At 51.7% G+C, this 69477-nt stretch overlaps 2 protein-coding genes across 2 annotated transcripts in view; both read left to right on the top strand.

The window, feature by feature from the left end:
• Positions 1-1061, top strand: part of LOC136370209 (T-box transcription factor TBX2-like) — a 10968-nt gene extending 9907 nt beyond the window's left edge. The window contains exon 7 of the mRNA XM_066333511.1: positions 1-1061. This exon is cut by the window's left edge and continues 537 nt beyond it. The gene's annotated coding sequence lies outside the window, so the exon portion shown is untranslated.
• Positions 1062-28663: 27602 nt separating this feature from the next.
• Positions 28664-60956, top strand: LOC136370307 (T-box transcription factor TBX4-like). The gene is made up of 9 exons (XM_066333682.1): positions 28664-28844; positions 30301-30459; positions 31162-31256; positions 43595-43714; positions 45370-45517; positions 55845-55997; positions 58422-58510; positions 58846-59087; positions 60323-60956. Exons 2-9 carry the CDS (start codon positions 30304-30306, stop codon positions 60943-60945), a joined length of 1626 nt encoding a protein of 541 aa, XP_066189779.1. The 5' UTR covers positions 28664-28844; positions 30301-30303; the 3' UTR covers positions 60946-60956.
• The last annotated feature ends 8521 nt before the right edge of the window (positions 60957-69477 follow it).

Raw genomic sequence — 69477 nt, 5'->3', positions numbered from 1 at the left:
GGAGCGAGGGGTGTGGGAGCGGACAGGGAGCAGAGGGATGGACCCCGAGGGTCATGAGGACCCCACCACCCCAAAGCCGGGAGGGAGCAGCTGGAGAGAGCGGGGTTTGCCCGACCCTTCGGCTGTGGGGCTGGGAGAGGTTCCCCCCAATTCCAGCGAGGCCACGGACCCCCCAGTTCCCTGCTCCGGGCACTGGGCAGCTCAGGGGACGGTGATGAGCTGGTGCCCAGACGCCTGATGGACGGGGCAGCCCCAACCTTTACCTCGGTGCGGGGTGAGAGGGGCCAAACCCTCATCTGTGCAACGGGAGGGGAAAAAAAAATAATAATTTAAAAAGATTTAAAAGAAAAACAACAAGAAAAAAAAAAAAAGAGATAAGAAATGGAAGATGGAAACCAAACCGCCTCGGCGGCCGCTGCCTCACAGAGCAGGCACGGCAGGGGGAAGCCTCGTGGGTACCTGGGCAGATATTTATGAAATAAATGGTAATTTGTGTAAATAAGCTATAAGGATTCCCAGAATATGCAAATTGGTATTAATTTATTCAGAGTTGTACATTGGTGTGTACATAATATTTAGAGTTTAACTCCTCGCATTTAAGTTCTTTTCGGTTTTGGTTTTTTTTTTTTTTTTTTTTTGTTTTGTTTTTTCATTTTACATGAACATATATATTGTAAATGAAAACTATTTAGCTCTTTGTGATTGAAGGAGATATTGGTTTCTCTGTGTTTTAAAATATTGTTTATCCCGCCTGTTCTCTAGGACAATCATGTGCCACTGATAAAACAATTTTTGGAGTCATTAAAACTAAGATTTCAATCCTTTCACGGACTTTTGCAAGAAAAAAAAATAAACTAACGAATCCAAAACGTAACTAAAATATTGCTACAGTGCGGGGTATAGAGAATGCAGGAATAAACCTCAGGTTTTTATTTTTCACTCCAGAACAAAAAAAAAAAAAAAAAAAAAAGTATAATAAATTTAAATATCACAGGACTGTGCTCTATATTTGTTTTAAAATAATAATAATAATAAAAAAAAGATACATGATTTGCAACGTGCTGGTTACTCGGGTATCTATCTGTTCAGTTTTGATGAATTCTCACATCTTTCAAAAAAAAAAAAAAAAAAAAAAAGAAAAGAAAGAAAAAAAATCTACTCGGAGAAGTCGTGGCCGGCTCCAGCCTGTTTCATTCCCGCTCCTCCCCGTCGGGGCCGCCGCTCCTCCGCAGGTGCCGACGGGGAAATCCCGGGGAGAGCCGGGCACAACCCGCCCGCTCCGTGCTGGAGAAATCCCGGGGAGAGCAGGGCACAACCCGCCCGTTCTGTGCTGGAGAAATCCCGGGGAGCGCAGGGCACAACCCGCCCGCTCCGTGCTGGAGAAATCCCGGGGAGAGCCGGGCACAACCCGCCCGCTCCGTGCTGGAGAAATCCCGGGGAGAGCCGGGCACAACCCGCCCGCTCGGTCCTACCGCCGGGGTTTGTCCCGGCAGGTGCTCGGGGCCGCGGCACCGGGACCCTCGGAGGGTGCCAGGCTGTCCCCGGGGCAGCAGAACCGGGCCAGGCTGTCCCCGGGGGAGCAGAACCGGGCCAGGCTGTCCCCGGGCCAGCAGAACCGGGCCAGGCTGTCCCCGAGGGAGAGGAACCGGGCCAGGCTGTCCCCGGGCCAGCAGAACCGGGCCAGGCTGTCCCCGGGCCAGCAGAACCGGGCCAGGCTGTCCCCGGGGGAGCAGAACCGGGCCAGGCTGTCCCCGGGGGAGCAGAACCGGGCCAGGCTGTCCCCGGGCCAGCAGAACCGGGCCAGGCTGTCCCCGGGCCAGCAGAACCGGGCCAGGCTGTCCCCGGGGGAGCAGAACCGGGCCAGGCTGTCCCCGGGCCAGCAGAACCGGGCCAGGCTGTCCCCGGGGGAGCAGAACCGGGCCAGGCTGTCCCCGGGCCAGCAGAACCGGGCCAGGCTGTCCCCGGGGCAGCAGAACCGGGCCCGGTGGAGCAGAACCGGACCCGCTGGTCCCGGCAGCGGCGAGGAGCGCTGCTCAGAGCGGCGGGGACGGAGCGGCACCGCCGGTGGTGCGGGATGGGTGACCCGGGTGAGCCGGTACCGTCGGGGATACAGTGACGGAGAGACCTCGGGCAGTGGGTTTTAACCCCTCCCGTGTCCCCCAGCGGCCGGGGCCGGGCGGGGCGCGGCGGGCAGCGGGCACGGAGGAAGGAGCGGCGCCTTTCGCTCCCGGAGTCCCCGTCTCCCGGGCGGGATCGGCCCCGCGGCCGTGAGGCGGAGACCCGGGCCAAGGGCGCCCTCTGCTGGCGCCGCCGCGCTCCCCCCGACGGGGCGGACCCGGGGCCGTTCGTGCCGCACAAACCCCTGGCCCGGGCTCTCAGGAGAGCCCCTGAGCTCCTCGGCGGAGGCGGCTGGGGTGATTTCTGCTCGCCTTCCCCAGGAGGAGGAGAGAGGGTTGGCTAAATTCTGTTTGCAGGGTTATTCCCCGATAAACACGGCTCGGGATGAGCGGCTATTTAATGGGCTCTGTTTTTAGGGAGGGGTCACAGCCTGTGCCCGCTGTTGGGGCTCCTCTGGCCCTTTTCCCTCGGATCCAGCCGTGCTGGATTTAGGCTGAGGTGGTTGGGGAAATCGCGGTGAGGAGATGGTGACAGCGCTGCTGTCCTGCCGTCCTGCTGGGTCAGGGACAGCCCTGTCACCCGGCCTGGATTAGGGGGCGAGCCCTGGTGCCAATGGGACATCCCAACCTTCCCACTGAGCACAAAGCCACCCTTCACCGGGGACGGGAAAAGTTCTGTGGGTTCATGGGCTGACCCTGAGTGTCCAAAGGCAGGGGGCAGGCCCTGCCCTCCCCGGGCGGGCTGTTTCAGCAGGAGCTGAGCTGCCCCGGCCATCCCCGGGCTCTGAGAAACCCTATTCAAGCAGCTCGATGAGCAGCTACCGATTAGTCACGCACTGCGCTGAGATTTTCTTTTCCTTTTCGGCTCTGAAAAGGCTCGGCGAGGCCCCGCGGGGACACCCCCGGCACAGCACCCCGGCTTCTGCCGCTCTGCACCGGGCAAAACCCGCCCCGGCCCTGCCGCTGCGGCCACGGAAATAAACTCCTGGTGATGTCTGGAGCTGGCGTTTCACCGCCTAAACGCTGGGTGCTGTGCCACCAGAACAGCGAGGTCTTCAAACAGCGAAACCTTTCACCAGGGTTCAGCGGTGAGCTCTGAATTTCTTCTGCTCAATGCACGAGGTGGACACTAAAAATAGCCGAGGTGCCCTGAGGGCTCCGCGGGGCCTGGCGGACAAACCCTTGGCCGCCGAGCTGCCGTGCAGCACAATAGCGCTGCTGGAAGGGCTCCACGGGCCGCTGTTTGTAAACAGGAACGCGAGCTCATGCCACAGCATCTCGCAGCCCCGCAGAGAGGGGCTGAGATCTCTGCCACGGCTCTTGTCCCTGCGCACCCACGGGGCTCTGCAGGACCCCCGGCCCTCAGCTGAGCTGCCGGCTCTGTGTTCGGGTGGTACTCCAGAGCTGCTGCACATTATGGGTCATGGATGTGGGGCAGAATAAGCGAAACAAAGAAAGGTTTGGGAGGAATCTTAAACCCCATCTTGTTCCAAGCTCCTGCTGTGGGTAGGGACACTTTCGACTAGTCCAGGTTGTTCCAAGTCCAATCCAACCTGGCCTTGAACAGTCCCAGGGATGGAACAGCCGCAGCTCCTCTGGGCAAGTTGTGCCAGGGTCTCAGCACCCTCACAGGGAAGAATTTCCCACCAACGTTTAATCTAAACCTCACCTCTTTTCCTTTAAAACCACCTCACTTGCCCTGCGTAAAAAATCCTCTCTCCATTTTTTTTTTCCACAAAGCTCTCCTTAAACACTGCAAGTTGCAGAAGGGGCGGAGGGTCTGAGAACGATGCCACGGAGCTGGACATGCCATGGGGGGCCAGGATCTACATCAGGAGCTTCTCCCAGCCCAGGGATCAACCCTCCCAGCGGAACATTTCAACGAGCATCTATCAGCCGGCCCCGACCGTGCCAGAGCAGCGCCGGGGGAGCGGAGCCCCGGTCGGACGGGGCGGGCGGTGAGGAGGCAGCTCTTTCTGTGGGGCTGGCGCCGCGCTGCCTCCGCAGCCGGGACAAAGCGGAGCGGGCCGAGCCCCGGTTCCCAATCAGGGCCCCGCTCTTGGTGCTCCCCGCGGAGCGCAGGGGCGAGGGCGGTCACGGCCCCGGAGCCCCAATTACCCGCGGGGCCGCCGCTCTGGCTGCCCCTGCCCATCGAGGATCAATAGACAAAGGGCAGCGGAGGGGCCCCGGAGGGTTCCGCACACACCCGGCCCCAGCTCCCGGCCGAACCTCGGCCCCATCCCGGCCCGACATGGCACCTGTGCGCTCGGGGGGAGGAACCCGCACCTGCGGCCGGCCGGGGTTTAATGGGGCTGGAGCCTTATGGGGTTGAACCTTTATGGGGTTGAACCTTTATGGGGTGTCCTCGGAGCCTGCTGAGCCCCCGGAGCCTCCCTCCGAGCACCGGCATCTTAAAGGCTTCTTAGCCCCACCGATCCGGTTCTGGCCCGTTATCCCCGCGGGGACACGGTCCCTGTCCCGGGCCGGGACTGTGGGAAGGGCGCAGCCGCCCTTGGGTCCAGGCTGTTCCCTGCCACAGGGTTCCCAGAGCCACTTTGATCCGTGTGGGTGTCTGGGGGGGTGGAGGGGACGGGAGGGTAAAATCATTATCAGTGGAAAAGCAGCTGTTTATTTTGATACGGAGCCGGTTCTTAGCCGCAGGCACCGTTTGCTCCGTTCTTGCTCTTCAGACAGGGTGGGAAAGGGGAAAGGGGAAAGGGGAGGCTCTCGGTTTATTCCGGTTGTTTACAGCGGCGGGTGATGGCGAGGGAGAGCCAGGTCCGTCGCCCCTCGGCGCCCGCCGGGGCTTTTTCCCAAGCCTTCCTCGGAGCCGCGCCGGGAAGGGAGGAGGCTGTGCTCGGGACATCCGATGGGATGGAGCGGAGGCTCCGGGCGGGGGAGCGGAGCTGTCCCCTCCGCTGCCCTCCTGGGGGGCACCCCGCAATCAGGACAGCGTCTCGGGGACGGCACAGCCTGCTTGTGGGGTGGCAGGAAAACCCGACCCCAAACCCGACCCCAAACCCGAACCCGACCCCGACCCCAAACCCGACCCCAAACCCGACCCCAACCCCAAACCCGACCCGGAGTTTCCCGGACCCGGAGAGTCCCGGCGCTGTCCCGAGCTCGGCCACCAGGTGGCGCAGCGGCGCCGCGCCGAGGGGCGGCCCCGGCTCGGGGGTCCCGGAGGGTCCCGGGGGGTCCCGGAGGGTCCCGGGGGGTCCCCAGAGGGTCCCGGGGGTCCCCAGAGGGTCCCGGAGGGTCCCCAGAGGGTTCCGGGGGTCCCCAGAGGGTTCCGGGGGTCCCCAGAGGGTTCCCTGCTGGTGCAGCCGCTGTCGCGGGTTCCCAGAGGGCTCCCCGTGCCGGTGACACCATCAGGGATCTCAGCTTTGACCGCAGAACTGGGGGCTCTGTGGCAGGTACCCCACGCTGTGCCCACCCTCCAGTCCATCTGTCCCCCGTGTCCTGCCGCCTGCAGGGCCATGTCACACCTTCCTGAGGGCGTTGGTGTGGGCGTCTGTTCACTTTTTGTGATCCTGTGTCCACGTGAGCAGCCATCCTGTGCATCCTCGAGGATCTGGTACCATTCCTTGTGGGTTGTGCCCAAACCCCCCAGTTTGGGTTCTGCTGCCCCTCCAGAGCCCCTCAGGAGGCAGGGAATGCTCTCTCCGGGGCGCCTGAGCCCCCACGAGCAGCCTGAAGCAGCGATGCTCTGCGCTCTGCACGGAAGGTCTTACATTGCCCCAGGAATTAATGGATGAAATCATGCAGGAGAGGCTGCTCCTCTGCCTTTGGCATCGCTGTAGCTGGCGACTGAGCACAGGTACATCTGTCCTTTGCTTGCCACTGATTCCTGTAAATGGCCCTTGCCTCCAGCCTTGGGCCTGGCACTGCTCGGTAATTCTTTGGAAATGAGATCTAATTAAAATGAGACAGCGCTGTCGAGGGACTACCTAATTGTCTTTGCAAAATGACCTTGTGGAGATCTTGGCTCGGTTCCCAGCAGAAAGGTGTTGTCAGTGCAAAAATCCTGCGCGGCTGAGGGGGAAATCGCTTAAAGACTTTTGGGAAACAATTCCCCAGGCTGGGAAATAACGAGCTGGTGGAGACACTGCAGTGCTGCTGTCCCTGAGCCAGACCCAGCTGTCCTCCCCTTCCAGGCCATGTCAGGCCTGAGGACACCCTAAAAATGGCTTTGAAAGGGGTTAATTCTGTGTGGGGTTCAGCCAAGGCTGATGCCAGCAGGAATTCCTGGGGTTCCCCCTGTGCTCCTGTCTGCCCACATCAAAAAGGGGAAGTCATTTGGGTGTTAAAGCCTCAAAGGCACCTTGAGTGATGGACTCAGCAGTGCCCACAGCTCCGAGCTCACCCCATCCCACCTTTGCTGTGTCCTGCCCGCTCCAGAAATCCCGCTGGGCACCGAGGGTGGCACCACGGGGATCTGTGAGGACAGGGTGTCAGCAGCTCCCTTTGCTCCTACAGAGCCCCTCATCCTTGGGAAAGTTTTGGGACAAAACCTCTCCTGGTCTCGCAGCCGGCAGGAGAGCAGCCGGCCTCCACGAGAGGGAGCGTTTGCAGGGATTTTTATCCCAGGTGGATTGGTTTGGGTTTGTTTTTTTCCCCTGTTGTTTTTCAAGCGCGGAGCATCCCTCGGGCTGCCTGAGCCCTCTGCCTGCATGGAATGCCCGTTTTCCCGGGTGTGGGGGAGAACTGTGCAGGAATCTCAGCTGTCCTGGGAGAGCTGTCGTGTTGTGCCATGTGCTGGGCTTTGGTGACACGAGGAGAAGCTGCTCTCTCCCTGGCTGGGCGGCACGGTCCTGTCCCGTGTGAACAGGAGGATGTTTTCCTCCTTCTGGCTCTGTCAAAAAGGAGAAGTCTCTCTTACTGAGGTGATTTCGGAGTGTTGTGACTGGTCTTGGTCAAGTGTGGGGCAGGGCATGAGGGGCTAAGGCAGCCCCCCGCCATGGGGAGCACTGGATTGTGCCTGTCCAGGTCCCCAAAGCAGGGATGGCTGGAGGGACCCTGGGACACTGCAGCGGGGCTCCTTGTGGCAAAAAAATGGCTTTGGCAGCTCCTACACTCAGCCTGTGGCCTAAAACCCCCATTTCAGCCTTGAAGGGGGATCCCACCCCTCCCCATCTCACTGCTCCCCTCTGCAAGTCGCTTGGAGGCTCCACCAATGCTTGTGATCCTTCCAGAAACAGGAACGGGCTGTTTATAATTTCCCAAGTGACTGCTACAAAGCCAAGGCCAGAACTCCCACTTCTGGGGGCACAGGATCATGTCCGGGTGGGTGCCTTGGTGGCCGCACGAGCTGTGGGTGGTTTGGGAGGAAGATGCAGCTCGAGGTCTGGGAGGGGATGTGGTGCTGCCTCCCCCTGCCCTCCCTGCGTGTTCCTGGAGCCTGGGAGAGCCCAGACTAGCCTATCTGCAAATTGCAGAGCAGATTATCAGCGAGCACGTCGGAGATTAAAGACCCCTCTTTATGTCTGGTTCCCCCAGAGCTCGGTGCAGACTCTTTGGCACCACGGGGCTGATTGCTGGGGGAACCTTTTGCTTGGCTGGGAGAAGCGAGGAAGGCTCAGACAATTTTCAATCAGAGAAAAAAACAAAATAAAAAGGAACAGGAAAAAGAGAAGGGAACACACAACAACAAAAACAGTTTATTCCAGCAGGGTGGTGGGAGGAAGTTCAGGCACAGCTCTGAGATGCTCCCAGCTTGTGCAATCCGGGGCAGGGAGGGTTTGTTCCCTCTGTTCTTCTTCAACAACCATTTGGTACTGGAAATTCTTGCTGGAGGAGGCCAGAGGTGGTGGAGTGGCAGCTGCAGGATGCAGAGAAGCCCCGGGGCGGCTGCTGCTTTGCTGCTCTGGCTGTATGTGCACAGCTCACAGGGGTGCAGCACACCCACCACAGAGCCCGGAGCTGAGCAGGGAGGGCATCCTCACCAAAACAGGAGGGGTTTTAAATTTTTTTTTGTCTGGGAGTGCTCTGGAGGCTCTGCTTAGGAGAAATACCAAAGATTTCTCCATGTTCTCCCTGGTAAAAAGCGTGCCCAGCTGCTCTGAGCAAACGTGAGGCTTTGGAGGGTGCACAGCCGAGAGCAGCCCAGAGCTGGGACAGTCCTGGCCAGCCAGAGGGGCTTAACAGGCTTAGAGCAGCGTAGTTCTTATAAACAATCACGTGAATTAGCACAAATCTCATTAGACCCGTGCTTCTCCTGGCCTCCTGTGTTCCTAATGCCCCTCACCGGGGTTCTGTGCTGCCCATGAGCCAAGAAATTCTTTCCAAGAAGAAGGAGCCGTGGCATTTTGGGTCTGCTGTTCTCAGGACCATTTCCATTATGCTTCATGCACAGGAGAGCAGAAATCTAATAGGTGAAAAGCCATCCGAGGTCCTTGGGTATTTTAAACCTGATTTAAAGTTTCGGCCGCTCTGTTAGAGCAATGATTCCGCTGGTGATGCCCGGGGGTGTCTCCCCTGTTGAGGACCAGGCACAGGGTGATTTTTCTGCTCTGATGTCCCCCAGAGGAGCTCTGCTGTCCCTTGGCTGCTGCTCCTGGCTGCCTGGTGGCCTGGCACCGTGGGGAATGGGGCTGTCTGGGCACGGCTTTACAGCCTGGTCCATCAGGGCTGCAGTGGAAGAGGTGGTCAGTGCTCAGAAAACACGGGAATGGTGGGTTTAGCCTGGAATGCTTTGGGGAAAGGGGATTATTTTCCTCCTGTTGGTGATGTGCACGCCTGCTGAATGCTGCCCACTCCTGGGCAGTGTCACCTTCCAGTCTCCAGTTTCTCCTCCCGAATCATTCCAAAAAGCAGCACAGGAGTTTTCCTTGTCTCAGAGCCGCAGCTGCTCCTGGGGTGAAGCAACTCGGCTGCTCCTTCAGGAGCGGGCTCCTGGGAGTCGTGGCAGGAAACAACACAGGACTTTAAATGACTAAAAAAAAAAAAAAAAAAAAAAATTAAAAAAGGTTTTTACATCTCTGCTGAAAGTCTGTTGCTGTTTCACCTCTCGGCAGAGAAGTGAGCAGCAAAGGGCCGGGGCAGGCAGCAGAGCTTGAGAAAGCAGCTCCCCGGGGACTCAGTCTCTGGCGGAGCAGCCCGGGATAAGCGAGCATGAGAAAAGCAGCCTTAGCCCTCCAGTCACCCTTCGGATGAGTTTCCGGCTGCTTTTCATCTCACTCCCGAGTTTAAAAGCCATCTTATTCCAGCCGCCAGCCTCGGCAGGGCTTCAAAGGGCTGTCTGCGGCAGGCCGGGCGGGGCCGTGTCCCCACGGCACCTGCCAGCCCCGGGCTTTGTCCCCTCCGTGGGCTTGTGGCTGCTCGGGAAAGCGTGCAGGGGACAGGGCTCTTTCTCCAATCCTTTTTGTCCCGCTGGTGAGCTCAGAATGCAGTGGGATCGCTGCTAAACCAGGGAGAATGACTCCTCTTGGGGGTTTGCATCCCCTTTTCTTACGTTCCCACTTTTCCCTAAATTTCCTCTTCTGCCCTGCAGCTCTCTGTGGTGTGGCTGGGGACACAACCAGGGGTGGTTGGGGACACCACTGTCACATACCCAGTGTTGGGGGGGACACAAGGGGGTCCCAGAGCGTGTTTGTGGGGTTTGGTGTTTGAGCCAGCTGGTAGCACAGTGTCCAGCAGAGCTGTCACCGGGCCATCGGGGGGTGGCCGTGGCTGTCACAGCTCGGAGGGTGCTGCAGGATCACCCCTGTCACAGAGGCACTGGGGTTCTCCCGTATCCAGGGGATGGATCCAGGTGACACGGGAACGGGATCTGCTCCTTGCTGCATCGTGCACAAGTCATTTCACCCCGGGCAGAAGCTGGAGGCAACACCTGGATTTGGTTCCAGGACAGAAAACAGAGAGCAGAGGGGCCAAATGGTGTCAGGAACCCAGGAGGAGCTGCAAACCTCCCTGATGGAAACGTGCCGCTCAGCCTCTTCTCTCCTCGGCTTTTTATTTGTTTGCCAAGCCTCCGGATGGGATTGTCCATTTTCTCCCCGAGTTTTTGCCTCAGCAGGTCTGTGGGGAGAAGTGCCCTTAGTGCTCGGTGACAAAACGCGTTCTGGAGATGGAAAAAGCTCTTTTCAAGGAAAACATGACATTTCAATGGAAAAGTAACTTTGCATGCTGTTTCTAATTTTAAAGCTCTGCCTTGGAATGCTCCCATGGACTTTGAAATCAGAGCTGGCTCTTATGCTTTCCAGGTTTTATCCACCTTTCCCATATAATTTCAAATTGCTCCCTCTGTTAACGAGACAATTCTGCCTTGGTGGATTTTGCATAGACTGCTTCCAAAGCACAGTTTCCCTCACGCCGTCCCTTTTTTCTGTGTTTTCTTTCCCCCGGCTCTAGACTATAAATACCTTTAGGCCAGACTGTGGGAACTGCACAAAGCCCCGTTACCTGGCTGATGCCTCCTGAATGGATGAATGAACCAATTCGCTTCCCGGTATCGCCCCGCGCTGAGATTAACTCCTAAAGCCACACGCTACAAATTAATGCATCTGCTCATTCCTAAAGCATTTCATCCCCATTAAACCCGCTAGCATTAATTTCCCCCTGTTAATCTGAGCTGTGCCGTGAGGGAGGAGTGCTGGTGGGACTTTTCCCCCCGCTCTAGTCTCTGGTTAGTCCTCACCGAGTTTAACTTGGAGAGCAGAGGAGCAAAACCAGCCGTGAGCCAAAGCGCTGCTGGAGCCAGCAGAGGGGAGGCGAGAGCAGGGATTCTGCCTTTCCCCACTCCGCAGGACATTTCGGGGGAAGGGAAAAACGGGCTGCAGGGTGATTTCTGTGCGTTCCCAGCTGATAGTGGCCTTTGGACCACCTGGAAATACGGGACCTCGTGGTGCCATAGCAAAGGATGCCAGCAGCGGCAGATGAACTGGGGGGGTCAGGCAGAGGCTGGAGGGTTTTCTCCATCCCTTATCCCTGCTGAGAGCTGCATTTCTGCTGCTGCATTTCTGCTGCATTTCTGCTGCAGCATCCCAGCGCAGCCCTATAATCCTACTGCCACATCCTGAGCAGGCTGGATGCAGCATTAAACCACCTCAGCGGTGGCCAAATGTCCCTGTGAGGTCCCAGCTCCTTCCGTGCCCTGGGGCAGTGGCACCCTGTCCTTGGCACGGCTCCTGTCCCACACTCCGCGGGAACAGGGAGTATTTACATTTCCCTCGGGTGATGCAGCTCGAGCTGTCCCCTCGAGGTGAAGCACAAACAGGTTCACCGCAGCGAGGTCACTCCCTTAACAGGTTTAAGTGGGTTCCACCGTAAAACGAATTTATTTCAACAAAACCTTTTTTGATAAATGAAACCAGCGCCGCTCTGTGTATAATTTCTCTAAACAATCTTCTCTAACGTTTACCTAACCTGGGCACGCAGAAACTCTCGCACGTTAAATATTAGATGAAAAGAGGCTATGAAATCTTTAAATAATTCCTTTTTTTTTTTTTTTTTAATTTTTTTTCTTTTCAAAGCAAGAAAGCCAGTCTACCATGGGAAAATACTCTGCTGCTGCTGAGCTGAGGTTTTTCTGGCTTCTGCCAAAGGTGAAGGGAGACAAACCCCCGGTGTTGCCATGGCTTTGTGTTGGTTTTTGTGTTTCCGTGAGGTTCACTGGACTTACCCATCCATCTTCTCCCTGTGGATCTGGTGATGTGATGATTCGTCTCCCGTGTGATATTTGCAGGAAGCTTGGCGCTAATCATTTGTGAATTTACCTTCAGAGTGTTTGTTAATTCATTAATTAAAGGTCTGATTTGCGCTGCAGGTGCTGGCTGGGGGGAGCTGAGGGCAGTTGGGGTTTGAAGAGCCATGGAGCTGTGCTGGGTCATTTCTGAGTGGTTTGGATTTTTTCCTTTGACCTCCCTGATCGCAGAGCACCCTGCAAAGACGGACTCGACTTCAGCGAGAACAAACTGTGCTGCTCATAAAAGGGAGCTGAGGTGAGTGAGAGAGCTGCCTGAAATGAGGCTAAAATTGGGCTGATGGGGATGTGCGGGTTTGGGTGAGTTCGGGTGGATTTGTTCTCCTCCAGGAAGAAGGAAGGTGGCAGGGAGTTGGATTTATTCCTGGACAAAGCATCACTTTTCCAGCTCTGCTCCTTGAGGTCAGGTCACTCCATCGGCTCAACCCCTTCTTGGGCTGGATTCTTGTAGGAAAAAAATCTTAATCTTAAACAAAGTCCTTGCTGCATCTGACTTCTCCCTAAGAATCACTGATCAACTACCAGATCCCACTGTCCTGTGAAAACTGGGGGAATGTGCTTTGCAATTAAATGCAGTTGAATTGGGTTGGAGGGAGGACAAGAGCAGCGTTTCTGTGAATAATTCAGCATTCAGAGGAACCCTCCCAGGCATGTCCTGCTCAGCTCTCCAGGCCCTTGGGTGGGTTTGGAGCAGCCTGGGGCTGTGGGAGGTGGAATGAGATGATCCTTAAGGTCCCTTCCAAACCAAACCACCCTGGGGTTTTATGGAAGGAACGGCACAAACCCACGCAGGAGACAGGAGTGATGTCAAGTAGGTTCCAGCTGATGGATTTGTGTGCTGTGAGAGTCCCCACGTGCCAGGGATGGGACCTGGGCAGGCTCAAAGTGTGTTTTGTCACTGTTTTGAGTGCAAATGCATAAAAACTCTTTCTGCTTTGGGCAGTGTTACTTGAGGGGTTTGTGGATACTGGGATCGCAGGATCTGTCCAAAATATGTGTTAAAAATCAGCTCATCTTCCAAATAAAACCCTCAAAAATTCCAGTATCTCCAAGATGTGCTTGGAAGTGATTTATTCTTTTTTGCTTTTGGTGTTTCCCTGAATGCTTTTCAGCATTATTTTTTTTAATGGCACCGTGTTACCAGAGATCGCTTTTGGTGGATAACACAGTATTTATGGAGAAAACCAACAGCTAAATCTGGTTATCATTGACGTTGCTTATAAAATACACACAGCAACCAAGATACTGGCCACGGCAGTAAATTGAAAATATATTGAAAACATAAAGCATTCTTCCAATTTATTAGTAATATTAAAAAATATATAAATATATATATTTGGGCAAGTTTTTCCCTCCTCCACCCTTGATAAAAAGACAGATCTCGAAGCTGTTGTGGGGAAATCTGAGGCTGTGTGAGGAAATCTGTGGTGGTGTTTGTCCTGAGGCTGCCGTGGTGAGGAGGGTCAGAGGTGTGCTGGTTTTTGTGGGGTTTCAGACAGCAAACAGCCCACTCTGGCCACGCTGTGGGGCACAATTTCATTGCTAAAGGACTTGTGGAGATGTTTCCTCGGGGTTTTTTTGCTGATCCCCCCGGTCCTGAGGGGTCCAGGGAGCAGGTTTAGGAGGGTTGGTCACTTTGGAGTGGTGGCTCCATTAAAATTGATATTTTTTGCCCCTGCTGGCTGCAGCCCCTGGTTCTGGTTGAGGTCAGCCTTCTGTCCCCACAGCACTGCACAATCTGGGCACGTTGGGGAAGGGTTAACCCTGGCAACTGCTGGGTAAGTGTAAAAATATTAATAAGGCTGCTGCAGGTCACCCTAAAACGGGAATTTATGGTGGCAGTCAAAGCTAATGTTTGGGATCAATGCAACATCCCTGCTCAGAATGAAAAAATAAATTAAACAGACCGTCATACAGAGGGTATGTAACCAAATCAATCATGTTTATGGCATTTAATCAAAACTTGATTGGGTTAAATTTATTCCATATGATAGCCCAGCGTTTCACAGGATGCACACCTTGCTGCTGGGGCTCAGGCAGCCCCGAGAGCAGGGCTCAGCCCAGTGTCATTACACATTAATGAGATTAGGGGAATTCATTTGCAGGATGCTCTGAGCAGCGGGCGGGAGGGCGTCTGTGCACCCAGAGAAACCATCACAGGGCTGGGCTGTGGATAAATAATCGGTGTTTAGTGGCAAATATCCCAGTGACAAACACCCCAGGGGACCTGACTGCTGGCTGTGGCTGGAGCTGTGGTGGCACAAAACCTGCCCCAAGCCCCAGGTGGGGCTGAGGGATGAAACTGGTTTATGCCAAGCTGAAATCATGGAATTGAAAACATCATTTAAAGGTTGAAACGTCGTGGGCAGAGCCATGTGTCCCTCCTGCCACCCTCCCACAGAAGCAGGTCCTTGGCCCTGAGCTCCCATCCTGGGAGGAGGATTTGATCCCACAGACCTTCCTTCTCCTCTTGTAAGTTGAATATTAGAATTCTCCCTAGCTGCATGCATAATTCACTACATTAATCTTCCCTTAAACATGCTCCTTCCACAAAGCCCCTCTGTATTGATCCAACAAAGACAATTATATATCATGGGGGGAGAGGGAGAAAGAGCTGAAATATTTGAGATTGGCCCTTCTGGGGGATTTATTACACGTCTGAACTACAGTGTCTGCCTGTTTTTTATTCTAAGCCTCCATGACAGGGGTCATGTCTTCCTCCACACACTGTACAGTGCTGTGCACAGTGATGGGGCTCTATTAAATGCTCAGGATGATTAATCACACCCTATAAACACACTTCTGCCGTGTTTGGAGGCGTGTGCATCAGCAAACTCCAGCAACAGGTACTGCTTGTGTCTGCCCAAGGGCCCTGTGGGGTGCTGAGCAGCGTGGCCTGGCTCTGGGGTGCTCCTTGGTGCGTGTAGGATGTTCTTCTGGAGATCTCCTGAGCTGGATTTGTTCTGGTTCTCTCCTCCTGAGCTGGATTTGTTCTGGTTCTCTCTTCCTCAGCTGGATTTGCTCTGGTTCTCTCCTCCTGAGCTGGATTTGTTCTGGTTCTCTCTTCCTGAGCTGGATTTATTCTGGTTCCCTCTTCCTGAGCTGGATTTGCTCTGGTTCTCTCTTCCTGAGCTGGATTTGCCCTGGTTCTCTCTTCCTCAGCTGGATTTGCTCTGGTTCTCTCTTCCTGAGCTGGATTTGTTCTGGTTCCCTCTTCCTGAGCTGGATTTGTTCTGGTTCTCTCTTCCTGAGCTGGATTTGTTCTGGTTCTCTGGTTTTTCCCAGCCCAGCTGGTTTCAGTGATTTCCTGAGCAGAAGGCAATCCTGGGACATGTCCCAAAGGTGATGCAGAGCATGAGTGAGGGGGATTTTCTGGAGATTCCCTGGATGGGAGCCCATCACCCTCTGCCTCTGGGCATGGAGATGCAGGCTGTGAGGATGCAGGATCTCCCTTTAGGAGAGGGAAAATAGTCCCCAAAACCCCAAAACCAGGAGGCAAAGCAGACAAGCTGAGAACCTCGTGAGTCAGGGAATGAGAAAATAATGAATGAGCAGGATGGACTGTTTGTAAATGTGTGTGAGATTAATGAGCAAAGGCTTCTCCAGAACACAGGAGGCATGAAATCAATCCCTCGCTCCCAGAATAATGAGGGAATCAATAGGATTACGAGGTTAAGGCCGGAGTAAACCTGAATGACAGCTGCAAAATAAATTTTATTTGAAGGACGTGGCTGGGGTTAAATGAAATGTAATAAATAATAGAAAGCATTTAAGGGGTGGGGAAATGCTCCAGAGATGGAAGGAAGAACAGAAGGCCCTACAGTTGCTAAATCTGCCCGGTTTATACCCACTGAGGGTTTTTACAGGCGAGTGATGAGTGTGACACACACTCTGCAAGGTTGTGCCCTCTCCCCTCAGTGTCCAGGACAGGGACAGGAGCAGAGGGGTGGCAGTGGTGCCACCAGGACCCGGGGCAGCAGCAGGACAGGGATGTGAATGTTTGAGCTGCATTCTGGAGTGCATTTAGTGTTCACCTTGTGTGAGCTGCAGGTCTGTGCATCCCTTTCCCCCTGCATTCCTCTCCTGGTGTCCCACCAGAGAAAGCCAACGCTGCCTCCATCCCATCTCCTACAGAACTCCTGGAGCTGCTGCATGGCACAGAGACTGCCCAGAGCAAGGCTCACACCTACCCCGGGCACAGATCCTCTGGACAGGGACCTTTCTGGATGCAAGAACCTGAATTTTCCCAGTTTTGCCCCCATGGTGGGGTGTGTCCTCCTGCTCCGTGCTCCAGGAGGCACGTGATGACCTTGGCTTTGGGGAGAAATCCGTGCAGGTGGGTGCAGTGCTGTGATTTCAGGTGCCTCTCCTGGTGGATGCTTTGTGTGTGAAGCGTTTTGGAGGCTGATACCGAGTCTCCCTGAGAGCTCAGACACTTCCAGCTCTGAGAACCCGGCACGGGGGTGGGTGCCAAACCAGAGTGAAGCTGTAAACTGCTGCCCCGATGTTTCCAGCATGATTAACTCCTGGTCCTCAGGGAAGGAGATTGGGAGCTCCTGGCATGGGGTCAATGCTTTAGGGGCAGAGCCCAGCGCAGAGAGGTGTCAGCTCTGAGGAAACACATCCCACTGCAGGAGGAACAGCTCCGAGTGGGGATGGGACAGCAGAGATTTTCCTCTGGAATCACCACGGAAAGGAAAGGGAAGGGAAGGGAAGGGAAGGGAAGGGAAGGGAAGGGAAGGGAAGGGAAGGGAAGGGAAGGGAAGGGAAGGGAAGGGAAGGAAAGGAAAGGAAAGGAAAGGACAGAAAAGAAAGGAAAGGAAAAGGAAAAGGAAAGGAAAAGGAAAGGAAAGGAAAGGGAAGGGAATGTAAGGAAACGGACGGGAAAGGAAGGCAATGGAAAGGAAAGGAAAGGAAAGGAAAGGGAAGGAAAGGGAAGGAAAGGAAAGGCAAAAGAAAGGAAAGGAAAGGAAAGGAAAGGAAAGGAAAGGAAAGGAAAGGAAAGGAAAGGAAAGGAAAGGAAAGGGGAAAGAGGAAAGGGAAAAGGGAAAAGGGGAAAGACCTTCTGCTCCATTCTGTGGTTGATTCCCCTGGATGCTTTTCCAGCAGGTTGCCCCGAGCCGCGGGTCTCGTTCTCCCGGTGGGATGGTGAGGCTCAGCCCTGCTCAGGCTGCTCCCCGTGTTTTTCCAGTGGTTCAGGGTGTGACTGATAGAGCTCTCCTGCCCGTGTAATGCACGCTGACAGCAGCCAGCCTCCGGGGAGGCCGGCACAAAGACAGAGATGGGAGGGAAATCTCTTCCATTCGTGTCGCCAGACGGACACGGGGAAAAACCCCCCTACATTCACATTGTCCAGTTGTGAGAAGAGAAAGAAGGGAGTTTATTTTGGGATTGTGATTTACGAAATTTTGACTTTATCAGACTCTTTGGAGTTTGATCAGGGATCGAAGGACGAGGTTGACACTTCTGTGACCCCACTGGTCAACCCACAAGTCCATCAGTTTGTCCTTCCCCCCTGGAAGGAATGCACAGCTTTTCAAAATATCATTCTTCATCTATGTTACAACGCATGAGAAAACTCCAGCACAAAATGTAAGCATCAGGAGGCTGATAAAATGAGGGTGGCACATTTGTCCCCTGGGCAGTGGCTGGGTTTTCCCTGTGGAATATCCCCGTGGGAGGTGAGGAGCTGGACTCTCCTCCTGCCGCCCTTCCTGGGGCTCAGAGTGTCCGTCTGTCCATCCCAGGGCCGTGGGGTCACTCTGTGTGGGTTCTGAGCATCCTGACCCTGCTGTGTGTCCGTGTCACTGCCGGTGTCACCATGATGCTGTTCCTCACCCTCCCAGCAGTGAGGTGTGCACGCCCAGGTGTGTCCCCGCACTGTCCTGCAGCCCCACCTGCCTCCCACACGGAGCAGGGACCTTTCCTCAGCAGGATGTAAAAAAAAATTGCCTTTAAGTTGCCTTTTAACAGCTCCTGTAAATCTTATTTTTAAGACACCTTTATTATTGTCAGAAAGGAGGAAGAATTGCTGAATGAATCCCAAACTGGCCCCAAACTGGGAAGAGCAGAGGGAGAAGGTTGAGGGCTACAGTTCTCCTTCATCATTTGGGGACACAGCAATGACAGCAGGTAAAAACCTCGGGCTGCTGACGGGGTGCAGATCCCCATGCCTCTGGGATGGGCTCAAGAAATCCTGGAGCTGTGGATCAGGCCCAGGAACCAGGCTGGGGATACTTTTATCCAGGTGCTTCTTCTCCTCCAGCACCTTTCATGCCATAAGAAACCATACAGGGTGTATATATACGTGTGTTTTTTTTTTTTTTTTAATATTTTTAAACCATTGCACAGGCAACCTCAATCCCAAATCCCAGCCCAGAGGTCAGTGGAGAATTGGCCTTGCACCTGCAACCTGAAACCAGCTCTGCCTGGCTGGGGAGCCTCACGCTGCGCCACTAATGAAGGGTTCAGGGGGTTGTTTTTCTTTTCTATTTTATTTTGAGGCGCTGTTTGGAAGCACACGGCCAAGTCTGGGAATTTCACAGGGTAAACAGAAAAGCTGCTCTGAAGTTATTTATTGGTTCTGTTTTCCAGCACGTGGACTAGTATTGATTTATTTTGCAGTGTCTCCAGAGGCTTCTTCAAGGTTAAAACGTAGACATTGCATGTTAGGCTGGGCTAAATACTGGCAGGAAAACACATTTGGCTCTTTTAATTGGAAAAACACACTGCTTTTGTCACCCCGAGGCCAAGGCTCTGCCACAGCAGCACCAGGAGGGCAGGGGAATGCACACGACTGTGAGATGCTCTGGTTCACACTCGCCTGGGGAATTCGGTGGGAGCACAAAGGTCCCCACAAGCAGCTCTGGGGTCCCACCAGCCCCAGAAGGCAATTCCTGGAGGGAAGGTGGGGCTATTCCAGCAGCCATTCCAGGTGGGTGTGAGCCTCCTGCTGACCAAATTTATAGGAGCCACCGCGGCCAAGCTCCATCCCAGCTCCAGTTTCGCCTCTGTGAGCTGCTCCCAAACAGCACCAGGGGCTGAGCGGGCTGCCACAGCGCCGTGGGGACAACGCTGGTCCCCAGCAGCTGATGGCAGGGACTCATCCCCAGGGGAGATGCCCCACACCAAAAGCAGGAGGCACTCACACGTGCCAACCCACCTGTTCTCTGTCCCCACATTTACAACCACGGCTCGGCTGGAGAAGGGGATGGGAAAAAGGAATTCTTCATCCTTAAGAAGTACTTACATCCTCTGAATAATTTCCAGCCTCTCTGCTGCTTGTGCCCCTTTCTTTGGCAGGTGAAGGGGCTTTGCCCTCGGGAGGAGGCAGTGTCAGGCTGGTTCCTGCTGCCACAGGATCCATTCCCCGTCATTCCCGAGCCGGGAGCCACTGCGTGCAGCCGGGCTGGAGGTCGGGGAGCTCTGCTGGGGAAGGTACAAGCTGAGGTTTAGAAATCATGATGTGTGAATTGAAATGGGAAGCAACGGATCTCGGGAATCACCGCAACTGCTACAAGGTGTTCCTGAAGCTGTCAGCAAGCCATCTGCCCGCTCGCCCTGGGTAAACACGGCGCCGCAGCCGGCTCTCCTCCCCAAAGCGGCCGGCACGGGGGTCCCGTGGGGTGAAGCCCCCCGGGGCAGCGTGGGAGCGGGAGGAAAGGAGCTCCGGGCAGTGCGGGAGGAGGGAGCCGCTCCCCTCGGGGCTCTGGAGCGGAGCCCTGGAGCGCCGCTCGCTCCTCGTAACTCATCGCCGAGACACCGCCGTGGGGAGCCCGGCCCGGCCCGGCCAGCGATTTATGGCTGCGGGGAAGGCGGCAGCGGGGCAGGGAGAGAGCCTGGAGGCGGCCCGGCTTCTGGCACTCGCTGCTTGACTCTGCTGCCTGTGCCACTGTCACCCCCAGGGTCATCCCCATTGTCATCCCATTGTCATTCCCATGGTCACTCTCATTGTCACCCCATTGTCATTCCCATGGTCACTCTCATTGTCACTCCATGGTCATTCCCACTGTCATCCCCATTGTCACCCCCACTGTCATCCCCATTGTCATTCCCATGGTCACCCCCACTGTCATCCCCACTGTCATTCCCATGGTCACCCCAATTGTCACCCCCACTGTCGCCCCACGGTCACCCCCACTGTCACCCCCACTGTCATCCTCAGTGTCACCCCCATTTTCACTCCCACTGTCACCCCCATTGTCACCCCCATGGTCTCCCCACGGTCACTCCCACTGTCACCCCCACTGTCGCCCCACGGTCACCGCCATTGTCACTCCCATTGTCACCCCCACTGTCAGCCCCACTGTCACCCCACTGTCACCCCCGGGCACTGCACAGGCAGAGGGGATGGTGAGGAGCACACACTCGGCAGGGGACAGGGTGGGAAAGGACGGCCACGATGGGTGAATTCAATGAATATTTCAATGTTTTAATTGAATGGTTTCAGCGTGGCACAAACCAGCGTGTCCGGGCTTCATCCCTCAGCGCTCCACGTGGGGTTTGGGGCAGGTTTTGTCCCACCACAGCATGGCACAGCTGCTGGCACAGCTCGGGCAGCGGGGATGTCACCCCCTTTCCCACGGGGACGTGATGCCATCGGTGTGCCACGGGCTGGCCCCGCTCACAGCCCCAGCAGAGAGAGGCCCTGGTGGAGAAAAGCTGGGTGACCCGGGATGACACGGGTGGCTGCGGCGTCACTGCAGCCCCAGAAACGCCCACAGTGGGTCGGGACTGCAGCATCGCTGCCAGCTCCGAGGGTGGGAGCAGCAGGAAGGGCCCGAGGCTGGGAGACACCGTGGGAGAGGGTCTCCGGGGCTTCTCGTGGTTCCTCAGGGGGTTGGAGAGCAGCTCTGATCCGTGCTCGCAGCTCTGTGCTCGCTCCGTGCTCCAAAGCTGTCAATCACGCCGTGCCTCAGTTTCCCCCCCGTGCAAGGGGACAGCGGTGCCTTTGTCCTCAGCTGCCCAGAGAAATGAGCTTCGGTGAATTCCGGGGCAGAAAAGCAAAATTGGGGAATTATATGTAATTTTGTAAAAGCAGTGCCTGGTGCAGCCACGCAGGGAGGAGTGCACAGGGTCCCAGTTTGGGGCTGAGCCCCCTTGTCGAGGATGCTTGCTCCATGTCAGCCTGAGTCTTCCCTCAGTGCCAGCCAGCACTCTCGGTCTTCCCCCTCACTCACAATTCAAAATAAATACAGAGAGTGAACATGACCTTGAGTGTATAGTCTAAAGCTTTTAAAACTCTCCTCTAATTCTTTTAACTTCCCGCACATCTATCCTCTGCACCAGCCTCCTCATTTCTCTTTCCCTACAGTAAACTTAGACCCTTTCTAAAGTGCCCGGAGAAGACGCTGCAGATGAAATGTTGCTTTAGCTTAATTTCCTATTCCTAACATATGCTTTAATTAATGTCACTTGCTTTGATTTGCTGCCAGCATGCCAGTGCGGCACTTCCTTCGTTTCGCAACCTTAACCATAACCTTGTGGGAATGAGGATCAGGTGTTCCCGGCTGATTTCATCTGCTTCAGGGCATTTTATCTCCAGCTCTGAGGCTTTTCTGCACTTTGTCGGTGGCACCAGCACAGAGGCAAAACCCACAGAGCTCTCCTTGGCTGGAGGTGCTGGGGATGTGTTGTACATGAAGGATGCTGGTACAGAAAGCACTGACCAGCATTTCTCATCCGTATTTTTTTACTCTTTCTAGGTTTAACTCGGAGCAGGAACATGGCAAAACAGGAGAGAGGGGATGGATTCGCCTCCCAGCTTCTGATTTCAGGATCAGAGAGGACCATCCTGCTGCTCTGTGCCTGCTGTCCCCACAGTCCCTGAGGCTCCATGGCCAGTGCTGGACCCCAGTGCCCAAAGTGCTTCCTCACATTGATATTCCCAACCCAGGCAAGCATTTTCCAGCCATTTACCAGCATGGAAGTGGCAGAGGTGGAGAATGACCTTGAGGATGTCCCAAAGCAGCCAGGTCAGCCCTTTGACCAGCTGGCAGACCTGCAGCAGCCTCATCACCTGGGGCAAGGTGAGAGATCCCAGCGTGGATGCCTCCTCTCTGCTGGTGGAGCAGGGGTTGGGGTTTGGGGCAGAGCCCATTCTGCCCTCTCCCCGGCCTGGCTCCCAGGTAAGAGCAGGGAATGGCAGGGCCAGAAGCAGCTGGACTCCCTCTGTAGCTGTGCTGAAGTTCAGTGATGCAAACCTCCTCCATGGGAGCCTCTCCTGCTGTCCCCCACTGCTCCTGCCTCTTCCCAAATTTCACCCTGTTGGTTTATGACAGGTGCAGACTCATCCTGAGGATCATGAAATCCCTTTCCCCTCCTTCTCCCTGTTCTCACTGCATGGTGAGATGTTTATGCCCTTCCTCCTGTAGGAGCTGCCTCATCCTCTCTGCACCACCAGGTCAGTGCTCTGAGCTGTTTTATGAAAAAAATTCCTAATTTGAGGGATCTTTTTCCTTCCCTTCTCCCAAAGGAGTCAGCTTGGTCCTTCAACCCGAGCAGAACAGCACCAGTAAGCTGCTCCCCACGACTTTCTGGAACTGCTTTGCTTGAGAGCAGCTCCTTGCACAGCAGAGCCTGGAGGAAATTTTAGCAATTGTCTGTTCTGGCCCCAAATCACTGGCACTCGGATACAGCAGGCCTGAAATGGCCCCTTTCCCAGACAGCTCCTTAAGCAAGGTTTTCCTGTCTCTTTATTTAATGAATCTCAGCCATCCTTTCTCTCCTTGCTGGAGCCAGGGGCAGATGCTGCTCCAGCATTTCATCCCTCCCCTCTCTCCCATTTCCCTTCTTGTACCTGCAGCAAATTTGGGGTCCCACAGCAAGTCATGTCCCAGGAGGAGGAAATTCCCAGCTTCTGGGGCCCGTCCCAGTTGGCCATCATTTCCCTTGCTGTTTGCTTCTGTTGAGAACCTTCCCCAGGAATGGGAATGTGGGGCCTTTTTGCAGTTCTTGTCCCTTTACTGGGGAGGCAATGGTACCCCGAAGGCTGAGCCCTGCTTTCAGAGCAAACCCGCTCCCTGGGCAGGGAGGAGAATGCCCAAAATGGAGAGGAGCATTTGTCCCAGGCCTGGGGAGACATTTATCCCCTGCTCCTGCAGCCCAAGGAATGTGTTTCACGTCAGTGTCCCGGGAGTGGGATGGAGGCACGGGAGGGATGTGACTGAGCAGGGAGCAAGCTGCCACATCCCCGAGGCTCACTGGTGATGTGTGCTGCCCTTGGAAGCAAAACCCTTCCCCAGAGTGGCCCCTTTCCCCCAGCCTCCTGCACCCCAGACCCCCACAGCCCCCTTCCTCTCTGCTCTCATCTGCCTCTCACCTCGCCTTCCTCCACCCCATCGTGCCGCCTCCTCTGCAGCAGCCCCACATCCGGATGAGTGTTTGTGCCTCTGCTGCAGCCCCTCCAGCCCGGCTGGCTGCTCCTGCTGCTCCCTGCTCCCCTCTGCCCCTGGCAATCCCGGCTGCCTTCCCCTGCTCTGAAAGCCTCACAGCCCCAAACCTGCCCTGGGTGAATTAGCCAGGACTGATCGCTGCGATGATGCAAGGTTCTCCTAAGCATCTGGCAAAGGTTTAATCCCCCAGGGCCCCTGTTTGCTCCTGGCGGAGTGTTTTCTGTTCTCTCCCCATAGCTCCAGTGCTGAGCACTGTTTTGACGCCCTGCCAGGCTGTGGGTCCAGCCCTGGATGGGGGGAAGAGAGGAAAGATTCCCTCTGGGCAGCCCTACAGGGGAAAGGGACTGGCCGAAGAGAGTGGCAGGCTCTGGTGGGCTGTGAGGGCTTGGCTGTGCCTTGCTCAGGCTGTGGGTCAGGGCTTCTGGCCCCTGCGTGGGCTCTGATGTTTGAACAAGGTTGTTTGGCCCCACGGGCCCTGGCTGCTCTGTCAGAGCATCACACTGTGCCACGCTGAGGGACAGAGTCTGTGCCCAGCTCCAGGGCAGAGACAGAGCTGGCAGCTGGCTGCCTTCATTCCTCACGCTGGGAATTTCTCACCCAGACCAGCATTTTCCTCTGTTTACCCTCGAGGACAGTGATTTCCCATAGCAATAACCTCCTCCTCCCCAGCACAAAGTGAACAATCACTTTGGGCAGGACTCTCCCAGTGCCCCATCCCCGGACGGATGATGCCAAGGATGTTGTGCAGAGCCACAACACGTTGCTCTGCCAACACTGGGCTGGATTTGCAACACCTTAAGGCACTTTCTAGCTCTGATGCAAGGCTTAAGACAAGCCTCTCCTCTTCTCTGCCTGCCTGGTGACAAGTGACTCGCCCTGGTGTCATTCAGTGGATTGATGTGCCTCTCATTTTTGCCCAGGTGCTCCAGAGCAGCTTCACCCAGGAGCTTTCCACGTGTCCTCCTCCCTCTCCACCAATGTCCCTGCAGGACACTGAGCCGCCCTGGGGCTGCTGTCCCCTCCCCACGCACACACCTGGCTGCCACCCTGACCCACACCACTGGGTCTTTTCTCCTCCAGGCTGTCCCTCAAGCCTTGGCAGCACCGAGGACCACCAGGGATGGTGTGACCAGAGCCCTGCCCTGCTGTGATGGCAGAGCAGAGGTGACAGGGCTTGTTTGGTCCCCACCCCATGCCAACGCCAGCCCTGCCCAGACCCCAGCCCACAGCAGAGTTGGGTGGGGGCACTGGGAGCCAGGCTGCAGAGAAATCACCGTGTGATTTCTCCGAGGGCCGGGCTTTGTTCTCCTTTTATTTTTGAAGCCATCATTCCCATCCCAGCTCCATTTGCCTGCTCCCATCCTCCAGCGTGTTGTAGCTTTAGGGGTCTTTTCATTAAAATAATCATTAAAAAAAAATTATTACAAAACAGATTGAGGGAGTTTGTTCATTGGTTTGTTTTTGGGGTGGGGTGGGGATTTTTTTTTTTTGTATGTATGTAAATCTTGGAGTTAAATCAGAGCTTTGGCTGGGGACTATCTCAGTCTGATGCTCACCAGGGCAATGATCTCTGGACTATTCGTTCTAACAAAGACTTTGCCAAGCTCATGGTAAAATTCTCTTTCTTCAAAAAATGTGCGGTTGATTTGAAATGTTAGTTTTTCTAGATGCTACTTTAAAAAATAGTAAGAGAGCATATTAAAAAATAAAAATCAAAAGCATTCGGAGAAAATTAGCGCTAATTAAAAAAGTTAAACCAATTCCACCGTTGTTAGCTTTTATTTCTAAAATAGTTAATCTTTTTAAAAATGTCTACACGCGTGAATATTCGTTCATAGTTTAATTATTTCTGGATAACATTGCCGGGCTGCATCTTGCATAGCTTGGTTTGAAACTACGAGGGGTGAGTACACTTGGTACTCTTGGATAAAATTAACAAATACCCACCCCCAAATATTTAAAAACAAATCGGATTATGGTTCTTCGTTTGATTTACCCGGTTCCAGCGGGGCTTGGTGCGAGACTGAGCAGCACAATCGTTTACAACCTTTTAAAACATTCGTTAAAATATTTACTTAACAGTTTAAAACAAAGCCTTAGAGCCTACAAACGTGCCCAGGTCAGGGAAATACGTGTGGATAATTGGGCTGAACGATTTAGAAGCAGAGAATCACTTGCATTTCAAACCGTGCATATTTCCAATACCCCCTTAGCGCATCTATTTTAGGCAGATGCTTAAGATTAAAGGGCTGCATGTCAGCCCGTATCTTACCCACGCTTCCTTGTCATCGTTTCTTTGCGATTAAATTTTGTGTTTTCCTTTCAGCCTAGAAGTGTTTGGTACCAGTCTCTTGGCAAAAGAGCCGGAGGAATGGAAGGGTAAAGAAATATGACCCAGCTGCTATGCACAATGAGGTTTGTAAGTCCTTGTATGGTATAAATAAGCATATTACACAGTTATTAGAAATTTGGCACTGTCGCTGTTTAGAAGCAAGGCTCTGATGCTGTGTAATTCCTCCCGAGTCCATGCATAACTCAGTATTAGCCTTCCATTCTTCCAGCCTTGTCACCGGCCAAATTCGGCAATTTTTTTCTCAGTACTCATCCATTCAAACCCTTCTCAGCAGTGTAAACCGGTGAGTTTCCTCTCAAGTCGGTAAATCTGCGCCAACCCAGGCGCTCGAGGCTCGGTCCCGACTTTTCCCCGCCGCCGTCGGGGCCGCGGCCGCGCGGTTCCATCGGGTGCGGGCTCGGGGCTCGCTTCTCCCCTCGTCTCCGTCGGGGTTGGCAGCTTTTTTTCCTGGGCTGGGCAAGAGAAGCGCGTTTTCCTTGGAGGAAGAGGAGCCACGGAGAAGCGCGGCGGCTGGAAGAGCATCCCGCGGGATGAGCGGATCCCACTCGGGTTTTCCCCGGGCCGCGGACTGAGTGTAACTCTGGAAAAAAGCGACAGGAAACTTTTATTAATGGCCGGTGTTTAGGGCCAGAGCCTGAGCGAGGCTCGGTGACAGTGATGAGTGGTTTGGAGCGCCGGTCCCTGAGAGCGGGGCTTATCCTCCCTCGGCTCGGCGTTGATGAGCCGTGAATAGGAGCCACCCCGCCGTCGGGGATGCGGCCGTTTATCTGCCGGGTGATGACAGTCGGGCTGCTTTCGCCTCGCCCTGCATTTGCCGGAGCCTTCGCGAAGCCTTCGAGGGGCTACGTCCGGCGAGGACGCTTCACCTCTCGGTGTCGGCCCCGTCCCCCTTGCTCGGGGGATGAGGAAATTGAGGAAATCGGTGCCCTGCCGGAGGGACCGAGCCCGGAGCCCGCTCCGGACAGGTGCTGTCCGGGCTCAGGGCACGGTGAGCCGAGCGGGGCCGGGCTCAGCCGCGGAAAGAGCCGGACCCACCGCTCCAGCATCCCCGTACGCACCCACGGGCAAGTGGGAGCCTGGAAGGAGGCCTGACCTGAGAGCCCTTGGGTTTGCTTGAATTAAATCCTCCCCACCTGTGATCGCCCTCTCCGCCCGTTTTGTTTTCGGTTTGCTTCTTTGTTGTTCGAGGGGGGGAAACTGCATTTACCGTCGGGAAGCTCAGGCAGCGGTCGGTATTCCTCGCCGCGATTGAGGGAAGAAGGGCAGAAGGGAAACTCACCGAGACAAAGCCGAGCTGCCGGTACCGCACAGTGACACCGAAATTCAGCTCACCGGGGAGAGGCCGGCCCGCGGGGCGGCGGGACGGAGCGGCCCAAGCGGGGCTCAGCGGAACCGAGCGGCGCTCCCGGGAGCCCTCGGCTGAGCTGGGCCCCTCGCTGTCCCCGGGACGGCTCCTCACCCTTAGGCCCGTGTCGGTGTCCCCTCGCTCTGTGCGGGGACAGGGCGGTGCCGGCTCCCCGCTCACCCCGGCCTCACCTGCCCCATCCCGCTGCCTCCTGCGGGATCCGCTGGCCGCTCCCAAGCTCGCATCCCCGGGCCCGCTCAGCTCCTCTTTTTTTTTTTTCTTTCTTTCTTTCTTTTTTTCTTTCTTTCCTTTCTCTCTCTCTCTCTCTTCTTTTTTTTTTTTTTTTTTTTTTTTTTTTTTTTTTTTTTTTTTTTTTTTTTTTTCCTTCCCTCCCTTTGGTAAGGAGTTGGGGAAAAGGTTCATTACGAGGTTGACCCCACTTTACTTTTTATCCCGCTCCTGTTCCCAATTTCGGCACCACGTGACGGTGGGAGTGAGTTTGGGTTTAAATTCACTTTCAAGAAAAGCCCGGGGAGACCCCTGCCCGCCGGCCCATGGCGGGGTCCCTGTGAGCCCGGCGCTGCGGGAGCGAGCGGCGCCTCGGCGCCCGCCCGCCTCGGGTAAGGGCTGCGGAGGGGCCGAGCCTCGGCGGGCACGGCGCAGCGCGGAGCCTGGTGCTGTCGCGATAGAGCGCGGGGCACAGCAGCACAGCTGTCGCGACAAGGGTTGGCAGGGCGCGGCGGCCTGGGCGCGGTTCGGGTGTGAGGGTCGGCTCAGCGCAGCGCTGTGTGTGTGGCTTGGTCGTCGCGACAGCCGGGCTGAAGTGACCCGTGAAATCGCGACAGCACTCGGGAACTCTCCCGCGTGGGTTCTCCTCCTGGTTTGGGGGTTTGGCGTGGCGCTGCGAGCCCCGAGCCGGCGGTGCCCGGGCTGAGGGAGCTGCGGCGGGCTGCCGAGGGGCCTCTTCCCTCGCCGCCCTCACCTCGTGGCGGCCCCGACGGCCTGGCCTCGCCGTCGCTTTGTTGTGGCCGCCCCGCTCCTGCCTGCCGTGTGGAAAGGCTCGGGGCTCTCTGTCACGACACGGAGAGGAGGGGGAGCCCCTGTCCTCGTTGCTCGCAGGGAGACCCGCACCGAGAGCAGGCCGCAGGCCGGCAGACACGGGGGCTTCGGCTGCGGTGCGGGGTCAGGGAAGCCCACGGGGGTCGTGGGCCCCTCCTGAGGCGGGCCCCCTGCCCAGGCGTGATCCCGGCTCTTCCCCATCGCCTCTCCCCGGCCACCCCGGCTCCCGCCGCAGCTCCCCTTCCAAGCGCGGCCTATGCCCCCCGCTGAAGCCTCGGCCTCGCCCGGCTCGGCCTCGCCCGGGCAGTGGGGAGCCCCAGGACCGTCGGGGCTGCGAGGGGTCGGTGGTGCCGAGGATGTCCCCTCTCCCCGGGCTGCTCCCGGAGCAGCGAGCGGCTCCGCTCGGCGCCAGGCCCGGCGCAGGGCCGAGGCAGGCCGGGGAAGGCCGCGGCCGGGCCCGGTGCGCCTGGGCCGGGCGGCCGCTGCCCCCGCCGGTGCCCCCCGGTGCGGACCGTCGGGCGGGCGCGGGGCCGGGCCGGGCCGGGCCGGGCGGAGCGGGCCAGAGTCGGTGTAAGGGGATGTGATTGACAGCGGCAACGTCAGCAACAGGAGGGGAAGGAAAAGGGAGGGTGGGGGGGGGGGAGACAAAGAGGGAGGGAGTCGAAAGGCCCCAAACTGGATCTTTATGGAACATTTTCCGCCGAGATCAAGGGAAAGTGAATCCGCGCAGCGGGGGATGCTCCGCACGCCGCTGCCATCGGGGGCCGCGGAGCCGCTCCCGGCCTGAGCGCCCCGCGGATGCCCTTCATGCCGCAGCCGTCCCCAGGCCAAGCCCGGAGCCCCCCGCTGCGCCTCCTGCCCCTCGGCCGGCCGTGTGAGTTCCCGGGGTGCGGGGGGAAGGACGGGACGGAGCGGGGGGCTTCCAAGGGTGCGGGGCTCCCTGCAGCCCGCCGAGCCCCGGCCTGGGGCGGTACACCGCCGCCAGCCTGCCCCGCTGCTCCCTTGCTGCTCCCCGCCTGCCAACCTGCTCCGAGCCGGGAGCACCGGCCCCTGGCCGGGGCTGCAGCCTTGCTCTCGGGCTTGGCCGCGGACACCTCCCACCTGTGCCCTCCCGGTCACCCGGCTCCGCTCTGCGCTTGGACGCCGGGAAACACCCGCGCCTCGGCCGGGCTGCGGCCGTCCCGACAGCCGGGCGGAGGGACCGCTGGAGACCTGGGGCATTGAGCCCCGTACCGTGCTCCCCGCTCGGTGCTCCCTGCCCCGGGGACCGCGGCTGGTCACCGGGGTATGTGTGTCCGCTCTCAACACAGCCGGGCTGGCTGTCCGGCTCCTCGGCGGGAGCTCTGCCTGGAATTCGGGTGCGAATGGAGCTGGGAGTCCCGACCCCGCTCTCCCCGGAGCTCTGCTGGAGCCGCAGTTTGGGGTGCCAGCCCCGCTCTCCCTGGAGCTCTGCTGGAGCCGCAGTTTGGGGTGCCAGTCCCGCTCTCCCTGGAGCTGCAGTTTGGGGTGCCGGTCCCGCTCTCCCCGGAGCTCTGCTGGAGCTGCAGTTTGGGGTTCCAGCCGCTCTCTCCCCCTGCACAGCCGCTGTCCCGAAGGGAAGCCCGGCCTTGGCGGCTCGGGGCAGGGACGGGGCTGCGGGCCGGGGACAGGAGCGTTCCCTCGGGGGCCGCAGGTTTCGGTGCCCGGGACCGGCACCCCTCAGCCCGCTCGGGCTGCTCCCCCTCGGCTCCGCCGCTGCCCGTCCGTCCGTCTGTCTGTCGGTCCGTCCGTCCGTCCAGCGGGGCGGGCGGCCGCGTCCCTCCGCGCTGTAAAAGTCGGCGTTGATGCGCGGCAGCCCCGGCGGAGCTGTCAGGCCTTATCTTTATTGGCTTTTCCCAGTCTCCGTCCAAGTTTAAGAGGGGCCCTTTTATCTCGGAGCCCAGCACTCCCCCTGTTTACACCGTCCGGCTCCGCCGCAGCTCTTCGTCGCGGAGCCCCCGACGGGACGGGGCAGAGAGACCGACCGGGCCGGGCTGCGCTCCGCCACGGGTAGCGGAGGGGAGAAGGAATCGGGGCTGGGGGGCTACGGCCACATCAGACATGAGCTGCCCTGGTTCAAGCGGGAGCGCAGCCACGCGTGGGCGGCTCTCCGGCCGTGACTGCGGCACAGCGGCTTCCCCCGGGCCCGGCCGTGTCACATCCCGGTGTCACCGCTCCACGAACGACCCCGGGCCGTCCGGGAGGGCCTGACCTCGCAGGTGGCCGGTGCCCGGAGCCGAGCGAGGGGTAGGAATTGGACGTGATCCCCTGTGCGCGGGGACCTAACGTTTGCGCCTCTCTCTCCCCCCAAGGAAATGCTCCAGGAGAAAAGCCTGTCTGAAACCGAGGAAGGGTTTCCAACAGCCCCCGCGGCCGGCCATGCGGACACCTCCGCCGGCTCCCCCGTGCTCGGCGTAGCCGGGGGCAGCAGCACGCCGCTCAGCAGCCCGCAGCTCCCCGACCCCGAGCAGGTACGCTCCGGCCGGCCGCTCGTCCTGCCCTGTGCGAACCCATCTCCCCGACGGCCGCGCTGCGAGGAAAGCTCCTTTTTCTTCACTTGTCTTTGCCTTTTTTAATGTTTTTTTTTTTTTATTGTTATGAGTTTATTTTCGCTGTCCCTAGCAGGCCGCCGTCGGTGCGCAGCTCGGTGAAGGGAGAAACCGAGCACCAAAAGCCGCGGCTGCCGCTCCTCCCGCGGAATTCACCGGGGTTTTTTTTCCATCCCTAAATAAAATGCGGCTTCTGTGCCTTCACCCCGTGCCTCTGCGATGTCCCCGGCACCCCGCGGAACTCACAGCCCTTGTCCATTATCCCCGCGGCTGCTTTTTGGGAGGCTTAGGGCGAGTTTACCCCAACAGACTTTTTTTTTTTTTTTTTTTTTTTTTTCCCCCTAGGAAAAAGAAGAAAAAAAAATTAAAGAAAAAAAAAATTCCATTTAGCCGCAATGTCCTGCCTGGTTATGAAAGTCTGCAATTAAAACCGGCCTCCGTTTGTTTCTCTTATTTTTGGCAAAGGGCAGCGGAATTTTTGAAACTCCATCCTCCTCCCAAACGGGCTGGTGGCTTCACCCAGAGCCTCGGCTGCAGCACGGGCCCTGAGTATCCCCAACCCTTCTCGAAAGTTTTCCCCATCATTTCTTGCTCTTCTCATCATCTTAATTAATTTTTTTACAGACAATAGAAAATATCAAAGTCTATCTCCATGAGAAGGAGCTATGGAAGAAATTTCATGAAGCTGGCACGGAAATGATAATAACCAAAGCAGGCAGGTTAGTGAAAATTCCCTGCAAACATGTATTGCTTCTGATCTCTGTGAATTGTCCTGTTTACCAAGACTGGGTTTTGCAGAGCTGCCACAGTCAGTGGCATTTAAAAATTATTATTGTGATGGCAGATTTCAGTAAGATCGTTTTTTCAGTGTGAACTGTACATGTGTTTTTGGAATGTAGATGCTAGAAAATGTTGTGGAGTCATTTGGAACATTTAGTCCCGATTCTCTCTGGTAATGATTTTTTTAAAAGTATTTTTTAATTAGGAAATTAGCATAATTGTGGTTTATTTTTTTTTTCCCCCACAAAGCAAACCCCTTTCCCTTTTTCTGTGCCGTGCACTAAGACCTGTGCTGGGATACTCTGCACCAGAGTTTTAGCAGTACGAACGTTCTTTTAATCTCAAAACTGAAAGAGAAACGGGTGTCACTTCTGGGTTAAAAAAAAAAAAAATCTGTTTTCCCTTGGAAACAAATAATTATTTTTATCAAATCAGAATCCCCTCAGTGTGCACATCCAGGAAGAGAGACCAGAACTCAGCCCTGCATCTTCTCAGGGTTCCTGTCCTGCCTGGGCTGTTTTGTGGCAGAATTAATGTCAGAAAATTAAAAATCGGAATTAAACCTCAGACCATCACCGGCTCGGGAATGGGATAATTCCCAAGAAAATTATCCGTGTGTCACTGTGGGCACCAAAGTATCTCTGCCCTTGGCTTCTGGGGCAGCGGTCTCACCTCGCTGCTGCTGGGAGGGAAAAATTGAGGTGTTAACATTTAATTCCAGCACGGTGAGTGGTTCTGCCCTGCCCTGAGAGTGCTTGTTTTACCCTGTGCTAGCGAGCCGTGCAGCACACACTCAAATAATGGGGAGAAAACGGAGGAAAAAAACCCCCACGAATAATTTCTATGCAGTTTTTATTTCTCTGTGGTGTCTGATCCCTTCGTGCAGAGCAGCCGGGGGTGCTCACGGAGTTTGTGTGTGATTTTTCTGCCCTGTTTGCTGCTCACACTGTGAGACCCAGAAGCCAACCCTCGGCTTTGGATTTTTGGGATTGATGGATGCTTTCCCTCTGCTTCCCTCCATCCCGGCAGTGCTGCTCCCTGCAGCAGCTGCTCCGTGCAGGGAAGTTGCACTCTAATAAGCAAGATATTCCCATTATTCCCCCCGGAGAGGGATTGTATGTCCCGGGAATCTTCCATTTATTTGCTATGTGGCTGTTTATGGAGTGATGGCACAGGTAACTCGGTCCTTTTCACACCTTATTTTGGTGTAAATAAAATCTCAGGGCTTGTTCTGCCGGCGTTTGCTGATGGCAAGAGCCGGGTTTGTTTGGATGGCTCTGTTCCCTAAGTCAGCTCAGATGAGGGGATCAAGACCTCAGATATTTCACCCTTAATTTATAGTATCTGAGTGTGTCTGTGCGGAGATGTGTAATATCTGTACCAAATCCTGGACCCTAAGCATCCCAAACGTGCATGTTATCTCTCTGTAAGTCTTAACGTGGCTTGTTTAAACAGCTCCATATGGACAGGGCTCAGTCCCACATTCCTTGTCCGGTGGAGCTGCCAGTGCACCTTTCAGGAGGTGGGACTGGGGGGATAGACTACAAAATGTACAAAAATTGGGGTGGTTGTTTTTTTTTAAGTTACCCGAGCCAAATTCTCCGTTTGCGAAATTCAGTACAGCGCCGTCGAGCTAAAAGAATCTTTAAAAATTTTTTATAAACAGATTTGAATTTTTTTAAAAAAGTAATGAAAGAAGTGGCTGAAGTCCTGATGAACAACACGGAACAAAAGACCCCCCCCCTTTTTTTTTTTTAAATTTTTTTCCCCCATTGAATTCAGCTGCAAATGGTGTCAAAACACAGGACGAGGGTTTTTTTTTTATCGGCATTTTTAGCAGCGAGTCACCAGCCCCTACAGCCCCAGCCAGGACCCAGCTCGGTTCTCCCTGACTTGGGCTGAGCTCTGCTGCAGCACCGACGGCAAAAACACGCAAAATAATTAGCATTAATGACCAAAAAAAAAAAAATCGACCAACTTAAACGCCGTAGCTCCTGCAGTCTCGGTGCCACGCGTGGCCGTGCCGAGGGCAGGGCAGCCCACGAGCTGCAGTCTGCTGCTAATCCCCATGCAAAGGACAAAATGGAAATTATTGCTTGGTGCAGATTTTATTTTACCCCAGCTATTTAAATAGAGAGTCGCAATAATAAACCTCCTCTTGAGCCAATTAAAATTAAAAAAAAAAAACAACCAACAAACAAACGATGGTTAATGGAGATTTGTGTGCACTTGCATCTAGCGTTTGGGGGGGTGTGGAATGAGGGAAAGCGGCTAATTGCAGGCACTAATCAGGACTCTAATCCCCCTCCCAGCAGGCACAGAGATGCCCCTGAATGCCGTTAGTTGAAATCACTTAAATGTAGGTCCGTCTGACCTCAAGGGGCACAAACGAAAAGAAATGGAAGCCTGATTTTTAAATTTCAAACAACAAAAACAAAAAAAAAAAAAGAGGGACTCTAATGACAAGTTCACTCAATGGAGAGGAAATGTAAAGCTCAGCGGAAGCGTTAATTCCATGGCAATGGTGTAAAATAGCTTTTTTTGTATAAACAAGGCAAATATTGATAACTTAGTTGGGGGAGAAAGGAGGAGTCATTTGTTTCGTTCTTTGTAGAGCTCCACAGAACAAGCCAACTATAAATTATCGAGAATTTAGGGCTGAGAATTACTTTAGGGGATTATTACTCCCTCTTAGGACTGATCTGTAGGAGATATTAGGAGAACACAGCAAGCTCAGCATTGAAATAGAAATCATGTTGTTGCCAAGAAAGTTTGATTTATAAAGTGGAAACATCTTTAAAATGCACTTGCTATCTTTTTAATGTCCGACTGCTTCATTGTGGGAGGGGAAAAAAAAAAGAGATTATTTTATATTAAGAGGATCATCAAAAGATAAAAAGTTTATGTTAGCAAAGTTCCCTGAACTTTGGAGAAAAAAAAAATCGGATCCTTCAGAGCGCCGGTGGCAGCGGGATGGGCGCCGGCTCCATCCCTCAGAGCCTTCCTCTCCTTCCTCCTCATTCAGGGTTTGCTCTAATTACTGATTTCTCCTCCGGATAATTCTCTGGTGAGAATTATCAGAGATTGTCCATCCCCGGAGCCGCTCTAACCGGGGAGAACGAGAGGAAAAACGGCCACGGCTGAGCCCTTCAGGCACTGCCCGTGCCCATGGTGTTTGCAGGGCGGGTTTTTTGGGAGATAGAAGGAATGCCATTGTTTGAGCACTGCCCCTCTCCAGGGGATTTTGCAGGGCAGTTTTTTGGGAGGCAGAAGGAATCCTGTTGTCTGAGCACTGCCCGTGCCCAGGGTGTTTGCAGGGCAGTTTTTTGGGAGATAGAAGGAATCCCGTTGTCTGAGCACTGCCCGTGCCCAGGGTGTTTGCAGGCAGGTTTTTTAGGAGGCAGAAGGAATCCTGTTGTTTGAGCACTGCCCCTCTCCAGCGGATTTTGCAGGGCAGGTTTTTGGGAGGCAGAAGGAATCCCGTTGTCTGAGCACTGCCCGTGCCCAGGGGATTTTGCAGGGCAGGTTTTTTGGGAGATAGAAGGAATCCCGTTGTCTGAGCACTGCCCGTGCCCAGGGGATTTTGCAGGGCAGTTTTTTGGGAGGCAGAAGGAATCCTGTTGTCTGAGCACTGCCCATATCCAGGGGATTTTGCAGGGCAGGTTTTTGGGAGGCAGAATGAATCCCGTTGTTTGAGCACTGCCCCTCTCCAGCGGATTTTGCAGGGCAGGTTTTTGGGAGGCAGAAGGAATCCCGTTGTTTGAGCACTGCCCATCTCCAGGGGATTTTGCAGGGCAGTTTTTTGGGAGATAGAAGGAATCCCGTTGTGTGAGCACTGCCCGTGCCCAGGGGATTTTGCAGGGCAGGTTTTTTGGGAGGCAGAAGGAATCCCGTTGTGTGAGCACTGCCCATATCCAGGGGATTTTGCAGGGCAGTTTTTTGGGAGATAGAAGGAATCCCGATGTCTGAGCACTGCCACTCTCCAGGGGATTTTGCAGGGCAGGTTTTTTGGGAGATAGAAGGAATCCCGTTGTCTGAGCACTGCCCGTGCCCAGGGGATTTTGCAGGGCAGGTTTTTGGGAGGCAGAAGGAATCCCGTTGTCTGAGCACTGCCCCTCTCCAGGGGATTTTGCAGGGCAGGTTTTTTAGGAGGCAGAAGGAATCCCGTTGTTTGAGGAGCCCCGGAGCTCCCGGTTCCCATCGCTGCTCTCAGCGCGGCTTTCCAGGGATGGGGGAATGAATCCAGCGAGCCTGGAGTTGGGAAAGAATTGTTCACAAACCCTCCCGTGTGTGTGTGTGTTAAAACAGGCAAACCCCCCTCCAAAACCAAACCAACCAACCAAAAAAATCCCTCACCCTCCCCTGCCCCCGCAAAAAATACTTAGCCAAAAAATACCCTAAAAACCACCACCACAGAAAAGTTCCAGTCGGTGAGATCTTATTAAATCCAATTAATCGAATCAGCCTAGATGCTAATGGTGTATTGGAGGATGCAGATGCAGCTGCACATCTGGATTCCTCCCCTCTGGCTGCCCTGCTGTGGGAGCATCGCTGTGTTGTAGCAGGGTGCACACCTTTCCTGTGGGATTTTAGGAATTCCACACTTGTGAAATTGTACGAGGGGTGGGGAAAGCAGAAAGCAAATGAGGGACTTCATTATAAATCTGGCTTTCCCATTTCATCCTCTTGCTTTTATGTGCTATTATTTAACTGAACAATTGTAGATTTTTTTTTTTTTTTTTTTTTTTTGTAGCTCGTGGCAAACCATTCTTTGTGAAATCTCATCTTTCAGGCTTTATTTCTGCTGGAAGTTCATCTCTGCTTCCACAGCCTTCCTGGCTCAAGATTTCTTCTTTCTGTTTGATTATTTATTTAGCTGTTCCCTAGGGTTTTTCCCCCCAAGGTGCCAGTCTTTGCAGCGTTGCAGTTTCTATCCAGGTATTGCCAAGGACAAAAAATTTGATAAAGCTTTTGTTTCATCAGTAAAAAAATGCCAGTTCACAGGATGTCTGGTCACATTTTTGTGAACAGTTCCTGAAGAGAAAACGATGTGTCATTTCTCTGTGGTAGCAGAACTGTCCCTGAGACATAACAGGAGGCTCAAGATAGTGAATTTGAGTTTTGGCTGGAGTTCAGGATGTGCACAGGTAAAAAGCCAGCTTTGGTCTCTATGGTAGCAGTTTTTAAGAGGCATATGTAGGAAAAAAAATAGAACCAATAAAGCATCATGCATGTGTGGAAAAGACACAAATCCCCTTTAGATGTTCGAGTTTCATTTTAAAAGTGGCTTATTTCAGTTTTAAAAAAATCTGTTCCCAATCAACTTTAGTAAACCAAAACAAAACTAGTTTTTAGGACATCAAGGTCTGAAGAAGTATAAAATGCTTTGGCTAAGCTGGTGCAGCTTTCCTGTGTGAATAATCCTTTAAAAGTTAAATTTTCCATGCCTCTGTAGGGCATATGGATGCCCAGTTCTCATTACAATTAAAGGGAAATATTTGTCCAGAATCTTTTGAGGCAGTTACAAGAATTTCTGCTGATGGTTTTTGATCCAAAAGCAAACCTTAATATCCGAGATCAACGAAGGAATGCGAGCCGTCAATTTAAAACATAGAAATAAAATAGATATTTGAGGAATGTTTGATCTGCTTGCTCCTAAATTTGGGGTCCTGGAATTATCCTGTTGAGGCAAACTCCTGCTTTTATAGAAAAAAGCAGGAGTGAGCTCCAATGGCTCTTGGCTTTGCTGCTAAAGTTGTCGACAGCTTTTGGCAAGGGAGAGGCAGAGCTTGTGCATCCTGAGGAGGGCAGGGATGGGAGTTTGGTTCCTAAAAACACTTCTCTCTTCAAGCAGCCATCCCTGCTCTCTGAACACGTGGGATGCTCACAGTTCAGGATGTTCCCAAAGCTTTCCCTGCTCGTCCTCGTGCTGGTGGCAGGGTGAGGAGAGGCTTTGGTCAAGCCCAGATGGGCTGGGGAAGGTCCCAACCATCTCTGGGGCTGGAGAGGGAGCAAACCTGCCCTGGAACCTGGAACCCAAACCTGCTGTTGGTGACCACATTCTTGCCCAGGTTCTCTCTGAGGCACCTTTGTGCTGTGCTGCTGGTGCTGCTGGAACCACCTCTCCCATCCTTCTGCACGCTGGGACCTTCTCTGCTCAACTTCAGCTGCAGCAAAACGAAAGCCCAGAGAAGCAGCCCGTGGCCAGGAGCCTCGAGTCACCATGGGGCAAAGAAAGGAAATGTTTCTAGACCCCATGAAAGCAGCCATCCAGCTAACCAAGTTCTCAAGTATGTGAGAAACAATGTTTTATTTAAAAATTAGATGTGCTAGCCAGAAGGAAAAAATACAACCTCGCCATTCCAAAAATATAAAAATCCCTTAACTGTCTGACCTTCTCATCACTAGGTCATGGTCCTGCCACCAGATAAATCTCTCCTATCTGCCCATAGACTGAGAGTTCAATGTTGCTTGTGTTAGTGACAGTGAATTTGGGGCTGAAAAATGAACTACTGATGAGAACTCCTGTTGAACCTGTATTGTTTGTTATTCTGAGGCAAGGATCTGGCATGGGCTAATCCAGCACTTCAAAGTTAACTGCTCTTACTTTGTATACAGAGCGTCATAACGGAGTGGCGTGGGTGATAAGAGAAATAAGGGACTGAGGGTTAGGATACACTGGGAAAATGGGACCCTGTTGAAAAACTCTTTGATCTCTTTAAAGTATTTTCTGAAAGCAAGAATCTATCAAAAAGGAAATGCCATTTAAAAGGCTAAAAGAAACAGCTGACATCCCCAAATTTGTTTTAATCCGCCCTGGAGAATATTCTTTTTAAAGATGCGTTAAGTCAGTGGAAGAAATATTTGTCAGAAGAGGGGAAATCAGAAAAAAAAAAAAAAAAAAACGAGGAAAGGTCATCAGAATGGAGACATAGTTCTTGAAGCCCTCTGCACACCATTCTTTTCCCTTCTAACAGTGAAGACAAGGAGAAACATCCTCAAGCAGCCACGGGCAGTTCTCAAGAAGAATTTGGGGCCGCGTTAGTTGTTATCAGGGATGCAGGTGTGTCATTAGCCTTGGCATTCTGAAACCATCACTGGAGGCGTCTCAGCATGCCCAGCAGGTTCTGAGGAGGTGGTTGCACAGCTTGTTAGCCAAGATGTTGAGTGAGCAGTTGTTTTCTGATCCTTTCACAACCTGATCTGCCACAGGCGGCCCAGCACGGGGGCTTCCGAAAATCCAGTCACTGCTGGATTTTCATTTCACTGTGTACTTGGCCATCCCAAAGGCAAGGATTGTAAAATCTCTGTCTGTCTTTGGAAATCTTTGTCTCATTGTCTTAAAGATTAAGCCAATTAGAGAAATCTTCTCTTTTAACTAGAGAAATTTTTTCTCTTCAACAGCTGAGCTGCTGAAGTGCGTGGGGATGTTTTTATGCCCTTGAAAGGACAGAAGGAAGCACTCAGTAGTATCTGAAGGACCATCCCCACCTCAGGGACGTGCAGTGAGCACCAATCCACATAAATCCATGAGCTTCAGAGAGCACAGACAGCCTTTGGTGAGGGCATGGCTTGAGTTGCTCAGGTGTCCTGGTTCTATGGTGTTTTCTCTATGGAAATACTGTTTGTATTCCCTGTTTACCCTGTGCTGGTCAGAGACATCCCTTCCCAGCTAATGCACCCATAGGGATGTCAGGAATGGTGTTGGCATCTAAGTGAAGGTCAGATTAGATCCTTGTGACAGGAGGGTAGTGAGGGTTTTGTGGCACAGCACAGCCACTGCTCAGATGAGTGTTTGAGCTCCTCAATCAGCTCTCATTCTCTCCATTTTTCTGGTTTGCTGTCCCCTGCCCAAAAAACAAGATTTGGCTGGACATGGGAGCTTTGCAGCCACCCATCTCTCCAGGATCGACCAGACCTGCTCATCTGGGGATTAAAACACACGTGAGATGCCCACAAAGAGGCCAAGCCTGGAGAGCCTGAAAGGCTGGGAACTGCTGCCCCAAAGGAAAGCAAAAGCTTTCCTCTTATCGCTCACTTCCAAATCCAACCAGCCAATTATACATCAATTAAACTTTGTTTGAACATAATAGAAGCTTTGGCTCCATGTCAGCAACTGCTCCACGGTTAAGGGGATTGGATAGTAATAGTATAAATAAATAAACAAGAGATGCTTATTCTAACAGTTCATTTTAAAACAATTTGTGAATATCACGTAGAGATAAAATGTGCCTAGCATAAACTTAGCTAAGCAGTGACTGCTTCATTATCAGAACAAATAATTCACTAGCACATCATCTTTGAAGCTTGGGAGGCCAGTGGAATTGTGCTGCTTGTTTATTTTCCTGGCTTTTACTGTTTTTTGCTACATTTCGTCTGCGGGGAAGGGTGTAGCTGGGGCTGTGGCAGTGTGGTGCCAAGCTCTGGTGATGCCAGTCCTGCTCCAGCTGCCCAGGCTCAGCCCCTCTGCCTTCCCCAGGGCATCCCCCCGTGACTGTGGGATTTTAATGCCATGTGGAGTGCCCTGCTCACACAGGAGGCACTGTAGGTTTTTCCCCATGGTCGCCTTTCTTTTGTGAACATAAAACCTGATTTAAGTTTTGCTCTGTGAGGGGCGGTGAGAGCTGCTCTCATGGCCACAGCAGCACTTTGTCCTTCCTCAGCAGAGAACTTTGAGGGGCACACAAGACCCTCAGGACAGGGTTGAGTGGCCTGGATGGTCCCTTGTGCTTTGGCTGGAGCTGGAGGGAGGGAGAAATGGGTTTGAACGTGCCTAAAACTGGAGTCTTGTCAGTTTTGGTGTTTTACAGAAGAGGCTGCTTGTGCGGAGTCTCTTGTGCTCCCAGGGCTTGTGGCTGGTCCCTGGGTGGGCAGGGGAGCTCTGGGGCTGCTGGTGGCTGCTGGGCCCTGCTCTCTGAGCTCTGCTGCCTCCACCGAAGGTGTGCTGCTGGGCTGGGCACACACCTGCTGTGGCTTTCAGAAAAAGGAGTACAGATCAGAAGGACATTGGTCCAGTGCTGGACATCCCCACCCCAGGGATGGTGTTGTCATTGACACGTTCAGGGCGTTTGCTGCAGCCCGTGGACGCTGTGTCCAAACAGGTTTTGGGTCTGAGCAGAAGATGCTGAGGCCAGGAAATGCTTCAGTTATTCTCCTGAGTATTGGTGGCTCAAATTTCACCGGGGAGTTGGGTTTTGCTGTGCTGCACTTGTGCCCATCACTGAACTTCCCCAAGCTGCCCCTTTGCCCGAGGCTGCAGCTGCCCTTGGCACAGGAGGTGCCTTGAGGATCAGATGTCACCTGCTTGCACCCACTCCCAAATTCCCAGTTTTTGGGAAGGGAGCCCCAAATTCCCAGTTTTTGCCCCCCCGTTTCTGTGCAGCAATGCTCTCCCCAGGTTTGGAGCCGTGCGGGAAGGAGGGTGGACAAAACAAGACATCTACCCTGAGTCTTGCTTCAGACCTCCCACCAAAACCAGGCTGAGCTTTCCCAGAGCTTGGCAAAGACCGTTGGCAAGTTTTATTGCAGCACTGGGCCATTCTTGTGCCTGTGCTGGTCCCCGAGCAATGGGTGATGAAACAACCTATTGTCCAGGAGCTGGCCGGGGCAGAGCATCCTCCCCGGAGCCGCCCATCCGCCCCGAGCTCCTGCCTGCACACGGCTGCCAGAGGGGCTGCTTGTGCAAAGCTGCTGCCGAGCTGCAGCTCCTCGTGCCTCTGAGTAGCTCCATTGACCTGTAGTAAATTCGGGGAAATTCAGGCAGGTTTTTGGCCCCTTCCCAGGGCTGACAGGGAGCTCTATAGAGCCACTGTAGGCACGGCCTCGCTCCCGGGCAGGGCTGGTGCAGCTCCACCGTGGTTTTCTCTGCTCCTTTCTTTCAAATGGGACGTTTAATAAGAGCCAGGACATGATATTAGGTACTCTCTCTTGCCTTTTTTTTTTTTTTTTTTTTAAATTCTCTTTTTAATTCAGTCTCTATGACTGCATTTCCTTGGCTGCAGCTCCAGGGTTTGTCATGCCTTCCCACCAGAAATGCACAACCCATGTTTGTATCATGTTGCAAAGAGATATTTACTAAACGAGCCTCTGCCAAGGGGTTGAGAAATATGTTTTCATTAAGAAAATTAAACTGACAAGTCCCTGGACAGCACATTAGTCGCATATTTTTTCTTTAAGGCCAAAATGCAGCAGCTAATAATAATGATGAAATGTCCATGCACAGCCAAATTACTAAAATCTACCCCGTGTTTTCCTGGAAAAGAATGCAGAGAGTTGGCAAACTTGGTTGTAGCTGGGTCTGTGGACTGCTGAGTACAATGCTACCACTGCGAGATAGTGAGTGGTTTGCAAGTTAAGCAACACCTTCAATCAGATGTGAGTTCCCATTTGTTATCCTTAAAGAATTTCAGCTGTATATATTATAGTAGTACTTTGGCTCTTTGTATTTATTTTAGAGGGCTATACTAAAGAACATTATAAACTCAGGCATGTCCATGCTATATGAACTCCATATGCTGAAGCTTAATTTTAAATGCCATTAAAAAAGCACTTAACATTTACAATATATCAGTTCAGCTACTTTAGCAGCTTGGATGTTCTACAGTAAATGAAATGATTGAGGGAAAAAGAAATTCAGAAGCTCAAGGTTATAAAAATCCCCAACGCGGTATGACAAACTGTCACATTGTGTCCATCTCATTTCTGGTTTTTAATAATTTTCTCCTCTTTTTTTTTTCTTTTTCTTTTTTTGTTTCATTTTAAAATGCCATTTTAAGGCCTAATTAAAAAAAAAAATCTTGGCATTCAGGTTGGATTCCATATACAATTTTTTTCAATGTGTGAATTGGGCTGTGTATTCACAAATTGAAATGTCCTACTGTATTTACCCAGGTGCTTACCTGTAGGAGGACAAGGTTAAGAGGAGTGCAGAGTTTATGAATGAAAATCAAAGAGGGACATTGGTAAACCACCCCTTTTTAGTCCAGGCTAATTACATGGTAAACATCTGGAATTTATGCAGGGCGGTTAAAAGAGTCAATTGAAACGATTCTGAACAGGGCCCATTTTGTTGCCTTCTCCCCAAGCAGCGACAAAATGGTGCTGCAGACCTGGACCAGCTCAGGAAAAGAGGGATAAAGTGGGGGGACAAAGTGGCCTTGGATGTCTGATGGAGAAATGACATCAGGATTTGGGCCCATCTTAATTGACGTAATTAGGACGAGCCCAGGATGTGGCAATTCTCATCCTCTGTCCCCGTGTGCCGACGGGAGGGAGAACTTTGTGTCCTGGCTGGAGGGGCTGTGGTGAGCCAGTTTGCTCTATTGACTTGAGTGTTTTTACTGGATGAGGAGGAGGTGGGGAAGATGGAGCCAAGAAAACAGTTACTCTGAGGATGTGAAGTGCCTAATCCTGCAAATCCTGGCTGCTGACGCGGCCTCGAGGGATTGGGAAGCCCATGGCAGTGTCAGGATCCATTAGGGCCCTCTCCTTTGGATTGCAGGGCTGGACTGGGATGGAATCTGCTGTTTCCACAGCCACATGGCTTTATAAAAAGGTATTGTTTAATATCACAGAGACTCTGTGGGTCTGTAAGACACGTGAACGTTCTCTAGTGATGCACTGGTTTATGGGATGCTCTGGTTTGGTGCTGGTTGCTGAAGCCAGGCACATTTAGGTGGGAAGTTCTGCCATGCTCCAGGCTCCAGGAACATTTAATGGGTGTGCTGTGAATTTGGGAAATCCGGGAAGGCCAGAGGAGCCTGTCTGCAGGCTTTAACCCTTTGTCTCCACCAGGTTTTAATGATCCTCAGTTCTCAGTTTGTTGGAGGGAGCCCAGGGGTGGCGGTGGGACCTGGTGGATATTGGGATCCTGTGAATGACAAAGCCTGTGCTTGGTTTCCTCTGAAATGTAGGCAGGTCTCCTGACTTTCCAAACACTTCCACAGCACCAAGAATTCTGCAATTTTGATGCTGCCATAAGCCAGGTAGAGCCTCCTGTAGAAGTGAGGGCTCCTTGTCCAAGCCTCCCACAAACAGGGATGTGTTGACCCCCCTGTATCTCTGTCTGCACCCCCCTTTTCCTGGCACTGCCCCATTGCCCCCCTCCCTATACCCTTATCAAAATCTGTGCCCACTTTTGCACTGGCACACATTTCAGACATGAACAAGAGCCAATATTGTCCCTGCTGATGGTGGATCTGCTTTTTGGGCTGCTGCTCCCAGTTTCCATCAAGTTTCCATCCCTCACTAACGTGGTAACCCTGTGCTTTTCCCTAAGGAGGATGTTTCCCAGTTACAAGGTCAAAGTGACTGGAATGAACCCCAAGACCAAGTACATTTTGCTGATCGACATCGTCCCGGCCGACGACCACCGGTACAAATTCTGTGACAACAAATGGTAAGACAACCCTGCTGCTTGCCTGCTTTTCCTGAGGAAAATTGCAACTGGACCCACCATTTGTTGTGAAAACTTAGAAACCAGCTGAAACACCTTCCCACGGGAGGGATGCCAACATCCCAGAGCTCTCTTTGGTGGAGCAGTGATGGACACGAGAGCCAGGGCTGGAAGTTTAAACCAGACAAATATAAAATGAGATATTATTAACAGGCTGGGTGGGTAATTGCTGGGGAAAAGTGCTGCTGGGGGTGGTGACTTGTCCATCCCCAGAGTGTTCTGGGCTGGGGGGTTTTCTTGGAGAAGGTGCTTTAAGCCAAGCACAGGTTATCTGGCCATGTGCAGTGGAGAAGGGTAAAGCCACAGCCTGCCTTGTACCAGAGCCTGGACAGGATGATCTAATGGTCCATTTTAGCCCTCGAAACTAGGTCTCTATGTGACTCAAGAAAAGTTTTAAATTCCTTTCTTCTATAGTAATATTTTGCTTTTAGGCGAGCAGCTATAAAGCGAAATATGGGGTGGTTTACTCAGAGCCCTGATTCTCTTCTGTTATTCTTCCTTTCCTTGTGCCTTTCCCAGCAAAGTGACTTACCCGAGAGGCAGCTGGGATTTTTGCTCTCTGACAAAAGAAACGTGTTGTTTTCTCTTTTGATTTTTTCCCCCCCAAAATGCCCAGCGGCCTCCCTCACTGCCACTATTGGCTGTGGTTTCCCCAAACCCTCCTTCCAGGGGCTGCTGCCTGGTGAAAAGCAATGGAAAATCTCACAGGGAACGAGCCCGGTGACGTCCCAGAAAGCAGAAATTATTTACTTGCACATTAGGGCTGCTGGAATTTTTAAAACAAAAAATCCCTTTTCCGTGTGCTTTTGTCCCGGAATGCCGCTGGGTGAGAGGAGTGGACTGAGGGTCTCTGTACCACGGTGGCCACTTTGTGTGTTTCAGACATGGAACACGAGATGATGGATAGTTGTTAACTCCGTTTGATTTCGTTTTTGCCAGCCCTAGAGCTGTTTCCCCTTTTCCTTTTATTGCTGCTGGAAAGTTTCTGTTGTTGTTGGTAATATTGCTTTTATTGGGGTTTTATAAGAACAATGTGGAGTAACGAGGGCGTTGCCATTAAGTGATGTCTCATGGCTGGGCCTTGTGTCCATGAGAGCTGGTGGTGGTGTGGGGCAAGGGGAGCTGCAGAAGGGTGCTGGGAACAGCTCCAGAGTGGGAAGCAGCCCCTTCCCACTGGGACAGTGTTGTGGCTTTAATTTGGCTATGGCCTGCCTGGCCACACCACTTCTGCTCTTGCCCATAGCTCCTCTCTCCTGTGCAGGGCCATCTCCCTTTGCAGAAGGCTCTTTGAACACTCCCAAAAAACCCAGACAAGTTTTCCTCCTTGAAAAGTGTCTCCACAATGCCCACGTGGAGACACTGCCCCAGGAGAATTCCACGTGGGAGTTTCCAGGGAAGTCCAGGGATGGGATCACTGTGATGCTGGAACAAGGATCCCAAAACCCTCCACGAGCAGCAGGAGTCTCCATGAGTTCCCACGTCCCAGTGCATCCCCCCGGGGCTGGCAGGAGGGTTGTTGGGATGAGTCTAAGGACAAAAAAAGCTCTTCCACGTGCAGGCTGTGCCAGGGTGACGCCATCTGTGCCCTCTGTCCCCAGGATGGTGGCTGGGAAGGCCGAGCCAGCCATGCCGGGCCGGCTGTACGTGCACCCCGACTCTCCAGCCACAGGAGCACACTGGATGAGGCAGCTGGTGTCCTTCCAGAAGCTCAAACTCACCAACAACCACCTGGATCCCTTTGGACACGTAAGAGAGACATTCTGCAAGGGCTTTGGGGGTGGGCCTGTAACCCTCAGTTTGTGTCTGGCATACTGGGTGGGATGTCACAGCAAATAACAATTCATTTCATAATAAGGAATTACATTATTTTGTGCTGGGAGGGTGTTTAATGCAAAAGGAGAGGTTCTGTGTGTTTCTCTTGCTCCATGACTGGCTCAGTTGTGTCCTGCTGGAGGCCACTGAGTTTTTCTGTTGTGCCCAGGAACTTTCCAGGCAGTGCTGTGGGATTTTCAGCACATGGTCCATGCAGCTCACAGAAGCAGGTTGCATAAACTCCTGATTTTCCAAGCTGGCTTTGGCAGCCCTTAAAAAGATGAAGTATTTTATTTGGAAAATCTTGGTTCATGTGCATTGGGAATGCAGAGGTGGGGAGCACACAGTTATCTTCCCCAGTGCATTTAATAACTCACACCAAGGGCCCTTGCAGCCTGCCAGGAGAGTGAGTGCTCAGATCCTGCACATAAAAACACAGACCTGTCTGCTTTGCACAATTTGAGCTGGAAGTCACATAAAAATAAACCATCCTTGGTGGGAGGAAGGGAAGAGAGGGTTTAAAATCCTTCCAGGTTTAGTGCCATCAGCTCCTCCTTGTAATACAGGTAAGAGAATCTAAGTTGTGTCATCAAATGTGGCTTTTAACCTGATGGTATTTTAAGCAGCAGCAGTTTGGAGGGCAAGGGAGGCTGTGAGAAGGGTGCAGAGTGGGAAGGGTGTATCTGTCTTGCTTAAAATGATTGTGCATCGAGCCTCTAAAGAGCTTGGAGTCAATGTCCTGATGCCTTCTAAAGCTGTCCAGAAAGTGCAATTCTGGCACAGCTAAATCAGCTGGAGCTTTAGGGGGTTGACTCCAGAGGCAGGAAAACCCTATCAGCTTAAAACACTGCTAAAAATCCAGATTTTTCACCAGCATTTATAATTTTTTGTGGATTTTGAGCCTCCAAAAGCCAAGCAGTCGGTGATAACCCAGCCCCGTGCTGGGCCCTGACCCCCTCCCACCCCACTGACCCCACTGAGACATGTGTGAGCTTCAAAGGCACCCTTCAGTGCTGCTGTTATTAATCACAGCCCGGCCCTGCTCCCCCTGGATGGGGGAGAAGCACCACGGAAATGAAACCAAGCCACTCCATCAGGGCGGGCTCAAAGTGACACAGAGTGACACAAAAGCCACCCCTGCCACCGTTTCACAGCCACCCCGACCCGCTGTGCACGTGGCGTTTTCTTCACCCCCGTGTTTTCCTCTTGGTTGACTCTGCAGTTTAATCTACGACTGTTTATGCTGTAAAATGTAAACCATAAAACACGCAGGATGTGCCATGTGGCTGTAAAACAAACAGGATGTGCCGTGTTGGTTTTGCAACTTGAAACGTTTGCTTTTTTCCTGACTTTGTCATTTATTTTTTTTTTTTAACTGAGATTTTAGCGCTGCGTTTTTAACAGGGAAGATTTTTGAAAAAAAAAACCAACCCTGCTCCTTTCCAATGAACAGCCTGCTTGTCTTCACACAAGGTTTCCCCAGTGAGACAGTGGGGACTCTGGTTTGGGTTTTGGGGTAAAATCCAGCAGATGAGCCCTGCTCAGTGCCCTCAGCCCAGCACCTTCCCTCTCACATTAACAGGAAAATGCCCGAAATAATCTGTTTTATAGTGCCTGGTTTGCTGCTCAGTTCAGGCACTGACAACCTGCCTGGCTCAATGGGGTTGAACCCATCCTCAGCCAGCTCCTCATTAGTTAGGCTTCTAAATTAATCACCTGCTTTAGAGATGTGATGCTGCACTCCTGGAGGAGAGCAGGACAGGGGAAGGCTCCCATCAGCTCAGGCTGAGAACAGCTCTGCTCCTGCAGGGCCTGTCCCACGAAGGCATGACGTTAGGAATAATAACAGCTTCTCATTTCTAGGAATTTGTTCCCAGTGGCTGCAAACACTTTCTTAAAGCTCCCAAAGAAAAACAAGTCAGAAAAGCCACAGGGTTTGTTTGCCTTCCCGTGCGCCAGCGGAGCCTGCCCGCTCTTCCTTTTGTCTTTGATTTCCTCCAAACCTCAAAACCACGTGGAGGGAGGATTTCTGCAGCCTTGGCCGGGGCATTTTTGGGTGTGTGGGCAGCTGCCCAGCCACAGCTGTGTTGGGTGACCCACCCTGGGCCACGGCAGTGTCCCCAGCCCTACACAAAGGGCTGCAGCTCCTCTGAGCCAGCTCCTGGGGTCTCACCTGAGACACAGGCAGCAAAAATTCCGCATTATTCCATCAACAAATGAATCCATTTTTCCATCCATGCCCTGGCTCCGTGCACTGTAATAGCTGCTTAACATCAGGGATGAGCAACCCCGTGGAGATTATAGGAAGTGGAGGCACATTTGAGACTTAAAATAAGTGAGATAAACACCTTAATTAGTAAACTGTGGAGTCGAAGCCTTTGCTGCAATCCACAGAATTAGACTGGAGATTATTTGGTGTGCTGGGGACGTGGGAAAGCCTCACTCTGACACCCAGCCTCACAAACCTCACTCCTGCTGCTTGCCCTGGCCCCTTATCTGTTGTGGTCAATTGTTAGTTACAGTCAGAGGCATGGGAGGCATTTGTCAATGCACACACGTCAAACTGAGCAGGTTTTATATCAGAACAAATTCAGAGCTCTGTAATCTGCCTCAAACCCCTGTGGCTGAGCAGGTTTTGTGGCAGGTAAGCCTGTGCCCAGCCCACACAGCCCAGCCTGAAAACGTGGGCTGTATATTTTGCTCCAGGGGGATTTTTTTATCCATGAAAGGCTTCTTTCACACCAGGCTTAACAACTGAGGGACGTTCATGTTGAAAATGGATTAAGAAATCAGCAGCCACTGTAATGTTTAGCTACAGTGAGGTCTGTCTGATCCCAAAGAAAGCATTGTACGTCACCTATGCTTAGAGTGAAATCTGAATTTATGTATTTTCAAAGCATTACACACAGAGATAATCAACCTGATAGAGCCCCTGATTTACGTGGGGCTGCTGAGTGATTCTGGGCACGAGGGATTCTGGCAGGGCTGGTGCTTTGCTCTCTGATGCCATGGGACTAACAGGGCATTTGCAAAGGTGAAAATAATCTTGTAAGTGCCAGCAAGGGTGGCACATCCCTTACCCATTCCCAGTGTCTGCTGCCTGGGGAATACCCAGCAGTGTTTTCCGGGTGAGAAACAGGAATGGCTCCATCCCTGCAGGTTTTGTGCTCATCTCAGCTGCAGAGGATGCACAGAAATCCCCTCTCCGTTGGAAAGGGGAACATAACACCTGTATTTCTTTAGAAAGCTGATTCAGGGCAACATGGGAAAACAGCAAGTGTGTGTCTGCACAGTGATAAATCCTCAGCAGTGGAATTCCACTTTCTCCAGAGGTTTAAAGTACATAAACAGTGGGGTGGAAGGTGCCCATGAGATGGTCCTGATGGAGCTGTGGGTCAGCTCCTGGCCCTGGCAGCTGAGGGGGGCTCAGGGGGGTCTGAGGCTGCTGAAGGGCCATGGAGGGGTGGCTCAGAGCTGCTCTGGGGCTGTAGGGAGGAATGGGGAGCCCTTTTGGGAACTGGGGATGTGGGGAGCACATGGGGAGCCCTTTTGGGGCTGTAGGAGGAAATGGGGAGCCTTTTCAGGCTCTGGGGCTGTAGGGAGCACATGGGGAGCCTTTTCAGGCTCTGGGGCTGCAGGACTGACCACGAGTGGTGGCCCCAGACCCGTGCTGGCAGCTCAGGAGCCCGGGATCCTTCTCCTGAGGACTGAGGGCTGGGGTTTGCAGTATCCTGAGCTGGGTGGCAGCTGGGAGGAAACGCTGCAGCCTTTCCCCAGGCCTCTGTCCTGGTTTTAGCAGGCTGTGAACACTCAGAGTCACTAAGGGCAGTGCTCACCGCCTGGAAAACGGGAGAGGAGCAAGAGCAGCCCAGGAGGGGTTTGTGCTGCTGTTGAGCCAGAAAGGGCAAGAGCATCACAGCAGTATTCTTGAGAGGTTCTGGATGTGAGCAGATCGATTGGAAATGAAAAAAAAAGGAAATATAAAGAAAATATAAATAGATTCTGGAATGTATAAAGGTATTCCTGCAGGGCAACAAGCAAATAAACAAAGGAGGCAAGTAATAAATGGAGATTAGAAGTGGAGGTTGTGACAAATCAAAGTAGATATTTAATTTAATCCCCCCCAACAAAGCATTGCTTGGTTGTGTTACAGACTGTACCTACCTCACTCCTGGGCTGCTGCTGGTGCCTTTTAATTGCCATAATTACTTTATCTACTTTTAAAATAAAGCTTTTATTTTAGTTGCTGGGACGTAACCAAGTGAGGCTTAAAGCCACAGGATATTATAAGTGGCCTGTCACTCATGACAGCACTTGAAGTGATATTCCTGTTTTTCGTGACCCAAATCTGCTGTTTACTGGCTTCACTCGTTAATGCTGATGAGTTTGTTATTTCTCTTCAGATTTAATATTTGCACACTTGGTTTTATTTGATTATCACTGAAAGCCTTAATTTTTCTCCTAGTCCTGGGGTTTCCTTTTCATTTTTCTCTTAATTAAATCAGCCTTTTTCTGCCTGTGCCCGTCAGACGCACTCAGGCACTTTTAATTAGCTCCACATCCTACTAATCTTGCAAAACCCCGACTTTTGATTCATAATTTTATTTTTTATTTGTTTGCTTTATGACTTGTGGCCAAGCAGTTTCCTCTCTGGTGCTGGTGGGAGGTTTATGTGCTGCTTTGGAAGCAGCTTCCCCACCCCAGGCACTGGGATCACCAGAGGGAGGGATGGGGCCAGAGCAGCTCCCAGGGAAAATCCTCCCTGGGGGGAAAGGACACAGCCTTGCCCCTCTTGTCCTGCTCAGGGCAATTTCCAGCTAAAAATTTCCTGTATTTTTATAGATAACATTATATATACATATATAATGTTATATATAAATATGTGTAACATATATATATATATATGGGGTTTTTTAGAGATAATATATATGATTTCTTATATGTGCAAGGAATATATGCAATATGTATTTCCTTATGTTTTTATTTATATGTTTCTCTATAATTTTATTTATGGTCATGTTTTATATATAAGACTTTATTTATTTGTTTGTTTATCTGCATATGAAATCTCTCCCAGTGCTTTTCCCCCAGTCCATTTAAACCTTGGAAAAACCCTTTTGTCCAGCCCTAAATTTGCAGGCATTTTTTTTTTCAGAGTATCTCTAAGCCTCCTGCTGAAAGATTATTTTCTTGTGTTTTTTGAGGGTTTTTTTGGTTGGTGTTTTTTGGTTTTTTTTTGGTTCCCATTCATTTTAGGAAATCAGAGCAATAGTGGTGCCCAAATAAATTACAAAGTGAAGTTTTGCATTGTTTGCTGAAAAAAAAAAAAAAAAAAAAAAAAAAAAAAAAAAGGAAGAGCTTTGTGCCACTGGGAATAGCATGGGTTCCACAGGGAGGGCTGGATCCAGGGTTTCCATTTCAGTACTGGGGAAGAAATGGCCAGTGGGGTTGGTGGTTGAAAAGAAGATTTACTTCTCTCTGCGAAATCTTTTTGTTGTTACATCGCTGGTTTGTGTGAGACAAACGCAGCGGATTTTGGTCAAGTTTAGCTGGAGTCAGATCCTGAAATGGGTAGTTTGGAGTGGGAGGCAGCCTGGAGGAGGGCAGGGAAGAGGTCACTGGTCAGGGCACCAGGTGACAGCGTGGAGTGTCCAGGATGTCACACCTGGGGGCTGCCCAAACCCCTCCCGTGGCAGAGGGAAGGTGGAATCCCCCCAAAGCCCAACAAATTCCAGCTGATGGGAGATGAAAAAGAGCCGAGGGAGTAAAAACCCAGCAATCCCAGCTTTGGCCATCTCCTAAGGAACTATTTGTCTGAGCTCATGTTGAACCTTTTCCCAGGATTTTCCAGCCTTTCTTTTATTCCCTGCTGTGCCGATTGCCAGGACAAACGTGGGGATTTGGGAGGCTCCTCTGCAGGAGCAGCCTGTCGGGGCTGGGACTGGCTGGGGAGAGCCCAGATTGTCCCTGCCTTGGGACACAGAGAGGGGATCCTTCCCTGGGAAGGGAAAATCGACAGGATGAGATTCAGGGAATTTTGGAGCTCGTGTTTTAGCTGCTGGAGTGGAATGTTTTATTGGGTGATCTTAGGGCTCTTTCCCAGTGTAAATGCTGGTGTGATTTTCATGCTGGCTTTGGGGTGAGCTGTCCCTGGGTGGGTGCAGGGAGAAGAGGGAATTATGATCCCAAATCCCCTGGACACATCCCGGGCAGCACTGCTGGGTCAGCTCCAGTGCTGATGGAGCATCTCCAGACCCTTCACTCCTAAAACCCCTTCACTCCGGGATGGTTTATACCTCCAGATGCTCCAAATATTAATTGAGATGATTCTGCAGAGCCTCCTTGATTAAAACTCCGTTTTTTCCAGGCAGAGAACTGGATTGTCAGGTTTTTGTTCTGGGCTGTCACGCTCCAGCTCCGAGTCCCAGTGTGGGACCAGGGCCAGCCTCAGCTCAAAGGCTTTTTCACTTTGAAAGAATAGAGGGAAGGAAGAAAGAGGCTGAAAATATATTAAAATGCAAGATTTTATATTAGTTATGTGATCCCTCGGGAGCAGCCATAAAATTATGTGGCTTTTTCGTAGCCATTTACTATTCAATATAAAAAGGGCAGTTGCCATAGCAACCACTGCATCATCTGACATCTGATACCTTGGCGAAACAGGGAGCTCTTAAATCAACTCCCCAAATTTCATATGAAAGTAAATACATTTTACTGGTGATTTCAAGGCCGGTTTGCCTTGTGACAAGGAATGTGGCACCATTTCCCCAGCTCAGCTCGTGCCCTTTGGGCCCCATCCTGCAAACTCAGGCCCTGGAGCCGACATTACTCAGCACTGTGAGAGATCAGAACTTAGAGGAGTTTGTTTTCCTAAGTAAAATTAAATGAAAGAAGCAAATGACACCATTTTTTAAAAACATTTCTTGCTGACTGGGGAATGCCAAAATAATGAAGGAGTTGAGTTCTCAAACGGCTGAAGTTGCAGCTGCAAGTGTGTGAGGAGCACAAAGGAGGGAGACAGGGGGGTGAAAGGAAAAATAGAAATGAAAAGGAAGTTTGTGTAAGCTCACACTGGAGTTTGGGGTCGGGCTCTCTGACAGTCTGCTCAGCACGGGTGACACTGAGGGGTGGCAGTGACATCACCCTGGGGATGCTCTGGCTCCTCTGCCAGCACCAAGGCACTTCCCAAAACATCCCCCAAATTATCCAGGAGCTCCTTGGGCCTCACCTGCTGCAGCCCAGGAGGGTCCCCACCACTGCCTATCCCAAAGTACCTATTTTTGTACAAAAGCAATGTAAAAATGTGTGTGACAGAGTCTGACACTGAATTTACCCCCCAGGAAAAAGGTAAGTGCAGGAAAATAACAAATTTATTGTTTTAGCATCACCTTTGAGGCCGAGGGCTCCTACGTCACTGCTCAGTGCTCTGTCCCATCAATTAAAATACTTCTCATTTTTGACACAATTCTTGAAGCGAATCTTTCCACTGATGTTCGTCACTGGAGTGGAATTTACATTTGTTTTGTGTATTTTTAGCTTTCCAAAGCAGCCTTGAAAAGTATTTAGCCTGAATTGTTGGCATTGCACTTTGCACAGACTCGGGGTTGTTTTTGGGGGTGGTTTGGAAGGATTTTGAATGCACAGGGATTACACCAAGCACGAGTAAGGAGGATTTCTGTGCAGGAGTTCTTGTTCTTAAGTAAAATGCTGGTTTTATGCAGAGAGTGGTTGCTGACCCCCAAAAAGATGTGGGGAAGTCCCCTGTGCAGCTGGTGGGGAGCCCCACACTCCAATTCCAGCAGGAATTACACTGAGACAGGTGGGCAAATGTTCATTTTTTTGTGCAAGGGACAGAAATGTCCAAACTTGTTAGTGCAGTGGCAAAATTAGGCCATTTAGGGGTTTGGGTTTTTTTCATGATGAGCCTCCAGGCAGATCTGCAGCCACAACTGAAACTTTGAGCATCTGTCAGAAATCCTTCCCTGAGTTCTTCTGTCAGGCTCCAAGAAGTTCATTTATTCATTTTGGAAATTGTTTGGACTCCTTGACTTTGAAGATGCCATTAAAAATACATTTCTCTTTTTAAAGGGGTCATTATAGGCCAGTGGATCCTGCTTTGGAGGAGGAACACAGGCTATTCATGCAGGGTGTAGCAAAACTAATTGTCCCTTTGCAAATCTCAGTTTAAAGTTGTTTTCTTCCTCCTGAAGCTGAGTTGCTCTGGCTCTGGGGAAAAGGGACCCGTCCTGGGCAGTGTGGGGCAGACAGTGAGGAGAGCTCAGCAAACCCCGGCTTTTGCTCCAGACAGCCATTATTTATCAGCATGGCTCAACTCTTAATTACTGGAAATTGAAATGTCCCTTCTTTTATGAAAGTCCCGTCCCTGGGGTGTTACTTTGTTTTATGAGTGGCTGATACATGAAAGCAGAGAAAAGGCTCCAGCCCAAAACCTGAGCCGACCCTCTCAGGTCTACACCCTGCACATCAACAGCCACAAAGTGGTTCAGAGGCTTGATGCAAAGCTGATAAAATGCCAAAAATTCCTCATTCTCTCTCTTGGGGAGCAGGGAGGGCTGTCTGGAAAACGTCAACAGTAAAAATTGCATTTAAGTGGTGCATAATGCAGCAGCTACTGTGGGCAGGGGGACCTGCAGTGGACTGAGGGGGTTTGGGGAGCACAAGCTCCATGCAGTGCCTCCCATCCTGGCTGGGGCAGCTGGAGCTGCTGCTCTGAGCTCCCCTGGACACGGCAGTCATGGAAAAGAAAGGGTTTCTGATCACACAGAGCAGCCACAGAGCAAAAACCTCCTGCTCCTTGGTAATTCTCATTTAAAACTGGCTAAAACCATAATTAGTGTGAACTGATGCGGCAGTGTGCACATCCCTCCCTCCATCATCCGTCCATCCATCCATCCATCCATCCCTCCCTCCATCATCCATCCATCCATCCATCCATCCATCCCTCCATCCATCCATCCCTCCATCCCTCCACCCCTCCATCCATCCCTCCATCCATCCCTCCCTCCATCCATCCCTCCATCCATCCATCCATCCCTCCATCCATCCCTCCCTCCATCCATCCCTCCATCCATCCATCCATCCCTCCATCCCTCCATCCCTCCATCCATCCCCCCATCCATCCCTCCATCCCTCCCTTTCTCATCCACCCACCCATTTATTCACCACCAGGAGAAGACCCCACCCATCACAGTGTCCCCTCCTTGTCCTTTGCTGTCTCTGTCCCTGGGCTTTGGTCACCCCAGGGGTGACAGCCTGGCTGGGATCCCTGTCCCCCAGGAGCAGCCAGGTTCAGTGAGCCCATTTGGGAGTGGAAGGAGGAGATTGGAAAGGATTATGCTGAGAAAACAAGGCAGCAGTATTTCTTCTTTGCCCAGTAAAAGGAAGAAAGGCTTCTCTTAAAACCATCCCACTTCTGAAAAGAAATTCCGTTTCTTGAAGCCGTTTTCTTCTGCAGTGTCTGGGCACATCCCTGCTCTGGGATCTCAGTGCTGGGAGGGGATGAGCCTGGGCAGCTCCTCTCAGCCCAAAAAGCTCCACCAAAAGCCCTTCACTGGAGCCAGGCTGTGATCCTTGCTGGACCCCAGCCCTTCCTTCCCCAGCCCCCCTGGCACCCTCCATAAAATCCCTTGGCTGGTGCTGCTCCTGCCTTCCCCTGGCCAGGGCTCGAGGAGGGGAGAGGTGCCTGGACCAGCCACCCACACTCAGCCACTCCACAGACAGCAGGAAAAACCAATCTGCTGCTTTGTAGTTTTATTTTTTATTTTTTTTTACCAGCAGATAAAAGAAAAATAGCTTTCTAGCTTTTTTTCTCTCTGTGGTTTCTGTGTTGTTTTTTTTTCCTCTGCTAAACTGTGTATTTTTCAGCTCAGTAAAGTATTTATTAGGAATCTTTACAGACCAGGCTGCTGGTGAATTATATATTGTACAGCTTCGGCATGAGCTGGGGGAAAAAAAAAAAAAAAAAAGAGATTTTTTCCACCCAGACTGATTCTATCCAATAGCAATAGGAAAATGAGGGTTTACCAGGAAAGCTTTAAGTTGAGCTCTGCTTGCCAGAGCTGCAGATACCTTTTGTGTCTCGGTCCATGTGCGTTTCTAGAATGTAAATCTTCCTTTCTGACTCGCAAGGGAAGCTAAAGCCGAGCTCTGCTGGGTCCTGCTGCAAAGTATCCAACAGCCGTGGCTTGTCTCTTTTCCTTTTCTGAATGGATTTCTCACTTGAGCATCAATTGTCTTTCAGATCATCCTCAATTCAATGCACAAATACCAGCCGCGGCTGCACATTGTGAAGGCGGACGAGAACAACGCCTTCGGCTCCAAGAACACGGCTTTCTGCACCCACGTCTTCCCGGAGACCTCCTTCATCTCCGTCACCTCCTACCAGAACCACAAGGTAGGCAGCTCCTGGGGCTACAAATGCTTCACTTTGTCACTGCGTCTTCCTGTTCTGCCGGGTGTACAGACAGGTTTCTGTTCTGGCTTTAAGCAGCAGGGATGAGGCAGGATGCAGCTCTGGGATGTTGCTGGTAATTATCTTTTGGCAAAGCCTGGGCTCCCCTGGCTTGCTGTGCTCATGGAGCTGAGATGTCATTCAGGCAGCAAAGCACATCTAATAATGACCAGTAAAGCTGGCCCGTAAATCTGCAGTGAGCAGTAATTACAGAATGTGTGTTCAGTGAGACAGATGAGGAATGTAACCGTGAAAAGGGAGCTGGGCGCTGCCTCTGTGGTTTGCTGGGGGGACTTTGGGGTGTGAGGTACAAAGGGTCCTGTGCTCTGAGGGGTGTCAGGGGCACCTGCGTGCTGCAGGGGCTGGTTTGTGGTTTGGGACTGGTGTCACCTGTGCAATGGGCAGAGGTCTGTCCGAGGGCTGGGTCCCAGCAGTGGGACAGTGGATTGTCACCTCCCTGTGTCACCTCACCAGGGCAGGGACAGGGAGGATGACAGCAGGGGATGGAAAGGATTCAGATTCTATCCTGCTGCTGCTCTGCCCTTGCACCAGCTCCTGCTCCCAGGCATTTCCCTAATGGTAAAGTCCAACTGCTGCATGAGGAATAATTAAAAATTGAATTGGAACTTTTAAAGTGCATCAAGATTCATAACTAAAGGTGCAGAGTGAGGGAACACTGCCAGAGCCCTGCTGTCACCCTGAGTGTGAAATCTGCCATGTGTAACTGTACCGGTTCCTTCCCTACGCATTCACAGGAAAATCCTGCAGGAACAGGAACAAGTGTGAAATTCTTCCTCCCCAATAACCTGACCAGAGCTTTTCCTCCCAAGCAGGATGCCTGTGTGCCCTTTGATGCTTGAAGCATAGAGTCCTTGCAAAAAATGTTGCAATTAGTGAGCCAGTTAAGAGACTGGGAGCAGAAACATGGATGTGGTGTGGTCAGGCAGCCTGGGGGAAAAGTGCCCATTAGGACACTGAAGGCAGAGAAGTTTGTAGCTGTTGATGTAAAATGACCAATTGCCCAAACATGGTTAACCAAAAAGACTCAAAAGAGCTTATATTTAATACATATTTAAAATGTCTGCTGTCAATGGTGCCTTTCATCCCTAAAGCTCCCAAAGTGCTCCATAAACTCCAGGGCTGCACTGTCCAGCTGTGCTGGGGGGGCTGTGCCTGGGGGGCAGCACAGGCTGGGCCTGACAGGTTTAGGGAAAATGTCCCAGATGAGCCCAAATTCTTTAGGGGAGATCCTGTGAGGAGCCTCTGTGGTGCTGCCCTGGGGTCTGCAGGCTGGGGGAAAGGACACTGCCCTGAGCAGGGGACACAGGGACACTGCAGGAGGTGACAGCAGGCAGAGAGTCTCACCGTGAGCTCAGTGTGGTCTCGAGAAAATCTACCTGAATGGTTTTATTTGTTCTCTTAAGCATCAACAATTAAAAAACCTGGTCTGGGTTTCTTTTAGAAGAAACAAACCGCTGAACTATTTTTAGCTCAGGAATCTACTGCTAGCAAGGAGTGTGGTTGTAAATAATTGTGTTCCTAAAGGAGGAAATGAGGGAGTTGAGGACAGAGGTTACCCCTGAGCACAGGTCAGTGGGGAAGGTGTGTGCTCACCCAAAATCCTCCCCTGGGCTGGATGAGGCCAGGGGAAGGTGACAGGGAGGGACTGAAGCCCTGATCCTGCTCACATCAGAGGAAAACCACGATCACTAAAGAACAAAATGAAATTAAGATGTACAAACCTGCTGTCAGGCTGTGGGTTTGGAAGGGCCCTATGCTTCTTGTGGTTCATCAGCTGCTTGAGCTTCCCTGGAAGAGCTGGAGCCCTGGAGGCTGCTTAAATTCACATGTCACCACCTTCCCCTCCAGCACTGATAGCGGCCAGCTGTGTTCTCAGGAGTTTTTTTGGTAAAGGGATATTTTTCAACATTGCTAAAAGTGTAGCTGTTAGTAACAGCAACACTCATGCAAAAGCATCCCGAAGCAGAACTGGCTGCTCTCCTCAGCATTCAAATGGGATGCAGGAGGCTGAGAGCAGGCAGAGCTCTGTTTGGTTGGGATGCTTTTCACAGAGTTAAATGTGGCCATGAAGGTGTATTAAATGGTTATGGCGGTTTGGGAGAGCCACACCGTGACAAGCAGGGCTCTCTAACATGGAATCGTAGGAAACCTTTTAAATCAGACAAATTCTCTCTATCAGGAGTCCAGAAAAAGAACACAGGGCTTAGAATAAGAGCCACACTCTGCATCTCACAGGGGTCATCAGGACTGAGCCCCTCGAGACCCACCAGCTCAGCCCTGCTGCTGCTGCACTTTTTGATCTGGTTTTCTTTCAAACCCTTTATTCTTGGTTTTGTTCTTTTAAAGATAACCCAGCTGAAAATTGAAAACAACCCCTTTGCCAAGGGCTTCCGGGGCAGTGATGACAGCGACCTGCGCGTGGCTCGGCTCCAGAGGTACCTCCCCTGCCCCTGCCCCTGCCCCTCACAGCCTGCAGCTCCTGGAGAAGCTGCTGGAAGGTGCCAGGGCCACAGGGCAGCGTGTTTGCCCGTGCCTGAATGCCCTGATGTCCCTCCAAAGCCCCTGCTGTCCCTCTGGCACTCTCTGTGCTGTCAGCTCTTGCCCACGCCCAGAGGAGGGTGGTGAGTTCATCGTCTGAAGCAAAAGCTGCTGAAGTCATTGGCTGGAGATGCTCTGGGGGAGCCAAACCAACGTTCCCTCCTTGTGTTGATGAAATTCTGATGACGCTGATCGCTGCTTAACCAGTCTTCGTTTTTCTCACCTCTTTTAGCAAAGAATATCCAGTAATTTCCAAGAGCATCATGAGGCAGAGGTTGGTGTCCAGTCACGGCCAGCTGTCAGCAAAGCCAGATGTGAACCCACTCCATGGGAATCACCAGACCCTTCAGCATTATCAGTATGAGAACGGTGCTCACATGCAGTTTGCAGCTTCAGATACTCAAGATCTGCCACTCAACACCTTCACAGCACAGAGAGATTCAGGGCTCTTCTACCATTGTCTAAAAAGACGAGGTAACTCCAGTTCACAGCTAGAAAATAAACCTGAGAGCATCAGTTCGGTTTGGGTTGGTCTCTTGGGCCTTGCTCTTCACAAATACTGCTGTGGCTGAGTGTTTTGGAGGGTCAGGAGGCAAGAGCTGCTGTTTGGGGCAGTTTTTAATACGTTTGTCCCGTAGAAGGTAAATTCAGACTCTGAGACAGAGCTGAAACAATTAATGAGAATGTGTTAATTCAAATGGCACAGAGCTTCAGTGGAAAATTATCCATTGTTAGGATCAGCTGAATTAAAAATTGTTTGCAGGAGGCCATTAGCATTACCAGAATTCTGCACTTTCCAAAGCAAAGCCATGAGCAATTCCCTCAGTGTCTGCAGAGCAGGGGGCTGTGGGAGCTTGGTATGAGCAGCCCTTTCCTCTCATCCACTAATTCCCAAATTCAAGTGAGCTGTGACTGCATTCTCTTCGTTTTAGTCCAGCATCAGATGAGATCATGGCATGTTTTCAGTTAAATGGAAAAGTTTTGCGCAGAAGAAAAAAATCCTTCTATTTGCATGTCTCACTACTTGCATGTCTCAATATTGCCTGCTAATTTATTTAAGCTGGGAGAATCCTCTGATCGCGGCTAAATGAAGAATCTAACAGCACCAGTAATGAGGGCTGCAAGGCAAATGTGTAATTTTAGCAGACGTTAAATGTGCAGATGAATTCACTAATTCATCCAGAGAATATTCCTAATAAGTCACAGAAAGCTGCTGGGGAACATGGTCCTCACAGGAGAGGGGCTGTGCAGAGCTGAGGAAGGGCTGCGAGAGGGCTCCTTTATCTGGAAATACTTCTGCAGCTTTTGACGTGAATATCTGGGCAATGTGGAGTCATTTTTGCAGTGACAGGAAGGCAGGCTGTGATAAGACCCTTTAAGAGACTTCTTGAATTTGTCAGGAGGAGCCGGGCAGGAGTGTCAGGGCCCGGCGTTATCTGGATGAACTGGAGTAATCCCTGATGTGAGAAGAGTCCCCCACTTAAGCTGACAAATGTCACCGGAGTGCTTTGAGGCCGGGGGGGATTAGCCTGACATTTGCAGCACAAAGTCTTTTTGATGTTGTACACTGTTTTCCCAAACTAAGATGCTTTAACTGGATTAAGCTGAGAAAGGACACCAGTTTAGTTGAAATAATCGCGGCCCCGAGGGGACTCCCCGGCTGAGCTGCTCCCGAACGTGAATTTTTTTTTTACTTTTTCCTGTGGCAGAAAGCGCTCGGCACCTGGACCTGCCCTGCAAACGCTCCTACCTGGACGCCTCGTCCTCGGTGGGGGACGATCACTATTTCCGCTCGCCGCCGCCCTACGAGCAGCAGATGCTGAGCCCGTCCTACTGCGGCGAGGTGGCCCCGAGGGAGGCGTGCATGTACTCTGGCTCCGGCGCCGACATCGCCGCCGTCTCTGCCGTGGACGACCTGCCTCCCCCGCCGCCCCCGCTCGGCTGCAACATGTGGACTTCGGTGGCGCCTTACACCAGCTACAGCGTGCAGACCGTGGAGACTGTCCCCTACCAGCCCTTCCCTCCGCACTTCCCCGCCGGGCCCGTGATGCCGCGGCTGCCGGCCGTGGCGGGGCAGGCTCCGCAGGCGCCGGGGAGCGGCCCCTTCGGCGTCTACAACCAGCTGGGTGCCGCTGCGGGCCGGGAGCGCGGCCCCGCCGCCGCCTTCCCCCGGGAGAGGGTGCACCCGGCCGTGTGCGAGAGGAAAGCGCCTTCCCCGCACCTCAGCGCGGCCAACGAGTTCCTGTACTCGCAGGGCTTCTCGCTGTCCAGGGAGTCGTCGCTGCAGTATCATTCAGGGATGGGGACAGTGGAGAACTGGACCGACGGGTGACCCCCGCGCCCGGCCGGGCCGCAGCCGCCTGTCTGCTCCGGGACGGTTCAGTCGCTGTTGATACCTGTGGGTAACTTGCACTTGGGTGAGACACGCGTGCGTTTCCAGAGGGGTTTGTGTGGGTGAAGAGCATCTCCCGGCTCGCTGGGCTGGATTCGTCAGGCTCTTAGGGACTCCCAGATCAGTTCATTCTCGTGTCTCCATCCAGTAGGAACCATCTTCACGACTAACGAAGTGACGTAGCCGGTCGCGTCCTTTTTGCTTGTTAACCTTCGACATCCATCAGCAAATTTCGGCTATTTGGGAAAAACACGAGCTTCACTTCTACGGCCCTTGGCTCACGGAGCCACCGCGTCCCAAGGCTCCAAGGAAAAGGCCATTGTGGGCGGGTGGTGCAGCTCCTTCAGCCCTGGGGATTGTCCCCGTTCCCCGGGAGCCGCGGGCACCAGGAGAAGGCACCAATGTCCCTTCTTGTCCCCGCACCGGCTCGGCCCTGCCTCCGGGGAGAGAAGAAGTGAAGAGTTTTAAGCCCGAGGCCAAACAGCAAATTAATTGCAGCGTTAGGAACAGACCCAGTGTCTTCAAGACTCCCATCCCTTGATTGAATCACGTTAGCTTATTGCAATATATTTATGAAGTTTAAGCTTAAACGTCGCTAATACTTTCCAGAACCAATTCCTGTACTTGCTGGTCCTTGATTTCTTTCCTGTTCAGCCGAGACGTGCCTTTTGTGCTGTGTTCTTTCCTTTTGCAGCTCACTCAGACAGAATTGTTTTCAGCCTAAAGGAGGCCTAGAGGAATATTTCCCCAACGGTGGGCTGGGGAGGGAAGAGCTCCCACCACCTGTGAGGCTTTACAGAGTACAAATATTTGTAGAACAGGTAAAATCTGTAACCAGTGTGTATTCATTGCTCCTTTTGTTTGCCGTGGAGGTGTCCGGGGCTGGTTCCTCCAGCCTTGGCTTTGTCCCTCCGAGCTGGGATCATCTCAGAGCTCTTGTCCCACCTCAGCGGCTCTCTGAGGAGTCTGACACTCGTGGGGAAGCCCAGGAATTCCTTCTGGGACATTGTCCTCACCCACAAAGCTCCTGTCCCCGTGTGGGTCCATCCTGCTGAGCTCCTGGGCAGTGCCACCAAGGTGACACACGGGTGACGCTGGGGTTGGCTCCCACCGAAGAGCACAATATTCAACCTTGGCTCATTGCACAGTGGGGTTTTTGTCTCCTCCCGTTGCTTCCCAAACAGGCAAAGGCAAAAAAAAAAAAAAAAAAAAAAAAGCTGAAATGCAGCTTTGGAAGTGGGGAAGGTGCTTCTGTGTTTTGGTGAGTCCATCCCAAGGAGGAGCCCGATGGATGAGGGGGGCTGTGACAGCCCCGAGGTCACATTTCAACCAGGACAGTCCCCTGCAGCCACTCAGCACAGTTCCTGTGTGACTGGTGGGGATTTTGTAACCAGATTTTGGAAATCACTACAATTTTTGCATGCTGAATAGCTATTTATATACATATATATTTTTTATATATATATATATATAAAATTATATATATCACAAATGCAGGCCACGTGTCCAATTCAGCTTTGCTTTTGACGAATGAAATACTTAATAAAAATGAATGTTGCAAAGGTTGGGTTTTTTTTTTTTTTGAAAGACATCTATTTAAATTTTTTATTACACACCTTTGATGTAAAAACTAAGAATTGGTTAGACAAAAAAACCCCTATATACTACAGATAAATCTTTATTAGAAACCACATTAGATACAGGCGGTATGGAATTTTTAAATGTTTGTTACATAGCATGGACATTTTATTTTACATATCAGAACATAAAGTCATTTTACTACTCCGAGCTGTCTCTGGGTGCATTTCAATCATTAGCATAAAAATGTTCCATGGTGAATTAAGGTGCCTCGTCTCTCTCTTGTGCCTCCTGCTGCCTGACTACACCAAGCTCACACTCCCCAAGGTGCACACCTGACTCTATTTCACCATCCCAAAGCTCCACCTTTTTTGGGTTTATTTGGGATTTTTCTGCTGTTTCTTTGCCTTAGGGGTGCCATGAGTTGATCAGCCGCTGCTGCCCAGGTGCAGCTCAGTTCCAGAGGGGAAGAATTAAAGCAGGGAGGAGGGAGAGGTCTGGGGGTGTCACTGCCCAGGATTTGCAGTGCTCAGTTCATTCCTCACCCTGACACTGGATCAACACTGAACCAGACAAATGGAACCCAAAAATGAGGGGGGTCAGCAAAGGAAAATCTGCCTGGGTCTTCTGCCTGTTTAACAAAGGTGACCAACACAATAACAGTGTCATTTTTAATGAATAATCACTGCTGCTGTTTTTAACCATTTCTCATGTACCTTCTGCTCATCCGTGCAACATTTATTGATTTAAGGCAGTTTGAAAAGTGACTCCTGTAAGAATTGTCCCAGAACCTTTCAGTCAATGCAGGGAGTGTAGAGAAATCTTGATCATGTAATTAATGATTTAATTAGCCTTTGCAAAGGGCAGGGCCCACAGCAGCCACTGGGGCTGAGTGAGGGCCCTGGGAATCCCTGTGCCAAATAATGAGCTTTTTCCTTATAAAAATAGCACAGGGTATTTATGAGCACAGGACCCGATTGGGAAAGGCTGAGTTAGCATAAAAATGTGCAAAATTTGGATATATGCTAATCTGGTCATCTGGGTTCCTTTTATAGTCACTGGAGAGAGATCAGACATTGAGATTAAATGGGATGAATCATTCTCCAGTGACCATCTTTTTCCACTCTAAGGAATCCAGTTCAGGCACTTAGAGCAGATTTCCCCCTTCCAAATGGCTAAAAAGTCGTATTAGTGGGATCCCCTTCCTGTGTGACTTTGACAAAAACATTGAGACAATAATTCAATTGGTTGAATTATTTACATTACAAATCCCACTCAAACTGAGCACAGGGAAAAAAAAAAAAAAAAAGGCTGATTGTATTAATTCATGGGATGGAAACAGGTTGTTGTTTTTTAGTTTGCTTTATGTTTTTATTGCGAGATTTCTAACCTGGGTATGTGTCCAGTCCCAATGCCAGGCTCTCAGGTAAGGCATCCAGGTTCCATTTCATTTCTCCTGTTACTCCCACGTGGAAAGGCTTGGCAGGTGCTGGTCCTGATGGGGATCCTGGCTGAGCAGGACCATTCCCAGGGATGAAGCAGAGCACAGCAATCCTGAGTGTCCTGGAGGATTTGCTCTGTTTGTTTTTCAAATCAGAAACGCTAAACTGGGGACATCACTAAAAAAAAGAAAAAAAAACCCACCCCAACAACCTGCACAGCTTTAAAAGAGATCAAGTGTGCTTACTGTGTCCCAGTTTGATTTACTACACTTTAAACAGCTTTTAATTCTCAAGAATGTGGAGGTTCATGTGTGTGGAGGCTTTTCCAGCCCCGGAGTTGGAGCCGGGAGTGGCAATCCAAGCTCAGGGAAACCAGGCCCATTTCAAATCAGATTAAAGCAAAAATTAGCAAGTGAGAAAAACCTGAATACACACGAGGACCGTTTTCCATTGATGTGCTCTAATCTGCACTAAAAGGCCCAGGGAATTTTTTTTAATTCTGTTTTTCTTGAAGGTAGAAATGTCCAAATGGAGTCTTGGCTCAGGCAGGCTCAGTTCCACAGAGCCCAGCAGCACTCGGTGCCAGACTGAGCCTGGACTTCCCTCTAAATAGAACAAATATTTGTATCAGCTTGCTGAGAATGTGAGTAATAGGAATATTTGCCAAAATTTAAACAAGCTAAGCTGCAGTCCTGCCAAAAGCCCCACCGTTCAATTTGGCATCACTGGCAGCTCACAGGCTCAAGAGGGGCCTAAGTCTGCAAGAGCTGGGGTGTTTTTGGCAAACATGAATTTATTTTTCTCTCTCTCTCTCTCTCTCCACATTTTGGAAAATTTGTGCCTCTCTGTATTAATTTATGATGTCATTAAATAATTCTTTTTGCAGCTTGTATAGAAAGAATGTCTCTTTTGAAGATGAGAACTCCCCTGAGGATGGTTAGAGTGAAAAATTCCAGCCAGAGAAAAAAAAATAACCCCCTCTCTCCATGGCCACTCATGTTTCTGCAGTAGTGCTTAAACAGCAAAAAAAAAAAAAATCTACAATATTTTAATTGAAGGACCTGCTCCAGGGAGGTGCCATGCACTTGACTGTGACAAGAGGCAGCCTAAATTCAGTGTGATTGGAGGGGTTTTGTTCCTGTCAGAGAAGGCTGGAAGAGAAATCATGAGCCTGTGACTTGCAGGTAGAAAACATCACGTTTTGAAGTGATTTGCTCTCTGCAAACAACAGGATCAAGATTAAAAATCAAAGACAAGAAAATCTTGGGAGTGGGACAAGCAAAGCACAAATCCTTGTCCAACGTGAGCCTTATTTAATGTGCAAACACAAAAATTTAATGTGCCAACACTGCCGTGAGAGAAGTGCCTGTAGAACTCTGGCTTTAGGTGCTGGTTTCATCACAGGGGTCACAGCCCCTCCTTGCAGCAAAATTAAATTTAAACTTGGGCTGCTCAGCCTCACTGGGGAAGGGCTGGGGAAGGTGATGCCCCTGGGGTTTGTGCCACCTTGCTGGGGGTTTGTGTCCAGGAAGACTTTATTTTCCTGGCCGTGGCCAGCCAATATTCCTGTTGGTGCACCTTTGGGAATGCCAGTTCAGATGTCCCAGTGGATTTACACAGAGCTGCAGCAAGGGCCCTCCAAGATGGAAATTGCCCTCCTGAGCCCCAGCCCACCTTTGGAACCAGGCCCTGAGAGAAGGAAATAAAGCAATAGATTAATTAGTGCAAAGCGCTAATAACCTTAATTCAATTAAAATTAGGATAATTGCAGGTTTTGTTAATTAGAAACTCATTTAATAAAAGGAAAGTGAACCCCACTGGAATGAAAAAGGAGGAATAGCTACAACAGGTCCCAAGGCTCTTGTTCCACTGAAAAACACTGATGGGGAAGAGGTTTGAAGGAGTTTTTGGCAAATGCCAACATTTTTCATCTGGGTTTTTTTTGTTGTTGTTGTGCTCCTTGGTTCTCAGCAAACACTAATTTTTGGCTGTGGACCATACATTGCTGCAGTTTTGAGGAACATTTTCGGCTGTATTTACAAACTGGTGGAAAATTGACTCTTTAATAAGAAAAATGAGGTGGAATGTCAGCACCGTCTGCTCGGGCAGCGACGGTCGTAACAATGCTGAAAGACAAAAATTGACAAATGTATCTTCGAGCTGGGAGGTTCCCACTGATAACAGGACACTGGGCCAGGTTTGTGTCCTAACCCTCAGCCCCTGCCAGCAGGGATGGACACAGCCTCGAACATTTACTGTACAGAGAACAACATGTACAGAGAACAATTCCTGACGTCAGGCAGGCAGCAATGCCTGCTGCAGCTCAGCGCAGATGAAAAGCAAGATTTGTTGTGTTTTCATGCCAAAATCTTAAAGCTCTGTCCTATTTCTGCTGAGGTCAATAGGAAAACTTTTATAGACTTCAGTGTAGCAGGACCAGCCCTTTAATCTTGCCCTCCCCAAGCCCAGGCTGCAGCCTTGGCTGTGCTGAGGAATGAGTGTTGGAGTTTGATGGATGACACAGCCACACTCAGAACTGCAGTTTACTCATGCCCAGGCTCTCTGAGCAGCTACTGAGGGAATAACAAGTCTGAATCTAATATTGGGTTTAATATCAGCTGTGAAAGTAGAACACGAAAAGACAGCTGAAAGTGGAACAGAATAAATTGATGATCCCCTCTAAATAAATCTAAGAGCTCATTTTGGCCTCAAACTTTGGGGCAGCTTGGCCTGGCCATGAGGAATCAATCCTGGACAGGTGATGGACTTGCCTGGTGCCTCAGAGTGACCTGGAGCAGTGTCTGTGCAGGGGCTGCCCAGGCTGGGGGCAGCAGGGACACTCCTGAGCAGGGGTGGCACAGGGGACAGGCAATCCTGCCCATTTACAGCCAAAAGTCAAAGTGAACACAGTGCCTCCCCTCCTCAGACATCTTTGGTCTAAGCCTTACTGGTGAGAACAACAAAGGTGATGAAGAGTCAAAGGATTTTATCCGAATAAAAATTCTGCTTGAAATGAGTCTGTTGTTCCTTCTCTTTCTGAGGACACAGGCAGTTCAAAGCTTGGGGAGATCCCCCCAGTCCTCCTCACCCTTCCCTCCCCTCCATTCATCACTCTGAAGGAGACAGCTTAGGGGCAGGTAAAGCTTCCCCTGGGATTTCTGTCCAGGATCACAGTGCAGGACTGGATTTACACCCAGGACTGGAGCTGAGCACGTGTCTGGAGCCCCTCTTCCTTTCCCCACCACTCACAGGTAAGGGAAAAGGGATTTTAACTCTGGGTAAACCTTGCCCGAGCTCCCAGGCCTGGGAGGGGTTTGCCTGGAAAGCAAACACTGTCCTTGGACACATCCAGGACATCCAGTGAGGGCTGGAATCCCGAGAGCCCTGGGGATGCACTGACCATCCTCCCTGGAGTGGCACAGAGCTCTGGAGCAGCAGAGACACGAAATGCAGCATGTGGGAACTGAAACAGCAGAATTCAGAATTCCCCACATTCAGCATGTGGAAACTGAAATATCCCAAAGCTCTGAGGATTCAGGGCAGCAAGAAGTGGGTGAGCAGTGCTGTGAGCTCAGTGTTCAGGGGTGAGCACACACAGCCCCCTCTCCTCCTACCAAATGCTGGGCTCAAAAAGCAAACAAGTCTCTGCTAAAATCCCATTTAGACCAACTACAACTGAAAATCAGCAGGTGTGAAGATAAACCCCACATTTACCTGTATTTCTGGGACAAAACAGCTTCTACTGCAGGCCATGGACTCCATGAAATGCAAGGTTTACAGATGTTCCTACCCCCAGCAATGACCCAGCCCTCAGTGACTGATTGGTTTCTCTCATGCTTAACCCAGAAATAACATCCCCTCACCTCTGGGAAGTAGCTAATTAGATTGTCCCAAAATCAGTTTACATCCTATTAACAGCAAAAGAGTGGGGAAGGAGGAGGTCAGGGACCAGGAGTTAAATGCAGGGAAAACATGAGTTGGAAAACTTAAAAGGAGAGAATAGGGAGGAAAAATAAAAATAAAATAGTTAAATAGAAATGCTCTTTGCTTGCCAAGGAGCAAAAGCAACAGGCAGAGGAGTTGCAGTGTTGGATGAGCTCTGAGTAGTCAGTAATATGGAGAGGTTGAGGTTGTTCTGTTCACTTCTTTTTGCTGCTTCTCTCCTCCTCACACAGAAAGAACTGTGGATCACACAGCCTGAGAAACAGATCTCTGAAAATGTGCAAAAAAGGAGAAAAGTGACTTTTATCTTTTATCTAAGACAGACTAAACATCCCCTTCCTCCTGGGATCTCTTATTACCCCTTCGGCTAAGTTTCAATTTGTCAGGTACACGGGCCAGTCCTGATCATCACACTGATGCTAATTAAAAAATCCCACTAATTTCCCAAGGATAGGATATTCCCCTTCCACAGGTACTGTATGACCCCCCCGACAGTCCAACCCAGCAATAATTCCTCACTTGGCTCCAGCACCACATTCAAAGGTTTGTGTGGAAATCTTTTGTTCCTTTCTGTTGTTTTTTCCTGGGGGTTGAGATCCTTTGTGGGGCAGTGGTTCCTTGGATTGGTTTTCTCTTGTGTCCTGCCCAGTTTTTCCTTTCCACAGATACTGCAGTGCACCATTTCAATGAATCATGCTTTCTTCTCATAAAATATTATTTGAGTCTGATGCCAAAGGCCAGATTTCCATAAAAGAGATTCAGAATGAGTAATAAGCACAGCAAAAATTCTTTTTATTCTTCTGTGTTTTCCTGCCCACTCTCATTTTTGGGGGTCAGAGACTTTTTAGAAAACCAGTGGCATTAGGACTGATAATTTATATCTTTAGTTTTGTTTAAGAGCTGCCTTTTCTGCTGCTCCATCAGATATGTATGGAGATGTTTCCACCTCCTGAGCAGGGCCATCAAGAGCCAGTTGAGTTCTTGATTCCACAAAATATCTCTTATTCCTGTGACCTTTCTCACCCCAGTTCCTCCAGGCAGGAGCCAGAGGCAGCTGCCAAGGCTGAGGACAGAGAAGCCCCGAGGAAAAGGCTTTTCCCCAGGGAAAAATCCTGCTTCTCCCTGTCAGGCTCCCACCTCCCCTCCTGGCAAGGTGAGCACCCAACAGGAAAGTGTTTGAGCCACAGTTTGGGACATTTACAAGGCAGAGCAAAGCTGAGCCAGCCTCCCTGGCAGCAGGATGGAGCCTGGAATGAGGGATTTGGTTCCTGGCCGTGGATAACCACTGCCCAAACTGCAGCAGGATGGAGAGCACACAGCAAACTCCAGCTTGTAAATTCACCCAAAGTTAACAACAGGGATACACAGAGGAGTAGCTGGGTAGGACCCAGGTAACCACAGCTCCTCTGCACACCGAGGGCTCTGCTGCTTTGGGTGTTTGTTGCTAAACTGGCAACATCTTCAGCTCTTCAAGGCGTCAACGCTGCCTTTCATGTGTTGGTGCCGTGCC

Source organism: Sylvia atricapilla, chromosome 20 (assembly GCF_009819655.1).
Source record: "Sylvia atricapilla isolate bSylAtr1 chromosome 20, bSylAtr1.pri, whole genome shotgun sequence".
NCBI classification, from domain to species: domain Eukaryota; kingdom Metazoa; phylum Chordata; class Aves; order Passeriformes; family Sylviidae; genus Sylvia; species Sylvia atricapilla.
The sequence above is the reverse complement of the archived record's forward strand: the minus strand, read 5'-3'. Positions and strand labels throughout refer to the sequence as shown.

Bases quoted from the DNA above. Each gene is read 5' to 3' on its own strand.
- LOC136370307 (XM_066333682.1), top strand. From the start codon at position 30,304: ATGCTCCAGGAGAAAAGCCTGTCTGAAACCGAGGAAGGGTTTCCAACA. The intron at 55,998-58,421 runs GTAGGCAGCTCC...GTTCTTTTAAAG, and splicing joins CCTCCTACCAGAACCACAAG to ATAACCCAGCTGAAAATTGA. The intron at 59,088-60,322 runs GTAACTCCAGTT...TTCCTGTGGCAG, and splicing joins CCATTGTCTAAAAAGACGAG to AAAGCGCTCGGCACCTGGAC.